This window comes from Oratosquilla oratoria, chromosome 18 (genome assembly GCF_046742065.1).
Source record: "Oratosquilla oratoria isolate Oo_2021 chromosome 18, ASM4674206v1, whole genome shotgun sequence".
Lineage (NCBI taxonomy): Eukaryota > Metazoa > Arthropoda > Malacostraca > Stomatopoda > Squillidae > Oratosquilla > Oratosquilla oratoria.
In genome coordinates this window covers 39,743,829-39,815,917 of record NC_134794.1, presented here as the reverse complement: position 1 = coordinate 39,815,917, position 72,089 = coordinate 39,743,829, and the positions used below count along the sequence as shown (strand labels likewise).

General features: G+C 38.2%; 2 protein-coding genes across 2 annotated transcripts; both read right to left on the bottom strand.

The window, feature by feature from the left end:
* Positions 1-22,367: 22,367 nt before the first annotated feature.
* LOC143035164 (ribitol-5-phosphate transferase FKTN-like) lies at positions 22,368-45,399 on the bottom strand. Its single transcript, XM_076201806.1, has 9 exons — positions 45,019-45,399; positions 43,336-43,666; positions 42,898-43,036; positions 42,293-42,404; positions 41,709-41,876; positions 28,883-28,977; positions 25,264-25,352; positions 23,412-23,581; positions 22,368-23,067 (listed from the first exon to the last, which is right to left on the bottom strand). Exons 2-9 carry the CDS (start codon positions 43,651-43,653, stop codon positions 22,851-22,853), a joined length of 1,308 nt encoding a protein of 435 aa, XP_076057921.1. The 5' UTR covers positions 43,654-43,666; positions 45,019-45,399; the 3' UTR covers positions 22,368-22,850.
* A 15,974-nt stretch (positions 45,400-61,373) lies between these two features.
* On the bottom strand, positions 61,374-64,176 carry LOC143034916 (uncharacterized). The gene is made up of 2 exons (XM_076201259.1): positions 64,052-64,176; positions 61,374-62,789 (listed from the first exon to the last, which is right to left on the bottom strand). The coding sequence occupies exon 2, from the start codon at positions 62,686-62,688 to the stop codon at positions 62,053-62,055; it is 636 nt and encodes a 211-aa protein (XP_076057374.1). The 5' UTR covers positions 62,689-62,789; positions 64,052-64,176; the 3' UTR covers positions 61,374-62,052.
* Positions 64,177-72,089: the final 7,913 nt, after the last annotated feature.

Here is a 72,089-nt window from a genome sequence, read left to right as displayed (position 1 = left end):
TCAAACTGTCCGGAAATAGATTCAATTTGGAAGTAGGTAGAAACAACGTCGCCAACCGTGTAGTTAATGAATGGAATAAACTTCCTGCACAGGTAGTACAATGCAGTTCAGTTCGAAGCTTTAAGAATCATTTAGATAAATACCTAAGTAAGATGCTGTAATGATTATAATTTATCTTATATTATTTTTTTTTTTTTTTTGTTATCATTTGTCTGTCTGATTTTCATTTATTATTGATATGTCAATTCATTATTATTTACTACTTATCTGTTTGTTTATTATTTAACTATACCTATGCATTTATTTATGTATTTTATTTGTTATTTACATTATTATAGTTTTTATTTATTGTTTTATTATTAATATGATTTTTTTTTTTTTGCATCCGACCTAGATATGGATCAAAAGGTCTCCTGTCGGCATACTCCGCCTTTGTAATCCTTTGTAAGGAACTTCTGATGAAAATTAAAAACAGATTTGAAACTATGAAATCTCGAGGGCATCATAGAAGTTATGAGAGCAAGAGACAGACACACAGAGAGAGGGAGAGAGAGAGAGAGAGAGAGAGAGAGAGAGAGAGAGAGAGAGAGAGAGAGAGAGAGAGTGAGGGGGGGAAGTAAATTCTTCTTCTAAGAAAAAAGTGATCTAATGAAAAAATGAGGACAGTGATGATCTAGATCAGGGGATACTGGTATTCATTTTAATTATCAATTTGTACTTGGGTAGAATGTTAGATTATTAACTAGCACTGTCATTCCATATTCCTAAACCAGGCTTAAGTACTACCCTAAAATTTCATAAATTGTATCATAAATTATCACTTACCTGGAGGTCATATTGGCAATCAATGAATCAATCAATCGTGAATAAGAAATGGTTATGATCATTTCGACAGGCAAGTGATGAGGCTATGGGCCCATATTGGGCAATCCATTGGGGGGGGGGGGTTAGATGAAGAAATGCTAGTTTTTATCATTTTCCTGATAACTCCCAGAATAAGAATCCAAATATGTGAAATACGAAGAGCAGTATAGTTCCCCCTCAAAGGTGGGGCGGCGTTTCTTCTTCCTCTTCCTCCTACTCCTCCTCTTCTTCTTCTTCTTCTTCTTTTTCTTCTTCTTCTTCTTCTTCTCCTCCTTCTTCCGAGGTTTATGGGGCTGTCATCACCCGGCCGGACCTCAACCTTGCGGCGGTCCGGAACAGTTTACACAAGGAATCAGGAGAGGTGGTGTCCACTTTATGAAACTCTGTTGGGAGGGTGTGGTGGAGGCCAGAGGAAATCAGCGGCGTTTTCTCTTCCTTCTACCAAGAGTTACGAAACCTGCTGGTGGAAGGTTAAGATCCATCTTAAAGGAACATATACACAGGTTTCTTGAAGGAGCACCGTCAGAGAGCGGAGGCAGAGGGAGGATCCTCCTTCTAAGGAGACCTACAGAGGTGCCTTGAAGGTGTGTCTGACGCGTGGTGGAGTGCCACCGTGCCTCCTCCTGGGCCGCGGGTATTATTGGAGATGTCGTCGCCATTGTCTGGGGGGTCACGCGCGGCCGTAGATGACTAAGCTCTGTGACACAATCTATCTCATGCTTGAGACCGCAGCCGTCTCGCGGTCCGTGCGCAGCAACACTTCAAAAAAAAAAAAAAAAAAAAAAAAAAAAAAACAAAAAAAAAACAAAAACAACCAACACACGGGGGGTGGGGGAGGCCATGCTGTAAATGGAATGTCCCTATTTTCGTGTTTAATCAAAGAAAGATATGATAATACTAATGGTCTAGGTGATAATAACAATTCTATCTATATACCCACTATATGCTAAAGCTTCTTCCCTCTTACATGGGAGGCAGTTACGACAATGATGATAGAAATGATAACAATAACAAATAGATAATAGTAATAAAAATAATAGTAATAAGAACAATAGTAATAATTAGTAATTTGTGGGAAATGTTCGACGATTCTATCCTTGGATATTATTGTTATTATTATTATTATTACTATTATTATTATAATTATTATTATTAATGATTATAATAATAATAATAATAATAATAATAACAATGATAATATTGATAATAATAATCATAATAATAATGATAGTGATAATAATGATACATATACCAGCGGCTGTTTTCACCTTACAAGGGAGGTAGTCAAAGTCATCCACTCCCACCCATTTCATCCCCACATACTCCACTCCCATTCACCACCCCTCCCTCCCTCTGCTCCTCCTGGATGATGGGTCATCCCTGCATCTCGACCACTGCCCTGGATCAGTAGCAAAGTAGCAAGACAGAGAACATCCACAGCAAGGCCGCTTCACTTAATCGGCGACCCTCCCCCCCCCCCACTCTCCGTCCCCTCATGCAATGAAAGAGGAGACGGGGAGAAATCCCTTCAGGCTGCGTCAAAAATATCATTCACATATACTCCCTCAATCCCCACCCACTCCCTTTCATGCATTACAGCATCATCCATACACAACCATTCTCCATTCACCCCTATCTTCTGTCTTCGCCCTTCCTTTCTAAACAGACATTCCCCTCTTTCCCAATGCCCCTTTTGCTTCATCCATCCATCTCATCCTTGGTCGACCCCTCATGTTCACTCCCTCCACCTCTGCCTTGCACACCTCTTTTGCTAATCTTTCTTCACTCATTCTTTCCATGTGTCCAAACCATCTCAATACTCTTTCATCAACTCTATCTCCCAACTTCCATCCCCGTTCTCCTCCTCACTTCCTCGTTTCTCACTTTATCCAGACTAGTAACCCCTACCATACTTCTCAAGCACTTCATCTCAAAAAGAAATTATGATCGATGGTGAGTCTTGAAGAAATTGAAGAGTATAGTTATTTAGGCCAGATGGTGAAAGTGACGAAAGCTCATGATAACGAAATAAAAAGATGTATAACAATTGGTTGGAAAGTGTTTGGTAAATATAATAAAATCCTGAGAGGCTCTCTACTTTTATGTTTTTCACATTGAATGAGAATCAGACAGGAAACAATGGTCACAAACTGTCCGGAAGTAGATACAAAATCGAAGTAGGTATAAAAAACATTACCAACCTTGTAGTTGATAAAAGGAATAAACTTCCTACACAGGTAGTGCAATGTAGTTCAGTTCGAAGCTTTAATAATCATTTAGATAAACACCTAAGCAAGATGCTGTAATGAATACAATTTATTTTATATATATATACATTTTTTTGTTATCATTTGTCTGTCTGATTTTCATTTATTATTAGTTATATGTCAATTTATTATTATTTACTATTTACCTGTTTGTTTATTATTTAACTATACCTATGCATTTATTTATGTATTTTGTTATTTACATTATTATAGTTTTTATTTATTATTTTATTATGATTTTTTTCGCATCCGACCTAGATATGGACCAAAAGGTCTCCTGTCGGCATGCTCCGCCTTTGTAATCCTTTGTATTGGTATATCACATTCGCTTGCTTTAGGGTGTTATCTTTTGTCAGGTTATTCTTCATGAACAGGCTAGAGACGGTTGTGTTTTTGTAGTATATAATTATGGCTAATTTTTCTTGTGGGTTGATACATGTGACATTCCTTGTGATAATTTCTTTTAAGACCCTTTCGTCAGTTTTATATGCGGGTGTCATTTGATTCTTAAAGAAAACTTTGTGTATAGTCTGTGTGGGTTTTTGTTCCTGTTGAGTTTGGGTACGTGTCAGAAAGAGCTAGATTTCTTTGTCTATGATAGTGTTTGAGTAAGTTGTTGATGAGTATCTGTTTTAGTCTCAAGAGTTCTGTGTGAAGTAAGTCCCAAGAAGAACAGTTACGAAAGGCACGTCTTAAATATGCTCGAATGACGCTCAGCTTATACCTATCGGGGCATTCACTGTCGGCATTCATGCATCGTCCTATGTCTGTGTCCTTCCTGTACACTTTAGTTTCATGTCGGTCATTTCGGGAATTCACTAGGACGTCGAGGAAGGGGATTTTGTGATGTAGGTTAAGCTCATATGTGAAGTTCAGGACTGAGGAAGATTCCATGGCTTGTTGGAGACCTCTTCGGTAGGATTTGTTCCTAACTTCCACGAAAATGTCGTCAACATATCTGCAGTACAGGTGTGGTCTTATGTCAGGGTTTTGAAGTACTGAGTTTTCCAGGTTGCACATGTAAAATTCTGTAAAGGTACAACCTAACGGTGAACCCATTGTGACGCCTTCTATTGGTAAAACAGATGTCCTGTTGGGCTCTTAAAGGGGGCTTCGGTCGTGCAAGTAATAAGTAACTGCTTCAAGATACTCTCGGGAATTTTAGGAGGGGGCAGTTGGGGGTGGTGGTAAACATTATCCATATAAGAAGAATGGAACAAACAAATAAGAAGATAGTTGAAACTGACTTAGCATTAGTCTTTAAGACACACACACACACACACACACAAATATATATATATATATATATATATATTTGTGTATATATATATATATATATATATATATATATATATATATATATATATATATATATATATATACCCTGCCCTGAAAGACAGCATAGGCTGAAAGAGACCATAGACTTCAGGGGCTATCACGCTGGGCATACAAATATAAGAAAGTTGTGCTCGACTTCTATCTCTCTTGATAGCACAATGGGCTAAGTCCCTGCCGCTTTGTCACGTCCGAGCTGAGTTTGCGTCCTCTGCTCGACCCCGTTTCAGTTTCTAATGTATGTCTCCTTCGAGCTCCTCGCTAATTTCGACTGCAATGGCATGGAATTAAAAGTGAATTGTGGTTGAAAAGATGCTAATATGTTCACTGGGAACCAGTGTATATATATAATTGACATAAAAAAAATGCCAGACAATTCACTTTTGAGCCTGGAATACATAAAAGGAATTTGCTCCCTACCCATGCAATACTCGTACAACACGTCCATGGTAAAAATACATATTAATACATAAATCAGACAAATTGTTAAACAAATATAAAACGCCAAGAGATACCTGCCTTGAAAGAGACCATAGACTTCAGGGTCTATCACACTGGGCAACTTTTCCTCCGACCTCAGGTTAATCGGCGGTAGCGCCTTCCTCCAGGACCTTTTCTGCCGTAAAATCACTCTGGCAAACTATTTGGTTTCATCAATAAAAATACATAGAATGTCTTTTGATATGCTGGAGGAAAATTATTTCCCTCCAGCATATCAGTTCCCTTCCCGAAAGCTGCTGGTCCCAAATCTGCTCCATCAGTCGGGGGAAAAATAGCCCACTGTGATGAGGCCTTTATAGTGAAGACTTCGGTGACTGACGTTACGACATTATCCGCATTTGTAATTTAAAGAAATAATTCACCTTTATAAAATTGCATCTCTTGTTCTAAGGCTTTTAGAATCACAATCCCACTTTGTTTTAGTTTAAAATTAGAGTTTGGAAACATTAGTTCTAAATGCTTTGTTCAAAAGTATCTCGTGTTATGTAGCTTGTATTTGCGAATCTCCGAATCAGAATTGTAACCCGAATTGAAAAGCAAGATTTGACTACTATTCATTCGATATTTCCAGCTTCTATGTTGTACAACAAACGCAATGCATTATTGAAATTTGTGAAATTTCATCTCGCTCGCTCGCACAGCAGTTTGTATATGTATATACATATATATATAAATATATATATATATATATATATATATATACATATAATCTATATTACGACAAATCCAACAACCTTTCTTAGTAACGTTTCTTAAGGAAATTAATATTAAGGGAAGGTGAAAAAATCGCGCAACTTTCTCGCTACGCACCATTTTTGCTGCGAGCATTATCCATTATTTTTTCGTGAAAATGTGTTTTTCTCCCTAATTTAACCTATAAATGCGTGCAGAGACAGACGTAAATCTTGAACTTCATGACTGGACAGCCATGACACCGTTTCGGCGTGCGGGTAGCTTGCGAGAATGATTTTTTCATCACCCCTTATTATTAATTGGGGGGGGGGGGCATTCAGAGCCCTCACTTACATGCCTAAGTGCCCACCCCCCCTTCCTTCATCACCACTTCCCATCTCTTACTGCCTGTTTTAGCTATTGGCTTGCGAAATAATTAAACGGATTTTAAAATTTGTATTTAATGTCCCTATTGCAGAAAGGATAAGGGAAAAATCATATTCTGTTGATTCTAACGCAAAATTCGTATATTACGGTAAAAATATTCAGGGCTCGTTTGACCTTTTTTTATTATTATTATTTTGTCAGCCTTGTGGGCGGAATGTCCAAACTAGAATTGCCGCCCCAGGGCATATACCCTCCCCCCCCCCATGTGAGGGGCCGAGGGCCCTGAAAACATCACTAAGAAAACTTGTTGGAGTTGTTGTGACACAGATGGAAAAAATATACAAATTGCTGTTCGAGCAGGTGAGCGGAAGGTTGTGGGAATTATTTTTTCAGTATCCCTTAACATTAATTTCCACACGAAACCTTACAAAGAAAAGTTGTTGGATTTGAATTAATATACATGTAAAAAGTATGCAAAATGCTCTCGTATAATCTAAAGCCACATAAGACTTAACAAACAATGAACTGGGATGTATAGGTGTCTGTTTTTAAGTTGGTAGTCTTCAGTGCATTACATGAAAGAAAAACTAATTGAACAGTAACAAAGGTCTAACTTCATACATGTCAACAGAAATGGTTACAAGTGGTGAAATTTTCAGTAAATTATCTTGAGTAATGGAAGTTAAAAAGTCAGTTTTGCTGACTATTATAGTCTGAAAACTGCCACCAGATGGAAATTTAAAAGAATCTGAAGATCTGTAGCCTAGTGATACGATTTTTTTTAGCAGATGCACATGCATGACCCAGTATTCTCATTTGACTGCATTCAAAATATATGAATTTCTAGTATTGTTACCGTCAAAGTATATTATCAATAATATTACCAGAATTTGATATATGTTTTCAGCGATGTGATTGGAACAAGGTCAAGTGGTTCTTTAAAGCATTATTTTAATGGAATGACAAATAAAGTATGCACAATATACTATGTCAAACAAGAGATGCAACTTATCCTTTTGTGTAATAACAGTCTTATAGATTAAGACCCAATAAATGAAATAAAATAATGTCATCAATGTACAATCTGTTTGTAATTCCTGGGGGAATATGTTCCTCTATTGTATTGACAGCTAGGGGAAAGAGGTGGATGAGGATATTTTCTTTAGAGACTCCTTCTAATTGGGCATGTAAGGACAAGGATGTCCCGTTTGGAAAATTCAGTGAGATAAGAAAACGGAAATGAAGATAGTGGGCAGGATTTCACAGAAGTTTAGATGAGAATCAAAAGAGTGAATGACAAAACATCCACCCCCTAAAACATGCCCGGACTAAACATCCCCAGATGAAATAGCCACCAGGGCAAAACACACCAAGATAAAACACCCCTGGGCAAAACACTCCCAGGACAAAACACCCCTAACATATTTAACCAGTTTGGTTACCAGTGAAAGTATGTCATAGATGTAGTAGATAAGAATAGCCCGTATTAACTACATATCAATTACCACTTGGTACTAAAGCTATTCACTATTTTTATCACCACCACCTGCACATCACCACTATAACCATAACCATCACAATCATCATTATCACCATCACCACTATCACATCACAACCACCACCATCACAATCATAACCACCACCATCACATCACCACCACTGGTAAAATATATTACGGGGTCTTTTGCCCAGGTGAGATGGGGGTATGTTTTGTCCAGATACTGAGTCAACATTGGGTCAATCAATGGTAGGCTTATTGTATGAAAAAAAAAGATATATATATATATATATATATATATATAAATAACAATAAGTTATAGATAAAAATAGATAATACTATTACTACTAATAATAATGATGGCTGTTATCAGATGAAATATGAAATAATTTACACCGTATGTCTTTGGTGCAATGACCTGCACAGAAGCCTGACTGGAGGGCCAATAGAAAGTGGCATTCCAGTTGCCAGAAGTTTGAGAGAATTTTTTTCCAAAGGTTTACATAGGAAATTTGTACTTACCTCAAAATATACAGGAAATGAGCTAAGCTTGTGTGATCCTGTCCCTTTTTCATCATTGTGTTTAATTTGATTGTGGTACATCTCTATCATCATGTTTGGTTTCTTGTGTTTCAGCAATGTTATACTTTCTTTTCTGCTTTCCAATATCTCTGTGATAATAACACTTATGTCTTTAAGCCTATGAAATACAGTTTTTCCTCTTCCTTCTGGCCCCCTCCCACCTGGAACATATAGTCATGTACTTTTTTCTCCACATTCAAGAACCCCTGCTATTTCTTGTTGACCAATTAGATCAATCAATATATTGTTTCCTGTCTCTTTTGGAGAAGACCTGCATCCTTGACCCATTAGATAATTGGTTCTTAACCACACATTGCTGTCAGTTCTTTTCATACAATAGGTACACCATTCCTGCAGAAAGCTATTGGCCTAATAAATCACATCCTGGGTGCCTTACCATTGTACTGTGATGTCTACTATGGCCCTGCCAAAACCAATGTCACCTGCCACTAATGTGCTATCAGCCTGCAGCTGTGTTGTTGGGATGCCACTGTCTTGGGGTATGCCTCTAATTACAGGGCAACTTGATTCGTGACTGATGCCTCCGAAATCATTCTTTACTCTATGAGGTCCTCGAGTCTGGAAAATTGATTAAGACTGCACAGAACTATGTATGATATCTAACAACAGGAAGTAGTTCTGAGGACTCCTTGCAAATGTTATGTGGTTCATATCAAAGGATGGAATGCAATACCATGATAAAGACTGCCATGGCTTTATTGTTTCTGAACCAGCCTACGGCTATGAAGGCATAGTGCTCATTCAACATCATCAAAGGTTGTAGCATCAACAAGCAAAAATTCAACAAGTGTGTAAGTATAGGCTCTCTATCAGTGCACATTTTCTGCAAGTAGTTTAGTTTCTAGCATAGCTATGAACTGCACTTTTTAATGCTAAGGTGTTTTGGGTTTAGCAAAGATGAAACTGCTAGTAATGCAGGACAATTTGGAGCTATGTTAACCTAGGCACTAGAGGAAGTTCTCAAACAGTTGGACTGAAGGGTTATTAGCTAATGCATTGGCTGACAATCACCAATATGCAAGACCACTTATCCTCTACATGCAAATTTTGGTGTTATTTTCATTACATTTGTAGTCTATGGGTCATACTGTTCAACTAGTTAGATTATAAAGAACCCTTCCTAAACCTGATATAACATTATATCTAAATGAACTTGTACATCACAATTATGCTCAAATATATTTCTGTGAAATACACAATGATAACATATAATTCTAAACCTTAATTACGGATTATCAAAAACAAGGTCATTAAATCTGAGGGGAAGGGACACTCGATAATCTAGTGAGCATTTGACAATATTGCCCTAAGGATTACCATGTTGCATGTACAACAACTGTGCTCTAACAATAATGATCATAACAGAATCCACTAACTGTGTACATTAGTCAACTGTAAAGATTGTGCTTTCACAATATCACATATTAGTCTCCTACTTTACTATACCATGCTAATACCTTGGCTAGGCCTGTGCAATAATCCTGTTTATAGGCCACAAACCATCATGAAATATCCAACAAAACAACTTCCCAAAACATGGTAGTTACCTATAAATTAATGTTTGAGTTACAGTGCTATGCTGTTTGTTCTGTTACAGGATGCCAAAACCTAGTAACCCCTTCACTGCAATGATGTTTTCCTTAATCTTATGATATTCTGGTTAATCATAGACAATTAGATCCCATTTAGAATGTTTCCATAACAAAAGGATCAAGACTATTTCAACCCTTTCCCTATGGTAATGTACTCTTCAGAGTTCACTCTAGCTTATGTCAAATTTTATTCAATTTATGAAACATTCACCACAGTGAAGATACCAAACAAAGCCGCGTACCAAAATATCCTGGGAATTCTTACATTCTGACCTTATTTTTCATGGAAAAATATTGTCTCAAATCATCTGGGACATCTGTTTGCCAAAAACTACTAAACGTCAACACACTTTTACATTCATACAGTGCTTTAAGGAAAAAAAAAAAAAAAATAATAATAATAATAATAAAAACTCTAAAAGCTGATGTTCTGCCATCTGTGGAAGACATAATACAAACAGAAATTTGTAAACAATTGTGTGGAATACAACACAACTAGAAGAACAACATTATGAGAGAAAAGCTGGTTTCCTTCTCATGCCCAGACTTCTTGTCACAAGGGCAAACAAAATAAATGAGAGAAAATAATGGCAATCTATAAATAAAAATAATCTCCTATGTACACAAAATACTTTATTAAAGGAACATATTTACATTATAAACTTTGTAAAGAATAGTATCTAAATATCTATTTACAATAAGGTTGTTCAACAGGAACAGTTACAGATTAGCTGAGATATTAATGAAAATTTACAGAAGTATATACAGATATGTGTATACCCTTACTATGGAATTATATACTTTATAAATTGTATGGAAATGAGAAGAGCAGTTGAACTGATGACTGAACAGGGGAGTTTTGAGAGGACGAAGGGGCGAGAAGTGAATGTGAAGAATGAAGACCCAATGAGAACATTAAGGACAGGTAACATGCCAGGGACGGAAGTGTAATAGGTTAAATACTAAGATAAGCAAAAGCTCATTGTAGAGGCTTTCTAAAAGTTATATAAGGGAGGGAAGGGTTCTTAGGAAAAAAGAAAAGAAAAAGAAAAAGAAATATATATATATATATATATATATGTTTAAGACAGATTGAACATTTTTAGAAGCTCCGCCAATGGGATACGAACCCTGACCCGTGCGTCGATAATCACGAGGCCAAGTCACTAGCATCTTGGCCTCGTGATTATTGATGCACGGGTCAGGGTTCGTATCCCATTGGCGGAGCTTCTAAAAATGTTCAATATATATATATATATATATTGCTCCACTCTACTACAAGAGGAAGGAGGAAAGAGGGAGGCTGGAAAATAATAGATTAAACTTATAGCTTATGAAAAACATTGAGATGAGTGTTGACTGAAATGGTGACAAACATCATGGAGAATTGGGGGGGGGGGTTGAGTATGTGGAAATTAAGGATATAAGGAGGGGGGCATACCAGGTTTTCCCACTTAATAAGATAAGAAATATCTTTAGAAAAGAAAAACTATTTAGGCCTTAATAGACTTGGAAAAGACGTAGGACATGAGTAGGTAGATAAACTTGGTTAATAGGTGCTGGAAATGTATATAATAGGAAGGAAATGGCAGATTATAGGAAGCAAGTAAATGTCTACATAGGGAATGAAGTGTCATGAAAAACAGGTATCTGGGATAAAAGCAAAGAAGACTGTACAAGGAGCCATTGTCCATATGGCATTGCACGAGGTAAATTGTGTATTTAATTGAAGTGAGCAAACACAAAGCACTTATTTTTCATCCTGCTCAATACGCTTCTGAAGACAATGTTTCCATTAAGCCTTCTCTGAAGAAGTGATTCCTTGAGCTTTGGAATGACGAAGAAGTCTGATGGGGCAAGATTCTGTAAAGTGGGTGAGGTAACACTTCCCATCCTTCGCAATTCTTGCAGAATGTGCTGGTGCATTGTCATGGTGAAAGAGGATTTGGCCATGCAGCTTTCCTATTTTCTGACCAGTGCCACCCTCAGTTTCTTTATAACTCTTGCATAGCAAGACCCATTAACAGTTTTTTCTGTCAAGGAAGTCTACAACTATCACTCCTTTTGAATCCCAGAAAATGGTAGCCATCACTTTCTGAAATTAGTTTTCAGATTTGAATTTGATATGTCCAGATGATCCACATGGAAGCCATTGTTTGGTCTGCAGTTTACTTTCAGGATCATGCTGGTAGATCCAGATCCTATTGTCAATAATACTCTGACTCATAAACAGCTCTTCACCAGCCTCAATTTTGCTAAGAATCGCTGAAGAAAGATCACTTTGAAGAATCAGCTGGTTTGGGTGCAATGCTTTTGGGACCCATTGCACAGAAAGTTTCCAGTCCTAGATCTTTATGCAAAACTGAATTTGCTGGGCCATATGATATTTCTAGGGCCAAAGCTATTTGATTAAATATTCTTTTTCTATCCTCTTCAATTAAATTTCTAACAGCATCAGTCATTTCATATTTTTTTTATATTCTTGGTTTCCTGGTCCAAGAATAATTTTCCAGGTCTTCCCTGCCTTCTCGGAATCACTTAATCCACTTATAGATGGTTGTTTTCTTTGGAACATCAACACCATAAACTCTTTGCAAAGCCTCAATAATCTGCATCCACTTCCATTTGACTTTCATTAAGAATTTAATGTTTGCTGTTATCTCAAAACTGCTAATTTCCATGGTTCAGGAAAGCAAATTTGTTTAGAAGAATCCTCACTTTATATTAGTCACTGCATAACTGATTGCAAGTAACTGATAGTGACCTACGGCTTCTGTGACATGTGCTAACATATTTTGTCTTTTCCTCACCTGTTTGCATTTAAGCAATAGCAATATTCCACTAATTTTTCATTTCCCCTCATACAGAGTAGACTTGGAATTTGAGAGAGAAAAAAAAAGTTTAAGAAGTATAGTGGGTGGTTTTCGAGAATGGATAGAGTGAGAAATATAGAGGTTGGGTGGAGAGTAGGGGGTGGAAAGGGAGCTGGCAGTTGATCAAAGTACACCAAGATGGTTTGGAGACGGAAAGAACAAGTAAAGAAAGACCAGCAAAACAAGTGTGGAAGGCAGATGTGGATGCAGGGAACTTGATGGAAAGACCAAGAATAAGGTGAATGGATGGGGTAAAGGGGCCAACAGATGCGAGAGAAATGTCCGCCAATCAAAGAAATTGGAGTGCAAAAGATGGGATATATTGGAGAATGGCTGTAAAAGTTTGAAGAAATCATATGGCCGAAAGGATTTATTTTGTCTGCTCTATGTTTCTCTTGAGTGGAGGAGGGAGGAAGGTGCAATGAAATGAAGAAGCGGATAAACCAGTTTTGGCTGTCAGGCCCTGCTGTGGAAGTGCTGTGTCTTACTACATTGCCTCTGACCCGGGCAATATGGCTGCAGACAGGGATGACCCTTCATCTGTGAAAATCTAAGATGGAAGGTACAACAAATGGGTTTCTGGATAGGTGTAGGGTAAGTGTATGCTTTGATTTGACCATCCTCTTATAAAGGGGAAAAAAGGCCTTTGGGTGTATAATAGATGTTACTGGAAAGTAACGCATTCTGAGAACATTCTATTTGAATGATATGGAGTAACTAAAGTGATACCATGCCATGTGCCAGGGTCACCATCACAGAAAATTAAACATAAGAAATGAAATTGTCTGCAAGGCAACAAATCACATCATAACTTATATAAAGTCATCACATTATCAAACAAAATTCCTGGTCCACAAACTCTAAGAAGTAACAAAAGCTAAAGATAAATACAGCAATTAACTTATAAATTCTTTAAAGACTGAGATCATACAACATAACAAAAAAATAACCTTCGCTTGATCAATCTGCTACTCCAGATCTATCTTACAGGAGATCCACAACTCCAAGGTAACTGGCAGCATCCACTGTATATACCTAAAGTCACTCAAGGAAGAAATAATGTGTTGTGGTCTGGGTACAGGGGCAGAGTAAAATAAGGTGTTTATCTTAAGTGTGATGGTTATATCAAGAACTCAGTTTCTGTGGCCAAGCCTATTCTGTGTTGGTGCTGTTTCTGTGCTAGGTGGTGACCTACACAAGTCATGGTCATGCTTGTGTGGTTCCTGGTTCTCTTGGGATGAATTTTCCTGTGGGGCTAAAAGGTCTGAAAGGGTTTGATGGAGTAGGGGGTTTAGTGGTTAGTTTTGAAGAACTTGTTTTGTGATCTGAGTGTGTATGTGTTTTTGAATGAATGTGCATGTGGTGCAGCTTGTAGGTTGTTGCTGATGTTACAAGTATAATGCTGTTGTAGTTTTATCCTGCTGTGTTCAGATGGTTGTGCTTGTGTAATGTAACAAGATGGGTAGGGTCATGGGCTCTTGTAGTGAACTGTGTGCCTATCATTTTCATGTGGTGTTTTATGTGAAGGATTTTGGTTTCTGTTTGAAAGTGTTCTATTGGGGTGGTCTTGATGTGCATCTTGTCATTCTTAGTGTTCAATTTAGTATATCTTTTAGGATGTCTATGTTTGTTTTCCTCAATGTTGGCCATCATACTGTGGAAAAGTAGTTGAGTATGGTCATTGAGAACTGTTCAAAGGCTGATTAGATTTTTCTTCTGCTGACCAAATCCCATGCTTGCTACTGATTTTAGTATATTTTCTTGCTGATTTTCGATCAGGTTTTTGATAATTGATTTCTATGGGTAGGCAGCATTGCTGATTGGGAGAGGACAGGAATTGATGGAGAAGACCCAGACAAACACCCCCCTCCACCACTCCAACTGCAAGGTTCCCTATCCCCACCTCTGCAAGGTGTGGCCATGAGGGGCCAGTACCTGGTATCTGGACTGGCACCAGATAATCCTTATCATAAGCAAACTCCTGTCCATTAATTCTGTCTAACAATACAGCCTACAGCATATGAAAAGCATGGCTTCATTCATAAAATCTTTATACGAGTGAGAAATAACTAGATTTCTCTTAAAATTCCATTACCACTTCCCAGTCTTTGTAAGGCAAATCAAGAAAGAACAATCTCTTGTATCACAACTAAATACACTTTAACCAAATGCAAAGCTATGAAGAACAGCATAATAAAAATATAAATACATCGAAATACGTGCATAAATAAAAATGAACAAGAAAATAAAGATTTTGAAGATTTTAGTCCTACCAAGTGAATACTGTGGAAGAGATTCCCCATGAGAGATCATCATCAGAATCCAATGATGATCACCCGCTAATGGCGGTCCTCCAAGAAGGACAGTAGAATCATCGCCTTGCTGCCCATTTTCAAAACCTGTCAACCCCATCACCTCCATCAGGAGGTGCAGCCCTGGGGGGATGGCACTTAATCTTTGGATAGGGCTCAAGATCTCTCGGTTTCAACTTCAACTGCATTCCCTCCATCTCTTCACATTAGAAGAGTTGACAACCAGTGACTGCTCTCCTCCTCCTACTACCTTCAGCTAATGACATAAAAACATTACCACACTAATATAACATGAATGACAGTCCAAAGTTTCTTCCCACAGGTTAATGGGGAGGGGCCCAAGGACTGTTGCCAGCCACTGTAGGGCTGTGGGTTTCCTGTCCATGAAACTCAAAGCAACAATTATTATTAACATTTAGGAAAAAAAATAAAATAAATAAATAAAATAAATAAATAAATAAATCCATCATTCTCTTGCCTCCTGCAGGAGTCTTGCAACCTTGAGGATGTTTGCTGTGGCTACTGGTTCGGCCATCTCTCAGTAAAAGATTTTGTGTTGCCTCTGTCCTATTTATGGACCAAAAGGTCTCCTGTTGGCATGCTCTTCCTTTGTAATCCTTTAAGTGTACAGTGGCACCTACACATTACAAACCAAAACAATCCTTTAATGAAGTGACCCTTGCAGCCCTTTACTGATTTAATAATCAACCTAGCTCATTGTAAACCACTTATTTCATCAATGTGCCATTTTGGCAGTCTGCAGAGGTGCTCACACAAGTTCCTTTTGATCCCCTTTTCTTAGACCCCAGAAACTGTCAAGTAATTGGCCATGACTAACCACACCTGTAGGTCTCTTAGCGAATATATCATCTTATTTGTGCTAATAGTCCAAATTAAGCTTATTTGATTATTATATGCAAAATATAATTAACATATATTAAATCTTTAACTGATACAAAGCTTTCGTATACAATCTGTACTTATCCTTTCCATGCTGCCTGAAAGCTTAACATAGCTATGTACAATCCCTCTTTAAGTTAAGTTTTGCTCGGTATGAATATTGCTCAACGATGATCATTCATGTTTCAATGATGGGTGTCAAGACATCTGTCTAGAATGTTAATTTTTTAGAGGCTGTTATGCTTTGAGCTGCTAAGTTCGAGGCCAATAATCTTAAACGAGCCTACCAATGTGTTTACCCAAATATGATGTCAGGTATGATGCATGTCACCCACCATTGGCTGTAGTAGACTAATTATCACACCGAGCAAAACATACCTCTACAAACATCTTACAATGCATAAGCACACTACTTCCTTTATACATACACATATCAAAGGCTCTTTCCTCCTTATAAGAGAGGTGGCCAAAAAACAAAGGCATAAGATCCACTCCCACCCATTCCATCCCCACATACTCCACTCCCATTCACCCCCCTCCCTCCCTCTTATCTTGACTCCTGGATGACGGGGCATCCCTACATCTCACCCACTGCCTTGGGTCAAAAGCAATGTTGCAAAACACAGCACATCCACAGGAAGGCTGCTTCATTTAATCGGCAACCCCCCCAATCTCTGTCCACCCATGCAGAAAAAGAGAAGACAGGAAGATATCCCTTCAGGCTGCGTCAAAATTGATTTTCACACATATTCCCTCACCCCACACCCATACCCTTTCATGCATCATCCATACACAACCATTCTCCACTCACCCCTATCTTCTGTCTTCTCCCTTCCTTCCTCAACAGACATTCCCCTCTTTCCCAATGCCCCTTTTACCCCATCCATCCACCTCATCCTTGGTCACCCCCTCATGTTCACTCCTTCCACCACTGCCTTCCACACCTCTTTTACTAATCTTTCTTCACTCATTCTTTCCATGTGTCCAAACCATCCCAATACTCTTTCATCAACCCTATCTCCCAATTCCCTTTCCAGCCCCCTTCTCACCTCCTTGTTTCTCACTCTACCCATCCTAGTAACCCCCATCATACTTCTCCGTCATCTCATCTCAAACACATTTAAATTTCTTATGTTCCACATTTCTGCCACATACAGAGCTGTCAGCACAATCATTCCTTCATACAATGTCCTCTTAGTATTCATTCCCAAATGTCTATTTCTCATTACATTTTTTAATCCTCCAAGGTATTTACTTCCTTCTCTCAATCTATTTTCTACCTCCATTCCTTTTCCCACCACATTTGTACCCAAGTATCTAAAACTATCCACTTCCTCGAATCTCTCTCCCTTAATACTCACTTCCAGTGTACTGCCACTTCCTCTCCCTTGTACATCTCATCGCCTTACTTTTACCTACATTTATCTTCAACTACCTTCTTTTGCACACATTCCCAAACTGTCACTAATTTCCTAAATCCCTCCTCTGATCCTGCCACAAGTACAGTGTCATCAGCAAACAACTGGTTTAATCTCTCACTTTTCTTTAACCATCTCCAATCCCCAACCCATTACTCTTGCACCACCCCACCCATGTATAAATCATACAGCCAAGGTGACATAACACATCCCTGGTGAAACCCCACCTTTACTTTAAACCACTTACTCTTTTCATTTCTGATTCTAACAAAGGCTCTACTACTCCCATAAAAACTCTTCACTGCTCTTAACAGCTTTCCTCCTATCCCATATACCTGCAATACCTCCCACAGTGCCTTCCTATCTACCCTGTCATAAGCCTTTTCCAAATCCATAAAGGGCCAAAAAACATCCTTACCTTTTCCTAAAGTTTTCTAACATATTTCTCTTACCCCTAAAATCCGATCCATGCAACCCCTACCTGTCCTAAACCCAAACTGTTCCTCACCAATTACTTTCTCTGTTCCTTTCCTAATCCTCTCAATCAAAACCCTCCCATAAGTCTCTCCAACTACATTCAACAAACTGATCTCTCTGAAACTAGTACAAATAATTGTTCCCATTTTCCTTGTAAAGTGGAATTATACAAGCACTCCTCCAGTCTTCTGGCACTCTACCCATTAAGGTCCTATCTACCACCCTTTCATCCACCACCCTCTCCATTGTGTACTTGCTTGACTTTCTTCCTAAACACGGTATTTGCTATCAACAGCTCTCTTTCTAGACATATCTCCACCATCATCTCTCCACGACATTTCTCTCTAAATCCTCTATGTACTCATATAATTTTTTCCAAAAAGCCCCCCTTTCCTCTACACTCTTCTCACTACACTACAAAAACTCGCATCTCCCTTCCCAGTTTCACCTACATCCACATTAACCTTGAAGAAACCTCCTTCCACTCCACTACACATTCACCTCTCTCTTAACTTACTAGTATAACCATCCCTTCTCTCCCTCATCCTATCTTCACTCCTGAGACCCTCCCAAACTCAAATTTGCTCCTCCCTTTCAACTAAATTTCACTCAATGCCAACACATCCATCTTCTCACAAGCATACTGCCTATCTCTTCCCTTTTACTCTCATCTGTGCCACATCTATGCAGATTAACAGACCCAAACCTTAGGGTTCTGTTTGGAAAACTCTTCCCAGACCCTTTTGTGCCTTTGCTTTTAGGAATGTCCTCTTTGGGGCTATAGGGAGAAGGATACCTTTTCCTATCCCCATTCCAATTTTGCCGCCTTTTACAACTCAAGTAGGAACACTTGCTGGCAGTATTCTTTTCCCTAATAAAGTATGCACAATTTTGGACAGTTTCCCCATTGCTTCTTGCCATTGTGTAAAGTAGCTCCCAAAAGTATTTTTAATGTTGGATATGAAGGATGGTACACTCAGCCCTCAATTCAATGGACTCCATTTTTCAGATTTCAGAAGCAACATCCAAAATCCAGTGACTCAGATTAGGTTTCCATGTCCCCTCACTATATAATCATAGCACAAAAAAAAAAAAAAAAAAAAAAAAAATCTTCACAACCCTTAGTAGCTCTGATATTAAATTAAATATACTGAATTTACAATATTTACTGGACCGATGTTCATTCCTTTTGTCCATTAAATTAAAGGATGGGTTTATGATAAATAGTATGTAACAAGCTGCCTGATCTCGTACCACTTTGGAATGAATGAGGAGGACATTATTGTCAATACACAAAACGATTTGATTCTTTAACGATAGTGGGTTTAGTGCTTCTACTTTGTGGCTCCAAACTTCCACCAAAATGTTCTTTAAAGATGCTTTTGTGAGTTAACATTCATCAAATCTATTAAACTATCCTCCTAACAGACAGCCATTGTAATTTTAACTATCTGTACTTACCACAGCATGCCAGAGGCAACAAACATCCATGCATACTAGTTCATCTTCACATTATTCTGTCCACAAAACAAACACTAGAGTCTAAAAATCTGTCTTGTGCAACAAATCACTTCAATAAATGAGGAAGAAACCTGATGAGAGTACACAATTCCACTCCCTACTTGGAGAGAGAGAGAGAGGAGAGAAAAAAAAAAGAAGAAGAAGAAGAAGACCCTAAAGTATCGACTGCATGCTACTTTGCCACAATAACAAGCAGCCAATACCCCAGACGGGGATATATATATATATACAATATATATATATACTGTATATATATATATATATATATATATATATATATATAACCTAAACCTAAAAAATATAGCATACTGTATACAAAAACAAATGTTTCTTGCTTTTCCGCGCACTTAGGGATTAATGACAGGTCTCTGGAAGTGCAGCTTTTAAGGGTTGTCAGTCTGTCTCTATACTGGGGCTGAAGATCTCCCCCTTATCAACTTTGGTTACTTCCTATGACATTTTACATTAAGACACCCAACAACCAGTGAAACATAACAGTCCCACATGAATATAATGCAGACAAAAGTCCAACGTTTCTTCCCATAGAGATCTATGGGAGAGCCTGATAACTGTTGCCAGATGTTGTAGATATATGAGGACTCTAGAAAAGAACGGGTTAAATGGCACACCCCCTCTGTACAAAATACTGTTCTTAGATGGTTTGCTGTTAGGAGGCAAAATGGCTTACCCATGACACCAGTATTTCCCCCTTTCTATTCTAGATGCCTAATATGACTTTCTGGTCTGTGAAACTTGAGACAACGATAATCATTATTATTGCACACTAATCTAATTGGGAAGTTCACTTGAGGAGTTCAAACTACGAAGTTTATTGTATTTGTGCACTAAAAATCTCAGCTTAAAGTACTCACTTTTGGCACATAGTTTTTACTTTGGCTTGATCCACTCAATTCTATATAATTTAGATCCCTTCCTGCTGCAATGTCTTCCTTCATCAACTATCTTAGTTTGATTGTCTCAGTCCTTCATAGTATACAGAACCAAGTTTTATATATTCAAGGAATTCATTCAAGCAAATGCCAGGCAATTTTATGCAGCACAGGAGATACCACATGAGGTGACTGCAGTTCGAATGCTGCCGCCAGTGATTTGGACCAGGGGCATGGTTCATTAACTTCCATGCCAATAACTCCTCTGTAAGGGGCACTATCCTAGCCTCCTGATAGGGGGAGTTTACGATGTTAAACTGAATCATCTGGATTTGACTTCTTTAATGATCCCTGTCATGTAGTATCCAGTTTGGCACATTAAAGGATTTTGTTCTGAATCATGTAAGACAAATCTACTCACTTCTGGTGAGTCTATGTGCATGACTCTCTTTATATCAAGATGAGCAAGAATGGTATCATTAATATGACAAAATTATTCCAAGCATCTAAGCATAATTTTTTTTTTTTGGGGGGGGAGGGGATTTTGACATTCCTTGACATTATTCTATCACTTGAAAAATACTGATAACCAAGGAAATTCATGATATATCTCCATTAATTAAACATCAACAGCTCCTAGTCTTTATAAGTAATATGAAAAGTAAAGACTGGAATGAAACGATAAACAGAAATAAAAATGGCTCTTAAAGTCAATCACATGAATACTTTGGTTTAAAATCTTACAAAACCTGATTGTTTGTCTAAATCCCATGTACAGTTAAAGAAAGGCATGTCTACCCATATATGCCTAATCAATATTGAAATAAAGTATAGTAGATTATACAAAAGTATCATTGGTATTTTGATTACACTTGAGCTTTGAAGTGGCAACTAGAAATGCCAGGACATTATCCTATGAACTTCTTCACTCCTGCTGGAGGTGCAGCCCTATAGGCTGGCACTCATTCCCTAGACCCGTGGATCTCCACTTGAAAAGATTTATGGGTCCAGCTAGTAGCTGTTGCCAGCTTTTTAACTGGTGCAAGGTTCCTGTACAGATGGTACCTGAGGCTACAAATTGTTACGATTTTAATCAAGTCTTGACTTACTTCAATATTTACTGGTTAAAACATGGATGATACTTCTTTCTCTGACTGTACAATGCTGACTGTGGTCTGGTACTGGCCACACCATGACAGTCAATGAATCACAGATCAACAAAAACACATCATCTAAAGTGTATTTACTTCAAATGGCTTACAAGCCAGCCCATAAGTGTAATAGTGCTATTCTTCAGGATGGTCAATTACTCACACATGCATGCATGTATTACTACCATTCAATCAATCACCTGGTTCACTCTTGTAAAAAAAATATATATAAATAAGAACAAACAATCATAATTTGTTCTTCTATCTCACTTCTTCTCTGTTTTTCAATCCATTTCAAGTACCTATTCCCATTGCAGTTCCTTTGTGGATGATCATATTTTTTGGTTCATTTCATGAATGCTAACTACCCAAGTTAAAGATATAGCGAGGTGAAAATAATTATTCATTCACCTCCTTGCTACTTAACTATTTCACTGCTGGATATCAACAAAATTTATTTCTGTCATTTCAAACAGCCACAGAACTTTGTTGATTCTTCACTTATTTTGTGTGTGGATTTCTTATAACCTTGAGGTTAAATACACACATTTTTTTGTAGTTGTGTACATGAGTAAGTGTATATGGTGTGTACACTTTGAATGTAACTGCATATATGTACATTGTGTACGTCTCACTTTCTGGAAGTTATATGGGATAGGTGTAAGGTGGGTGTATGCTTTGGTATGGCCACCCCTGTTATAAGGGGGAAAAGGCCTTTTGATATGTGTGTTTGTATGTATGCATGCATGTACAAAAGAAATCATATTACATTTTTTATGCAACAGGTATTATGTCCATTTTTCTTTAATCTAATTAATTTTTTTTTTCATCGTGTGGGCTTGTGCTCTGACTCAGCCACCCCTTATAAGGTGAAGGTCATAATTATGCAACTTATCCTCTTAACCACTTCAGTACGAATCAAATTCTTGTGCGCAGGATCAGCTTCCATATATACGATTCATCACACTACTCCCATTATAAAATGTAAAGTCAATGGTGTATTACTTGTTCTCTTTTACTCTGAGTAATAATAAACACAGAAAACATGATTAAACCAGTCCACAGAATCCAGGGGTAACTCACGTACAAGTACAAGTACAAAAAAAATATAATCAAGATGACAATGCCGGCATCCTCGTGTACCCACTCGCACCTCATAAAACCTATGTAGTACCGAAGTGGTTAAAAATACCCATTTCATGATCGTGCCCTTTCTTACAGCCTCTCCTGGAGCGCCTATACATCTTATCATTCCAATCTCTCACAGAGAGTCCTGACTGGCTGAGTCATATTTGACCAGCGACACCTTCCCTATTCAGTTCATTGTTATACTTTACAGATCTCATTCTGGCCTATGCCAGATGATTTCATTCAGCCGAGATGCAGATCAAAGAATAAAGTCCAATTTCACCAAGACCCCTTCTGCTCTTTAACTAAATAAATCGAGCGAAAACCAGACGAATGTTCTTAAAGGGTGCCAGCATGTTTAAGGGATTAATTATCCCTTGTATCAATCCTTCCTGAATACTTCGCAACCTAACCAGGATCACATCTCTGGACTTTCCTAATCTATGTCTCTTCTTACTTATTTACTCCTTCACCTGGATGACTTGGCTCCACTCTTCCTCTGGCCACTGGCCGTTGGGTCTGACATTGGGTGGTGAGGCCTTCCAGTCCCACTGCTGCTGAGGCAAGAACCAACTATTTCCATAATTGGCAACAATGTAGCGCTCTGTCTGGCAAGGAACTCGCACCTTTAGGTCCAAGAATTCTGTCCAGCATAGTGTGAACAATGGAAAGATGTATCTGAAGGTAAAGAAATATTAGTTGATTTGAGATTACTGGAACCCGTGAATTTCCTTTCATATAACTATTTTTGCCAATTTGTACTGAAACAAAATTCCAAGAACATTTTGGGCTTGACTGTCTGAGCGACAAATTTGGGTAAAATCCCACAGTTTGTTTAATAACATAAATAATTGACCAATTCAGTTTAATATCTCAAATTCCGCCTCGCAGAGTACTTGGACAGTATAATAATCCTCTCATATGGCCATCTTGCATGACCACAACATACAAGTACTCATTTTTGGTCTTAACACAAATGCATGCATGAAGAAAAGGAAGACAATGAAGAAGAGGAATCTTACTTGAATTTGAGTCCTGTTCTAGCTTGTGTGCCCCCATTCCATGCTGTCCCTCCATCCGTGTAGAAGAAGAAAATGTCAAGTTTCACCTCATCTTCCTTGAAGGACAACTCAAAGCTGTCATCCACCCTACCAAAGCGGTGAGTGAGCCGCAAGCCACGTTTTTCGAACTCCTGCAACAGAATCGACAGGAATTGCTGCTCATATTATATATATATATATATCTCTTCTGTTTAACCCCTCAACATCAGGTCCTAACCTCCCACCCTAAAAAAAAAAAGGATTAGTGGCAGTCATCCTAACCTTTCAGTATTGAGTCCCGCCCTTAGATGAATACCATCATCAAACACTGGCCTTAATTAATTTATCAAATAGGTGGATGAATGGTGTTGAAAGGAGCATTGAGCAAAGAAGGGAGAAGGCAGAAGATGGGGGTGAATGGAGAATGGCTGTGTATAGGTGATACTGTGATGCAAGGAAGAAGGGCAGGGGGGGGGGGTTATGGACGGTTTATGTGTGAATGCTATTTTGATGCAGCTTGAAGGGATGGACGAGGGGGGGAGGTGCTGATTAAGTGAAGCAGCCTTGCTGTGAATGTACTGTGTCTTGCTGCATTGCTTCTAACCCAGGGCAGTGGCGGGATACAGGGATGACCTGTCACCCATGAGGAGCTAAGTTGAGAGGGAGGAAAGGATGGTGGATGGTAGTGGAATGGATGGGATGGATGGTAGTGGAATGGATGGGAGTGGGGATATACCTTTTGACTCAGCTATTTCCTTGGTAAGGGGAAAAAGACCTTGTTTATATATATACATACATACATATACCAAAGGCTTTTTCCCCCTTACATGGAAGGTAGCCAAAAAGGGAAAGGCATAAAATCATTCCCACCCATTCCATCCCTGAATACACTCCACACCCCTCCACCCTCCCTCTTATCTTAGCACCTCCCGGATGATGGGTCATCCCTGCACCTTGTCCACTGCCCTGGGTCAGAAGAAGTGTCGCAAGACACAGCACATCCACAGCAAGGCCACTTCATTAAATCGGCGACCCCCCCCTCTCCGTCCCCCATGCATAAAAGGAGAAGACAGGGAGAGATCCCTTCGGGCTGCGTCAAATTTTGTTATATATATAGATAGTATTATCATGGCCACATGATAAAGCATCTCCACATTCTACTCAAACTAATATAAAACTTTATTTAGTTGTGAGTGGAGTCTTTCTCTTAGGTTTGCTCCTTCAGTGAATATTGTGTTACCCAGTGAACAGCTGATGATGCCCAACTTCAGCCATCCCATCAATCTCTCTAGGAAGAAACAATGAGCTACTTTCTATGTTGTATTAATGTGGAACTGCTTCTATGTAACTGGTTTGTAGTAGTAAGAGGGGAGGAATCATAGTTGTCATCTTTCCTTATCTAAAAAGGTGGAGTACATATTGTCAAAGTTGATCGGGGAAGGTCTTGGAGGTAGCCATGCTTCTCTAGATGGATGGTGAAGGTGTTTGAAGGTGTTGACAAGTTCTGAATAAAAGTTCTTACTCATTGAATGATTCAGTTTAATGTCACAAACTCCCTCTATTAGGAAGCTAAAACAGTGCTCCTTACACAGGACTTTGTAGTGTGCAATTTGATGAACCATGCCCTTGGTCCAACTCACCGGCAGCAGGGTTCGAACTGCTGTCACCTTGACCTCCACCACAAATAATGACGCTCTAACCTGCTTGGCCACCAGGCATCCCGGCAGCAAGGGTAAGTTCCTCTTGCATATCTGTCTTGCAAGACCACCACTTGTTGGTCATCCATCTTTGGGAAGGTAATGACAAACTACTGACAATAACCCTGAAAACTTACTGGCACAATGGTATCCTTATAATCTTCGATAAACACACCAATATCCACATCATTTCCCCAGGAAATAATGTCACACTGACGGTAGAAACCTGGAAAGAAGAAGTAATGAAACAATAAATAAACAAATACTTCTAACTCCTAGGTGGTGCTATGAATACTCATCACCTCTTAACCTATTTAGTACGAGTCAAATTCTTGTGCCCATATGTACGATTCATCATATAAAGTCACTGCTGTATTACTCATTCTCTTTTACTCTGAGTAATAATAAACAGAAAACATGATCAAACCAGTTCACAGAATCTGGGGTAACTCAAGTACATACATCAAAGGCTTTTTTTTCCCTTATAAGGGAGGTAGAAAAAAGAAAGAAAGAGAGAGAGAGAGAGGAGGGAAAAAAAAAAAAAAAAAAAAAAAAAAAAAAAAAAAAAAAAAAAAAAAAAAAAAAAAAAAAAAAAAAAAAAAAAAAAAAAAAAAAAGGCTTACAAAACAACTCCTGCCCATTCTATCCCCATCATACTCCACTCCCCTCTACCCCCCTTCCCTCCCTTTTATCTTGGCACCTCCTGGATGACAGTTCATCCCTCCATCTCACCCACTGCCCTGGGTCAGAAGCAGTGTCACAAGACAAAAAATATATATATAATCAAGATGCCGATGCCGGCATCCTTGTGTACCCACTCACACCTCAAGACACCTATGTAGGTGACACTGTACTGAAGTGGTTAAGGTTGACTAACACCCACACTGGTGACCAAAGAGGCACTAGTCTCTGAGACCAACTCCTAACCTTAAATACACAATAAACCCTCACTACACCAAACCTTGTTACACCAAATTTCAGCTATATGGATCCTAGTGAGACCAACCAACCGTTCACCTGATATAATGAACAAAGTCAATATTATATGTGGTACAAGGTTCAGTATGGATGATGGGTACATGGAAAATCTGAATACATTTGTATGTACAGTACATAGATTCAGCTATAACGACCAAGCCTTCCCCTCAATTAGTTTTATATGTCAAGGGTTTACTGTGCTGAACCATCACCCCTTACAACAGACATCCCATTTCACCCCATCCATCCATCTCATCCTAGGTCACCCCCTCATGTTCACTCCCTCCACATCTGCCTTCCATACCTCTTTTACTAGTCTTTCTTCATTCATTCTTTCCATGTATCCAAATCATCCCAATACTCTTTCATCCACCCTATCTCCCAACCCCGTTACCACCCCTGTTCTCCTCCTCACCTCCTCATTTCTCACTTTATCCAGCCTAGTAACGCCCATCATACTTCTCAGACACCTCATCTCAAACACATTCAGACTCCTTCTCTCTTCCTCTCTTAAGTTCCATGTTTCTGCCCCATACAGTGCTGTTGGCACAATCACTCCTTCATACAATCTCCTTTTAGCCTCCATTCCCAAATGTCTATTCCTCATTACACTTTTACACTGATATTCCCCCACTCTCTCCCCTTAGAACATGTACATCCTTAACTCTTCCTATTATACTCCTATCTACCACCCTTCCATCATCCACCCTCTCCCATGTGTACTTATGCTTGACTTTCTTCCAAAACACTGTATTTGCTATCATCAACTCTCTAGACACATCTCCACCATCAACTCTCCACTACGATTCTTTCCTGGAACTCCACATTTCCCAACCACTCTGTCAATTGGTTCATTTCCTACCCTAGCATTAAGGTCTCCCAATACTACTACATTGACATTCCTCCCTAATCCCTCTATGCACTCATTAAATCTATCCAAAAAGCCTCCCTCTTCTCACTACCAGGCCCATATGCACTTACAAAAACCCACATCTCCTTTCCCAGTTTCACCTTCATCCACATCATCCTTGAAGAAACCTCCTTCCACTCCACTACACATTTACCTATCTCTTCACTTACTAGTTTAGCCACCCCTTCTCTCCCCCACCTTCTCTTTACTCCAGAGAACCTCCCAACTACACTCGCCCTTCCCTCTCAACTTAGTTTCACTCAAAGCCAACATGTCCATCTTTCTTCTCACAAACATACTACCTATCTCTTCCCTTTTACTCTCATCTGCACCACATCCACACACATTAAAACACCCAAACATTAGGGTGCTGGTTGGAAAACTCCTAGACCCTCTTATGCCTTTACTTTTTTTTTAGGAATGTCCATTGTGGAGCTACAGGGAGAAGGATGCCTGGTCCCAATCCCCATCCCATTTTTCTTGCCTCTTATGATCCAAGTGGGAATACTTGGTGGGAGCATTCTTTTTCCCCCAGCGCACGGTAGGCGAAACAAGGAAATGAAATTCAGAGAAATGGTACAGGACAGCAACAAGGGGTTGGGGGACAGCATAACGGAGGGACAGTAGCAGTATAATAAAAGTCTCATCATTTCTGTGAGCAGAGTCCTCCTCTATCACAGACAAAATGGTGTGACTCTGGTCCATAGGGGCACCCCATATAGGCATTAAAGTATCAACTGCATGCTACTTTGCTATAACAACATGCAGCCAATACCCCAGACAGGGATATATATATATATATATATATATATATATATATATATATATATATATATGATATGTATATGTACATATATATATATATATATATAATATGTACATGTACATATATATGTATATACATACATATACCAAGGCTTTTTCCCCCTTCCAAGGGAGGTAGCCAAAAAGGGAAAGGCATAAAAACACTCCCACCCATTTCATCCCTAAATATGTATATATATATATATATATATATATATGCTGCCAGGCAATTTAATTAAATTTGGGTCTCTCAGTTTACAAGGCAAACTTCATTAACCCCTTCATAGGGACAATACTGTCAAGACGCGACTGATCCACATTGAATAGAGCAAAATCCAGAGTCGCCACAACCAGTGACAATCTGGTTAAATGGGGCCTCAAGACCAACCCATCAAGTGAGTGGTACAGAGAAGCCATACAGAACATTGGCCACATCCTAAGGTCATATCCACTTTCACCTGATCTAGTGAACACTGACCTAGTCAATATTAACCAAAGAACACTTCAATGGTAGGCCATCTGGCACGATAAGCTATGATGATGATTGTGGCAATAACCTTTTGCAAATTTTCAGCTGAGGGGAAGTTGTCCTTGTACATACATACATACATATACCAAGGCTTTTTCCCCCTTACAAGGGAGGTAGCCAAAAAGGAAAAGGCATAACTTATATATATGCAAAAGCCTTGATCCCCCTTGTAAGAGGTGTGTAGTTTGGTTACAGTATATAAATATGTATGTATATATATATATATATATATATATATATATATATATTGCCTTGACACTTTGTGGCAGAAAAATATTAAAAAAAAAAAGGAATCCCTTGTCCCATCACTCCTCCCCATTTGGTTGTCTTTTGTGAAATACAAGGAAATATGGTGGTGGTGTTTGTCTTCTGCCACAGTGTGCTTGTACCTGTAAAGGGAGAAGGAGGAGAAGGAGGAGGAACAGGCAGAGGAGGGGAAGGAAAATGAAAAAGAAGAAAAATATATGTAATAATAAATAAACACCTACATTCAAATCCACAAAATTGTGCCTTCCTCTTCTGACCATATACATACCAAGACATGTGCCACTGCTGAGCCAGAAGGGGACATTCAATGAATCCAGGATGGTTTTTGCCTTAGCTAGTAACTTCCATGCCTTGTGCCTGAACCTGAAAATGATAAGCAACGAAACAGGTCAATAAACTAGATGCCAAGGTTGAGGGAGGGATGGGGCTATTTCCCTTAGCTGAAGAAAATTCCTTTCCAGCAGCCTGAACAAATATACAAGTTGTATATGGCAGTGACAGGGAAGAAAAAGAAAATAAAGAAAGAAAAAGAAAGGAGGGAAGAAATCCTCAGATGAATAAAAGTGCCTGGGGGCAACAAGACTAAATCTAAACTTAAGTCACGAGTAGAGCATCAGTAAAAAGGTTAATTACACATCAAGCTTACTAATACAACACACGCATGGGTATACATGTCAGTTTGTAGCCCCTGCACTATACTTTCTGCTTGTTGTAAAGTTATTCAAATCATCTTCGTGGAACTCCTGGCTATTGCGATCATATAATTTATTCCCATGACACCTTAGAAGCTGAGGGATCAAATTGTATCATTACACTTCAACCTGTACCTAGGATGCCCCGTCCTCAAAATCATATAGCCTATAATTTCATACCCCTTTGCTGCCACGGTGGCATTCCCTAATCTGAGCTGGATCATTTGTGGAACAAAAGCTACACAGACATTATGGTAAAGGAGTTAGTTTGAAGAGTGTTAAGTCCTTCACTAAAGAGGCATTTCCTAAAGTAAATGAAGTTATCTGGTGACTAGTCTGAATAAAACTTGTAGACACCAAGTAAGGCAATGATTCGGTTTAGCGTCACAAACTCCCCCATCAGGAAGCTAGGACAGTGCCCATTACAGAGGACTTTGTAGCGTGAAATCTAATCAACCATGCCCTTGGTCCAACTCATTGGGGGCAGGCAAAGGAGTCACGATTTATCTCTATATCAAAAGGCATCTTTCCCCTTTAAGGGGTGGTAGCTGGCCAAGGCCCATCTGTTTACATTTTTATCTTAGCTCCTTTTGAATGAAGGGACCACCCTGACTCCTCCTGCCAATGCCTGGGTCAGGAGCAATACAACAAGAACAGTACATCCACAGCAGTGCCCAACAGCTTGAGCTGATTTATCTCCATTGCTTCATTACATGGGGACCCTCAGCTCCTAATCCACTCATGAGTAATTTGAGAAAACAAGGAGAAATCACTTCAAGCTGCATCAATTTATCAAACATTCATAACCAATCTTCAGTCACACCTACAGGGTCTAACAGATAAATCCGTACAACTTCTTATCACATGTTTTAAGATTAATATCTCGGGTTATAATAAACAGAGAGTTATGAAATTTTCAGTATATTTAGAAAAGGCAATAAGAACAATGATTTCATTCAATGTAACCACCTTCAGCTGTTATGACGCTTTCAACGCGTTTACGAAACTTGGATACAGCGTTGATGATCTCAGACTTTGATAATGAACCCACAGCCTTCTTGATGTCTGTCTTCAGGGTTGTTATACTTCTGTGTGGCTCGTCACATGCCTTGGCCTCAATTCGCGCCCAAAAATAATAATCTAAAGGGTTTAGGTCTGGCGAATTTGAGGGCCACAACTCTTTGTTCCAGAACTGCACATTTGACCCTTCGAGAAGGTTGGTGGTCCTCTTCGCTGTGTGGGCTGGAGCCGAGTCTTGTTGGAAGACAAACTGGTTGCCACTAGCCTTATCTTTCATCCAGGGTATTATTTTCTCTTCTAGAACTTTGCAATAGACAACGGCATTGACTTTCTCCTTGTTGTTGAAGAAGTGAGTGAAGACGTCACCCTCAGTTGACACCACACAGAGCACCATGACACTTGCTGGTTTCTTCGTCGTTGTCTTGTGTTGAACCTCTGAGGATGAGGAGGCTATCCAGCGATCATTCCGCTTATTGAAAGTCGCATCAACCGTGAAAATCTTCTCGTCGGAAAAAAACTTGATGACTGAGCCATTCGACTTCATCCAGTTCAACAGCTTTTGGCACCTGGTCAAGCGGATTTCTTTCATTTTTCGTGTCAAAAGATGTCTTTTTCCTTGTGAGAATGAGGTTAATCCCAATTTCTTTAATGCTCTGTGAATTGTCATTGTGCTGACACCTCTCTTCTTTGCCAATGTCGATAATGGTAAGGCTGGATTTGCATTGACACTTCTCTTGAGACCAGCTAAAAAGCGAGGTGTTAGAATTCTGCCCCTTCTGGGCTTGTGAGCAGCTCGTTGGTCTTCGCCGGTCTCATCAAAACGTTTACAAACATCGTAAACAGTTTGTCTGGAGTATTTTAGCATCCTTATTATGGCGCTAGGAGTGTGACCCGCGCGACGAAGTTCGCATATGGCTGAACGTTTGGCTTGTTCCATTGCTTAATGTTTATTGCACCGGTGCTAGTATACAACTGGCTAAATTATTAGGCAAATGGAAGTATCTGGAAACAATCAGAATTGCCATATGTTACTTTTTAAGTGCTTAAAACCTCTTCAAAGTTTGTACGGATTTATCTGTTAGACCCTGTATCTCTACCTAGGGCCCCTTTTACCCCATTCATCCATCTCTCTCTTGGTCTTCCCTTCAAGTTCATTCCATCCACCTCTGCCTTTCACACTCGTTTTGCTAGTCTTTCTTCACTTTACTTATCTAAGTAATTTTTCTGAGGATTGCAAATCATGAAACATGTTTTACCAATCCCAGTGTTAATCAGCACAGCAAATCTAAATGAAAAATGATGAGGCACTAAAAAAATCTGGAGATTCAATAATAGACCACTTGGCTTACTGCTATGGCTTATTCAAACTACACAAAAATACAAAACTACAAAGTACATGTGGGTACTTCAACATCAATATGTAATCAAACCTGATGACCCAAAAGTTGAGATTACACTACACAGGTAATCAGCGAACATATGGCCTTGAAGCATTAAAAAAAGTGTCAATAGGACAAAGATCACATAAAATACCAAAACACACCCAGACATGCACACAAGTCCACATAAACATAAGATGTGTTTTCAAAACTGTTCACACAGAAACTGAAGTTACTTTAAGCTGAAGATAAGCTGCAATGTCTGTCCCTTTGTGAAGTGAGAAAGTCTCCAATCAGGAGAGAGATCAAGGATTTGTGGCCAAATTTCCAACTGTAAAAATCACTGAAACAAAATAAAATAAAATAGAACAACCAATGTTTCAGAATTTGGGGTGGTGTAGTGAATATGTAATATGCATATGAAGGGATCTGTATCTACCTAATGTTAGCATACAAGAAAGGAGCTGCACTTGTGTAGTCCTGTCTCTTTTCTTCGAGCTATCACATCCAATTTTGAAGTTGCTTATGGTCTTAGCTAGGGGCACATCATTCTCTGAGGTATTCCAGGAATTGACAACAAAAGCTGAATACTTACATAAGATGAATGCCCCCCTTAAAGATATTTCCAAGTTCAAACAGCTTTCTATGGACTCAACAAGCAAATTGTAGGTGAAATGCAACAGTATCATAGACATGATCTATGCCAGAACAAGAGCAACATATTTCTAGTATGTAACAGGGGATTATTATTCTGACCATGCATATGGAATCATTAGAGTTATCATTTAGAGGTAATCATTTACTTCATTCAGTCCTGAGATCATTCCATCTATGTTGGTATAGGCTAGTTTTAATTTCTTTCCTTCTCATCTTTGTCTGTCTGCCTTGTTTCCTTTTAGAGTTGGAGTAAAGACTTGCAGCGCAGCGATACTGAAATTATTTCAGCCCTGGGCTGGATTTGAATCCAGACTGCTGAAGTGGTGGCTGCGAACACTACCACTGCATGTGTGCATGTATATGTATTTACCTAGTTGCATCTTATGTGTGTGTGTGTGTATGTGTATTTACCTAGTTGTATCATATGGGTAGGGAGCTAAGCTCATGGTGACCTGTCTTTGTATCTTTCAGCATCAAGTTTTTTCTTAAAATTTTGAATAGTATTTGCACACACAGTTTCTTTATCTAAGTTATTCCAGGTATCCAGTACTCTGTGTGGGAAGCTATTCTTTTTTCCAATCTTCTATAGTTACCCTTTTTTAGTTTCTTTTCATGACCTCTTGTTTTTCCATGGTCATTTTTTAGTAAATCATTCCTATCAAGGATTTCCCAGTACTATTACATTGACATTTCTCCCTAAATCCTCTATGCACTCATTTAAATCTATCCAAAAGGCCTCCCTTTCATCTACACTCTTCTCACTGCCAGGCCCATATGCACTTACAAAGACCCACATCTCCTTTCCCAGTTTCACCTTCATCCACATTATCCTTGAGGAAACCTCCTTCCACTCCACTACACGTTTACCTATCTCTTCACTTACTAGAATAGCCACCCTTCCCTCCCTCACCCTCTCTTCACTCCTGATAACCTCCCACTTACACTCCCAAACTTACACTCACCCTTCCCTTTCAACTTAGTTTCACTCAAAGCCAACACATCCATCTTTCTTCTCACAAACATACTACCTATCTCTTCCCTTTTACTCTCATCTGTACCACATCCATGAACATTAAAAGACCCAAACCTTAGGGTGCTGGTTGGAAAACTTCCAGACCCTCTTATGCCTTTACTTTTTCTTTTAGGAATGTCCCCTGTGGGGCTACAAGGAGAAGGATGCCTAGTCCCAATCCCTGTCCCTTTCTTCTCGCCTCTTACGATCCAAGTGGGAATACTTGGTGGCAGTATTCTTTTCCCCCACCACAGAAAATGAATACTCAGAGAAATGGTATAGGACAGCAGCAAGGGGTTGGGGGACAGCATAACGGAGGTACAGTCGTAGTATAAAAGTGTCATCATTACTTTATGAACAGAGTTTTCCTCTATCATAGACAAAATGATGTGTGGCTCTGGTCTGTAGGGGCGCCCCATATAGACCCTAAAGTATCAACTGCATGCTACTTTGCCACAATAACAAGCAGCTAATACCCCAGACGGGGTGTATTACATTTAGGATTTTTTCCCAGTTTGCATAATGAAAGAATCTTTTCAATTTCTCAAAATTCATTTTGTTGTACGTTGGTCTTCCTATTCTATGTTTCTCCTTTTTTCTTAGGTCCTTTTGCTCTTTTAGTTTGAATTCTATTAGTATATGGCTACTCTTTCCTATTAGTATTTTGTAATCTATTCTGTCTACAATTTCAGGTTCTGACGTAAATCCAATCTCGAAGGTTCCTCACTGTTTCTAAATCTCGCATTTTCCTTTATCCACTGAGTCATTGTGTATTCAATGGTCATATTGAGTAGTATGCTGCCCCATATATCCTTTCCACCTCTCACTGTCATTTCTTCCCAACATATTTCTTTTGAGTTAAAATCACCAGTAATTACTGTATTTCCTCCTTCTTTCAGTATATAAGTTAGTTCATGTTTAGTATCCTCCAACAATTTGGAATGATTGTGTTCTGTCCAGGACTGTGTTTTCGGGGGCACATACACTACTACAAATTTTCTACTTTTTCATGTGGTTGTTTTCTACTTTTTCATAATTGATTCTATATTGTTTTATTTCTTCTTTTACCTTTGTCACATTTAAGTTTTTCCTGGTCAGAAATAGTACTCCCCCTCATTGTTTTTCCTTTCTATTCTTCATCCAGCATTTGTATAATCCTTGTTCCACAGTGTCAGGTGGTAGATTACCTTTTAGTTTGGTTTCTCCTGTTCCCATTATGTCTGGTTTTTCTGATGCCAGGTAATCATTTACTTCATTCAGTCCTGAGATCATTCTATCTGTTGGTATAGGCTAGTTTTAATTTTTTTCCTTCTCATCTTTTTCTATCTGCTTTGTTTCCTTTTTCGTGATATAACATTTTCTCAGCCTCAGGTCCACCACTTTCCAAAAAAAATTATCCTTCTTTTCAGTCTCATTTCTTTTTTCATTTTTTCATTCATTTAATTTCTAAGCTCCTTTTCTTTTTCTTCATCACTCATTTCTTTCTTTATCCATACATTCTTGTGATTTTCACTGTTTGCTAGTTTTGCTGTTCTGGAGAGTACTTCCTCTGCTATCATTTGTGACCTAAGTTTTACTTTTAGTGGCCTATATTATTTTTCTTTTGAGTATCTACCTATTCTATGTTTCCTCGATTTCTTTATCCAAAGTTTGATTCTCCTCTTGAATCTCCTTCAGAATTTCTTTAGCAATTTCCTTTTCCTCTCTTTCTCTCTGATACCTAGGAACATTATGCTTTACTTTAATACCATAGATCACAATGCATCTTTTTTTGTCTGCTGTATCCCTAACCAAATTTCCTCTCTTTAATCACTTGGATTACCATTTCCTTTGCATTCTCTTTAACTTGTTGTTCTACCATTTCCCCAAAAGATGATTTTTGACTTTCCTGTTACACCTTCCACTGTTTCTTTATTTCTTGGAAATCGTTTTCTTTAATCTTTTTTTCCACTTTCTCAGTCATTGCCTGTATTTGATCCTTCATTTCTTTCTTTAATGCCTCATTCCTATTCATATCTTCATTTTTCAATTTTATATTTTCTCCCTTTATCCTATTCAGTTCCATTTTTAATTCATCTATTTCCCTATTGTTTTCTTCATTGGCTTTTCTTAATATGGTTACTTCTTTGTGTATACTTTTGCATTCACTTTTCAATTCAATTATTTCATCTAACAACCGATTTATTTCTCTATTTCTTACAATATTTTTAAACCTGGGTTCTCTATTTGTGTCTATCCCTCTATACATAATGCTATTGTCTCTGTTGAACCCTGAGAAGACATTTCTTTCAAACCTTTGGTATGTTTTTGGGGTTTCATTTAGACACATTTTTTTTTTTCAATTACACCAAATGGGGACTCAATGGTACTTACATCTAGACAGCTCTCTGCAGTTTCCTTTTCCCTAAATCCTTCAATTATTTCATGCATTGTTGGCACTGATCTTGCAAATGGAATAGCTGTATGAAGATACAAAGACTACATTTTCGGTCACATTAACTACGATACTCCCTTCCCATATGTAAACAACCAGGCAGTGCTTGGTTGGTTCCAAAATCGTCGTTGGCAACTCGCTAAACAATGGTTCGGAGTGTATTTTGGGACGTCCTTCCTAGATCTTGTGTGTGCGTGTGTGTGTATTTACCTAGTTGTATCTTACAGGAGGGGAGCTACACTCATGGTGTCCCAACATTATCACACAGTGTCTAGTTTGCTCTTATATTTGTGTATGGTTTTTGCACACACTTTTTTTTTTTTGTCCAGTTTGTTCCAAGTGTCCGCCACTGTGTGGAAAACTGTTTTTCTTCAGATCTCTTCTATAAATATCCTTTTTGAGCTTCTTTCCATGTCATCTTGTTTCTCTTGTCCCAATTCAATAAGTCCTCTCTATCAAGTTGTGCCTTTCATGATTCTATAGATGGTCAGTAGGTTGCCTCTCTTTTCTTTGTTCCAAAGTTGATATCTTCAATTTAGCAAGTCTCTCTTCATATGACAAGTTTGAAAGTGGTGGGGCCATTTTTGTGGTTGCTCTCTGGATTCTTTCAATTTTCTTTATGTTTTCTTTGGTACTGGGTGACCATAATGTTGCAGCATACTCCAGTCTAGGCCTTTTTAATGTGACTAATATCTTTTTAATAATTTCTTCATCAAAATAGGTGAATGCCACTTTTATTGATCTTAGCAAGTTATAGGATTCTCTGAGAATTTTGTTATTTGTTTATCAGAGAGCAAGTCATTTGGGATAATTACTCCCAGGTCTTTTTCAGATCCCACTTTCTTTAACTCTTTAATTCCAATTGTATATTGTCCTGATATTCTTTTTTTACTTTTTCCGAACTCCATTATGCTACATTTTTTTAATGTTGAAGTCCATTTCCCACTTCCAAACCTTGTTCAGGTCTCTCTGTAGTGATTTGAAGTCCATTTCGGTCTTCACTTTCCTCAACAATTTAGCATCATCTGCAAAGAAGCTCATGTAACATTCCACATCATCATCCATGTACATACATATACCAAGGCTTTTTCCCCCCTTACCAGGGGGGTAGCCAAAAAGGACAAGACACAAAAACATTCCCACCCATTTCATCCCCGAAAACACTCCACATCCCTCCACCCTCCCTCCTATCTTAGCACCTCCTAGATGACGGGTCATCCCTGCATCCATGTCATTCACATAAATAGTGAACATTATTGGAACCAATACAGATCCTTATGGGACTCCACTAATCACCTCCTTCCAACTTGAATACTTTTCTCTGAGCACTACTCTCATTTTTCTACCATGCAGGAAATCATCCATCCAGTTTAGTAGGTTGCCTTGTATCCCTCCTATGTTTTCCATTTTTTTTTTTTTTGTGTGGTACTTTGTCAAAGGTTTTTTGTAAGTCTAGGAAAGCACAATCAGCCCATCCATCCCTTTCTTGTATTATATCTATTAGTCTCGAGTAAAAACAGATTAAATTTGTAACACATGATCTTCCCTGTCTGAATCCAAATTGTCTTGATTTCATTATATTTTCTTCCAGATGTTTTACCCATTTATTCTTGATAATTTTCTCTCAAATTTGGCTACAGTGCTTTTTTGGGAGACCAGTCTTAAATTAGTTGGTTCTTCCTTGTTTCCTCCTTCATATATTGATACAATGTTGGCATTTTTCCAGTCCTTTGGTATTTTTCCTTCTTTGAGTGAGCAACTTATTATGTTGTATATTTTGTCCATTAGTTCTTCTATGCATTCTTTTAGTATCCAGTTTGCAATTCCATCCAGGCCATACGATTTCCTAATATCAAAGTTTGTTAATTGCTCCATTATTTCTTTTTGTGTTATTATTACTTCTCTCATGGGGGGGGGGAGATCGCACTTCACTTCCTTCGTCCGAATGCTGTACTTTTTCTCTAGCGAAAACCAACTTGAAGTAATTGTTCATGACTTTGGCCATTTCTAGATCTTGTGTGTATTTTGTATTTCCTTGGTGTAGTGTTACCATTTCCTGTTTATTTCTAAGTTTACCATTCACATATCTATAGAATAGTTTGGGTTGATCTTTACATTTTTTAATGATGTTCTATAGAATAGTTTGGGTTGATCTTTACATTTTTCAATGGTCTTTTTTATAGTTTCTTTTTTCCTCTCTGTGCATTTTTACATATTCTTCTTACTTCAGCTCCCAGTAGTAGGCGTTATGCCTGTCAGTGGTCCCAGCATGTTCCTCCATCTGGCTCTATCATGGAAGGCCCCTTCCTCCCTCAGAGTTTCGATGTTGGGCAAGTCATGTCTGCTGAGGGCTTCTTCAACATTTTCTTTCCATCTCTTTCTCGGTCTTCCTCTTGGCCTTCTTCCATCCGGCATCCACTCCCAGCATTCCCTTGCAATTCTTTCTCCATCCATTCTTTCTAAATGTCCTAACCATTTTAACTGGGCAGCATCTATTTTGCTTAGCATGGAACAGATGCCAATGCTTTTCCTTATGTCTTCATTTTTTAATTTATCTCTCCTCGTCTTTCCAACTATGGCTCTTAATGGTCTCATTTCTGCTGCCTGAATCCTGCTTATGTCTACTTTTGTCATTACCCAACTTTCTGAGCTGTATGTTAGGGTAGGAGACAAGACAGTATTGAAAATAATCCTTTTCACTTCTATTGGTACATGTTTTTCTTTTATTATTGGCCAGAGAGCTCTAACATTTGCACTAAATTTATTTATTCTTTCTGAAATATCTCTCTTATTTCCACCCTCCTTAGTGACTACACTTCCAAGATATTTGAAGATGTTTGTATTTTTTACCATCTTATTTCCTATGGTGATGCTAAACTCGTGTTCCTCTCTTCTGCTAACGGTCAGTATCTCTGTCTTTTCTACATTCATTTTCATGCCTTTCCTTATAAAGCACTCATTCCACCTTTTTATGTCTTCTTCGATCTCTTCCCTATCTGTGCTTCATTCAGCTGTATCATCTGCATAAGCCATTATTCTGTTCTTATAGTTTTCTTCTTTACTTTCTTTAAAATCCTCTATTACAGTTTCCATATATGCTATAAAAAGCAGAGGGGATAACACACTTCCTTGTTTAACCCCTGTTTCTACAGGGAACCACTTTTCTGCCCCCTTTGATGTTCTAACACTGCATACACAGGGGTAATACAAACTTTTTATAGCTTTCTTTAGATGTCCCTTGATACCATACCTCTCCTCTATACATCTCCATACCTTTTCGCGAGGTATTGAATCAAAAGCTTTCTGTAAATCAATGAAAGCGATGTATAGGCTTTGGTTATATTCCCATGCCTTCTCTATTACCATCCTTAGTCCAAAAGTTAAGTCCGTTACTGATCTATTACTTCTATAACCATGCTGCTCTTCTCCTAATGAAGGTTCTACTAGGTCTCTTACTCTTCTCTCAATTATTCTCTCGTATAGCTTTGTGATGTGGGGTATTAGGGAAATCCCTCTATAGTTGTTACAATTTCCAGCATCACCCTTACCTTTGAAAATTGGGACTATTAGGGTTTTACCTCACTCTCCTGGTATTGCTCCTTCTCTATAAATTTTATGAGTTCTAGTATATTTTGCTGTACTACATTTCCTCCTTTTATTAGCTCTATTGATATTTCATCTACTCCTGGTGTTTTGGAATTCTTCATTTCTCTCAATGCCCATTCAATTTCTTTTTGTGTGATTTCATCATGTTCTTCTCCATCTAAATCTTCCTCCGCCTCTTGCCATTGTTCCTCATTTCCTGCATTTAGGAGCTCCTGGAAGTATTCTGTCCATCTGTTGTCTATCTCATCCTGATCTGTAAGAACATTCCCCTCTAGGTCTTTAATGTTATATTGTTTTGCCTTGCTTTTTCTATATGACTTTGCTATACCATATAGTAACTTTTTTCCTTTCTGCAAATCCTCTGTCAATCTCTCTCCCAGTTCTTTCCATGTCTCTGTCTTTGCTCGATATTTTGCAAGATTTGTTTCTTTCCTTGCCAGTACATATTCTGCTCGGCTCTCAGGTGTTCGTCTCCTTAGCCACTTTCTATATTTTATATATATTTGCCATTTTCCAGGTTTTTTATATTTTCTCCATCTTTTCCAAGCTTTGTCTCTTCTATCTTTTGCCTCACTGCATCTTCTGTTGAACCAGCATTTAACATACACCCTCTCTTGTTTCTGTCTTGGTACGTACCTATTCACTCCTTCATTGTATATATTTCCATCAAGATCACCCATTTCTCTTCCACTTTTTTCTCTTCAATGTAGAATTTTCCCCAATTAGCATTTTGAAAGAATTTCTTAAGTTTTCCAAAGTCTATTTTGTTGTACATCAATCTTCCTTTTCTGTACTTTTCATTTCCCTCCATATACATTTCTTCCTTTAGTTCAGCCTCTATTATTATGTGTCACTTTTTCCAAATGGTGTCTTGTATTCAATTTTATCTACAATTTCAGGTTCTGTTGTAAATACCAAATACAGTCTCGACAGTTCATCATTACTTCTGTATCTGATATTTTTATTGACCCATTGTGTCACTGTATGTTCCATGGTCATGTCCAGTAATACATTTCCCCATAGATCCTCTCTGCCCTTCACTGTCATCTCCTCCCAAGAGATTTCTTTGCAGTTAAAATCCCCCATAAGTACCTGGTTACCTCCATCCTTTAGTATCTCGTTTAATGAATACCTTGTATCTTCTAACATTTTTGAATGCTCATTCTCCTTCCAAGAACCCGTTTTTGGGGGCATATACATATGGGGCCACCAAACTCCTATAAATGCTTAGGGCCTCTAAGGGTTTTAATCTAGCCCTGAGTTGGGGATAAACTAGCTCTGGCAACATGGAGGAGTCAGTACATAAACTTGGGTACAGCCTCATATAGTTTGGCTTCTGGATTTTCTGTGCTACAATTAGATACAGTGCCTCTCCCACTACATGACATACCACCTACTAACACACATCAGAAAGACCCTAGAAATACAATGCCTGAGACATCTCACCAACCCCAGCCAATCATATCAACAAGAACAGTCCTCACAAACAGGACCTCTAGCTAGCCTGAAGCCTAAACAGGATTTTTGGTTGTCCTCCACCACTTACAACATCTATATAAGTGAAACTAAATTAAGTAGAACAGCCAGAGTTCACCCAAGTAGACTCCACTATGCCTACAATACAACACTGAAGACATACCAACATAGGTTAGTTAACACAGCAGATGACACGTCCATGGCCAGCCTACTTCACAATCAAGCATGTATTTACAGGTTTCAGTACTGGTAATATACAAACATGACCACAACATATATAGGGTGGAGGGCATCTGGCAGGAGCTCAAGAGGGTGATCAGTTTCCTCCATAACTCAAGAAATAATGAGGTTTGTCTGGGTGGATATATTGAACATTTTAGTGCAAGGGTTGGGTGTGTCTGTAGTACGAAAAATGTTGGACTGATTTTGTGTGTGTATTATCTGAATAAGACATTAGGCAAGCCTAACTGGGTACATACATATGTATGAAGCCGTACTACCAGTGCCCACTTCTTATATCTATCTCAGCATATGAATGTGGGTCTCTCACAGTATGGCCGGGAAGAAACAAGGGATTATTTTTGTAATGTTTAAACAAGAAGGAGAAAAATGGGTGAGGATGTTTTCTCTCCCATACCTAGCCACCTAATTTTATGGATAACAGCACATCAAGAAAGTGGGAGAGGGAGAAAAAAATAAAAGAACATAAAAAAGAAACGAAACAACAGAACAAAACAATATTTACATGAAATTTACACCCTGTCTTTACAGCTCCTCACCACAGGTATCAGGTTTCTAAATCATAAAGGTTCACTCACCGTACTGCCTCAGGACTTTCGTCCTTTGGGAATCTGAGGTAGAAGAAGGCCGCCCTGGTCTCGTTGCAAGGCAGGAAGTGGGAGTTCTCCAAGTCCTTTGTGAAGGCATGAATATCAGAGGGCACGTGTAATGTGATTCCGTCAATGCTGGCCTCTTCTATCTTAAACCTGGAAGCCCAAGGAGGGTTTATAACCACCAATAGGAAAGTGAATATTTACAGAACACTTAAAACATTTCCCAATAAAAGGATATATGACACTGTGCAAGTGAACTTCTTAAGAGTTAAAATTATTTAATGGAATCTTAATAATAATAACTATAGCCTATAGTATCACCGACTGAAAACCTTAAGCCATTGTAGCAAGTCCTTAGACCCTCCCACTGATCTCTCTGGGAATAATCTGACTATTGTCTGTGTTGTATTAATGTTCTATGGGCACTTCTCATAATCTGTTTGTGAACAAGATGATACTGAGAATGACAACTATAAAAAGGAAATGTCACAAAACAGTATGACAGGATGGGTGAGTACAATCAGTCTTCCCCTGAACACTACCACTAAGGAACTTGTTCTGTAACACACCTCTCATAAGCACGTTCAAACTTGACGTTTGTCCATGCATTCTTGGTAATGTACTGCTTCACCCGTGCAACACTGTGGGTTGGACCTTTCAAGGCATATTGCCGCCAGTAACCTAAAAATAAATTTGTGATTTAGTTTGACTTAATCTTGTACTCCTCACTTAGCTTGCACTAAATCTACTACCTGTTTTCTTACTATACAAGGACCAAGGATAGGAGCCTGCATGTCATGGGCCTGTGAGAATGGTGCTGAAGAGAACCATCTCTCTGCCCCTCACCTTCAAGCCCCATTAAACCTGAGGGCCAAGCACTCAGCTTCCAGACCAGGCCTAAAGATCTTTAGCTTCAACTATCTTGTCTTGAGAAACCTAAACTTTAATGAGCTACATACAACTGTCCCTACACGTTACTACATATCTAAAGGATGTCAATAAAACTTTCCACAGAGACGCATTAAGTCCTGAAAGAGGGTATAGCCCAATCTGAAACCATAATCGTATTCAAAACTAAGTATGAGAGAGGAAAAGAAACGGGATCCTATGAGTGCAGCTTTTTCTGTATATCACAATTAGGGAAACAATTATGTAAGTACAAGGTATGATTTACCAGCAGGGGCTTGGTGCAAAACGGTGAGATGAAGAGGCGATCCCTTGCCAAAGAGGAAGATGTGTGCCAAACGGCCATCGGGGGTTTGGAACGAGCTCACCGTAAAACCCAACTCCTCTAGCCGCTGCACAAAATCTGGCTGTTAACATGAATGGCTTGCATTATAATAATACGAAGAACTAATGTGAAGAAGACATGTTTATCTAATTAACCCCTTACCTGGCAACTTTTTTTTGAGGAAACGTTTCATTTTAAGACTTTTTTTTTTATTATTGTTTCTTTGTATAGTATTTTTCATGCTGATTATGGAAATAATTGTTATTTTTATCTATTACCGATAGTTTACTTAGCACTAGTATAGCCAAAAATTTATGCAGACTTGACGAGCACTTCAACGAATACATAACATTGCAATAATATCTGCCATCTCTTACTTACATTCCCTGCAAGCTGTGCATAAGTGACTGCAAATGGCAGTGGACCAACAACATGGCAAAGGAATATGCAGGCATTGGGTACCACCAAGTGGCGGTTCTGCTTCCAACCCTGAAGAATGACAGAGTCGAAAAGTATGGGTTCCACCCCCTTCTCCGAACTCGCCCGTTTCAGGATCCTCACATCATCGAGATGAACAGAACGTTGGAAGGGAGTGGATGGGTTAGAGAGCTTGACGTAGAAGTAGAGCTGGTCCAGGATGATGACTAAGGAGATAATCCCCAGCACCAGCAACAGACTCTTTCGAGATACTCGCAGCATCTTTCATCCAGTTCTGTTGATAATAGAAGGAACATGTTCACACTATTCCCAATTGTGTATGACATCTTATGCTTTGACTTGGCAATTGATGTATATAGCTATATTATATAATAACAGTGTGTTCCATTACTGTAAATCTTAGTTCAATTTCGTGATTACTTCATATCAACAACATACGAGTAAAATCTAATTGTATTTAGTTGGACAATGACCGATCCTACTCATGTGAGGACAGCTGTAAGGTGACCATTGCTATAAACATAACACACTTGTTATCTATGCTTTTGTACAACACATGAGCATCTTTATTTCATACTTGTGAAATACAACGAGAACTTATTACATTATGATAAGAAGTGTAATGAATTATAGAGTATTGTGCAATATTATTATCTACAACAATTTCCAGTACCTCCAATAAACTTTAGCAACTACTTACACTGAAACTGCTCTATTATTTTAATTGTACAGCTATGTCTTATTACAAAAAAAAAAAAAAAAAAAAAAAATGCTAGGTGGCAGTTCATTATATAGAGGTCAAAGTTAGGTTAGGTTAGGTTTGAGTTTTGACAATTACTGGCTAGAATTTCCATTTTTTCTACTTGAGCAGATACTAACCTTACATGCTTGCCAGCCAGCTTGGCCCATCATCAACTCTGGCCATTGCCAACTTGGCCCATCAGCTGCTCGAGATGCCATCTTTGTTTCGATAGATGCAAAGGTCCAAGAAATTAAAGTATGATAAATTTGTCTACTCTGACCTCACCTAACTGTGGTGTGCTGACTTGGTCGAGTAGACAGGCCAAGATGGCAATGGGCCAAGTTGACCCTACACCCCTAACATGACCCTTAGCCAGGTCAGTGTTGACTGAAAAATGAAATGTCTTTTTTTTTTGTTTCTAGCAAATGTTAATGTCCTGCTGGAAAATGTCACAGCATAATTAAGTGCTACCATAGTCTATAATTCAGAATGAATTGTACACTAAAATCCAGTCAGACAGTTCAAGAAAAAGAAGACCTATCATCTATCATAAATGGTAGATGTACTTTATATTGCCCATGAAAAAAACCCACCATAAAGTGAAAACTGCTTATTGTCTAAAGTCACCGTACGGTGAAAATAAATGTCCGTTATTTGCTTGCACAATACCACAGAAGAATCTACAGTTCAAATATTTCTATCCATGTACTGTATTGTCTATTGGGAAATATAACTCTTCAGTTTACGTTCTAATGTTACTTAATAGACAATGTTTTCAAACGAAAATCCATTACCAAGTTGAGTTTATAAACTGTCCAACACAATTCCTGACCAAGACAATATTACTATGACACATCAATGAAACAGACTTAAAAAATCCTTACCTCTTACTTCTTAATCGCTAAAGAAGACTTTTATACACATATAGTTATATTGAATAATATTAAGTTAGTGTATGGTATTTGTACGTAGCTGAGATTTTTCTTTCATGGGTCCTGATTTCCATTTACTGGATGTTATGCACTGCTCACAACTTTAAACGGCAGTATATATTTGACACGCAGGCGGTCATATGCCGCTCCCGAAAATATTCTTTTCTTTTTCCATCTTTCTGTTTTGACATCTAATGTTTCGTCTGAAAAGATCAAGGTGCTTAATTTAATTAACACTCCCAGTTCTTTGAAAACGTTTTCCTGTTCTTATTACTTTTAGTCTTCTCATTATGCTTTTGCCCGTTCTGAAGTGACATGAATGTAAACACTATAATCAATGATGAACATGATTTTTGCATTTAATAATTCACATGAAACAACATTGATTTACATTATTAAATCTTATGTTGGTTGTTAACCAGAATTGCAAAAATATTTTTCTTCAACGTTTTTCTTCGTTTTAGATAATTAGTTTACTTGTTATATTGAGAAATTGCCAGTGCAAATTTGAAATTTTGTTTTTTACAAGACTTTATTTATCACAATTATAATATTGTTCAAATGTTATCTATATGCATAAGAAATGCCACAGTCACCTAATTTAAATTTCATTAATGAAAATAAAAGTTGTGTAATATATACACCATAAGTAAGAAGTTTTAAAATATGAGGTTACTACAGTGATATAAACATTTATAGACGATAATGCGAATCTAAAACCACGGTCAAAATGCCGAACGCGTCGCTCTAGAGAAGGGGGTGTAAGTGGGTAGCGATGGGCGAAATTATTTTCCAATAATAGGATATTGCCGTCGTTATCATGAAGCTGCTTACAAACACTTGTTTCTTAGTCGTGTTTGGTGTTCCATTTATATCAAACAAGTGATGCCCCCTACTTGAGATATTCAGCGGGAAATCCAAAATTAATGCAGCATGATCGGTAGGGCCTAAGATAGTCATGACAGGACAGATAATCTGATAAAAAGTAATACATTGTGATTTTTATAACTTGTACCATTGTAAGGTGGGGCATAGGAGCGCAAATTATAAATGCAACGAATGTGAAAAACAACAACATGCGAATCTTAATCAACCTTGCATATTTCTTGAAGGGGTCAATCAGATTTACATATCTCAACATAACAAGCTTCTTAAAAAGATAATAATAATAATAATAATAATAATAATAATAATAATAATAATAATAATAATAATAATAATAATAATAATAATAATAATAATAATAATAATAATAATAATAATAATAATAATAATAATAATAAAAATAATAATAATAATAATAATAATAATAATAATAATAAGAATAATAATAATAATAATAATAATAATAATAATAATAATAATAATAATAATAATAATAATAATAATAATAATAATAATAATAATAATAATAATAATAATAATAATAATAATAATGATAATAATAATAATAATAATAATAATAATAATAATAATAATAATAATGATAATAATAATAATAATAATAATAATAATAATAATAATAATAATAATAACAATAATAATAATAATAATAGTAATAATAATAATAATAATAATAATAATAATAATAATGAATAATAATAATAATAATAATAATAAATAATAATAATAATAATAATTAATAATAATAATAATAATAATAATAATAATAATAATAATAATAATAATAATAATAATAATAATAATAATAATAATAATAATAATAATAATAATAATAATAATAATAATAATAATAATAATAATAATAATAATAATAATAATAATAACAATAATAATAATAATAATGATTAAAATAATTATAATGATAATGATAATAATGATAGTAGATAGACTTTATTTGGCAATGAATCAATGTACATGAAGTGCAAATAATGACAAGAACACATAGTTCGAAATAATAAATGCAAATTGCAATAATAATAATGATTTAGATTTGGAGGGCGGAATAATGTTACAAATATTCGTGATTTCAGTTTATTTAAGCCAAAAACTATGGTAAATGTCTCGAAAATGACAAGAATCGATGGAATAATTTTTTCAAAACGACTTTGTGAATAGCGCTAACACATATACTTACCTTACCTTACCGTCGTGCCATATCCTCTTGGACTTCGGCAACCATGGAGCGCCACCGTTCACGGTCCCTAGTTACTTGTAACATCTGTTTTGAGTTGTTTTCCGTCGCCCTCATCAGCCCGTCCATATACTTCTCCCTCTGTTTTCCTCTTGCTCTCCTTCCCTCCACCATTCCCGTCATCACCACCTCTTCCAACCCTTCCTTCCTCATTATATGTCCTAAGAATCGCAACTGTCTTTTCCTTATTGTTGTCATCAATTCCCTATCTGTCTCCATTCTCTCTCATATACTCTCAACACATATGCTAGTAGACTGTATAGTGACGCGCCGCTGGCCAAACCCAGACTGTGCGTCACAATATAGAATAATAATAATAATTGGTTATATGTAAGTGAGAAGGTGTGGGAGGAAGGGGTGAGGTGAAGGTAAAGTTTAGAAAGTGAAGGAAGTAGGAGTGTGATAGTGTGGGGCGGACCCACTTGCATGGTATTTTTGTATAATTTTGGTCATCCTATCTATGCTCTAAATCATTATTCCCTAGCTAGCTAATCATATTATATTTTTGAAGGAAGGGAGGACTCGTTTTTCCGTTATCCATTGTTGGTATTTCTTTAGGTTTTAATTATATTTTAGTTCAATATGTTGTTGTTAATTTAGTATAATCTGTTACGAATCCTTCCTTCGTTATGCACATATTATAATAAATATTTACAAGTGTTGGGAGCAGGTGTGACAGTGGAGTGGCTTTGTGCCATGAATATTAACTTGAGTTTTGATATTAACTTATATTAAAGTAGGCAATAGCGTATGTCAGACCTGCTTCCAGTTAATATATATATATATATATATATATATATATATATATATATATATATATATATATATATATATATTTTTTTTTTTTTTTGGGGGGGGGAGGTTACGTTTGTTAGTATTTGGCTAATGTGCCGTGTGAATTCTATTACTATTATGATGTTTTAGGTATTACACACATATCCTGTGGATATGTGTGTTTGTATGGGACAATGTGCCTTATGTATTATTTATTTTTATATTACTTTATATCTTATATACGTAACCTTCCTTTTTTTTTTATTAGCTAGTGGCCATGTCTGTGGCAGAAGGACTGGATTTTAGCCTAGTATAGTCTTAATTCTGGGCCAGTTTTTGTGGTCTTGTGTTTTTTTTTGTGTGTGTGTTTTTGATGATTGTGGAGGTGGGGGTATTATGTTGTGTGTTAATAATATTAACACACAACTTAATATGTTATTCCATGCTTTACTGCTTAGTCTTATGAGCCTTGAGTGTATTGTTTCTATGTTTGTTGTTTTGTGGAGTTGTTCTTGTGTTTCTAGGTATGGTGGTTTATGTCTTAGTATTTTCCTTAATGTTTTGTTTTGTAATGTTTGCATGTTTTTGATGTTTGTGTGTGTGCTTGTGACTATGATTATTGGGAGGTATTCCAGTTGTGGTCGTGCTAGTGTTTTGTAAAGTTTTATTTGTGTTTTTGTTGTTAGTCCTCTGAAGCGTCTTAGTCTGTTGAGTGTGTTTTTTGTGATTTGTATTCTGTTTTTGATGTGTTTTATTCCTTGTGTGTTGATGGCGAGGCCTAGGATGTGTGCTTGTTTATTGCATGGTATTATGTCACACAACTCGAGCTTGGCTTTTATACTAGCTGTAGTTGGCAAGCATAGTTCGCAAAGACGTCCCGGCCAACCAGCTGTCAGCCAATCAGAAACTTGGAAAGCTCCCCACGTTCCCGCCATCCTCCTTTAAAAGGTCTTCTCGTTTCAGTTTACCTCTCACTAAAGATTTTTCTGTTCTTCCACCTTTCTCTACTACTACGCCTCCTGCCATTTTTTCAACTTTTGGTGATTCTAATCCCAGGCGTCGGCGCCGCCGTCCGAGTTCCCTGCCCATTTCTCCTGAGCCACGACCACCAACCGCCCCTAATCGCTCGCTCAATCGCCCGGTGGCAAAAGCCCTCTTTTATACACTACTATCTTTTCATTTTCTTACAGACATTCTTCCCCTCCCACAAAAACCGATCCCGCGCAAGCGGGTGGTCTTACCTTGCAAGTCTCTACCGAGTTCCCTCCCGACTTCTCTCCCGGGCTCAACTCCAAGCAGCAGTTCTCTCCAGCAAGACGCCTCGGGGCCAGTTCTCCCCAGCAAGACGCCTCGGGACCAGTTCTCCCCAGCAAGACGCCTCGGGACCAGTTCCATCCAGCGAATCGCCTCATTCACCCCTGTGGCCCTCCACCCACAGCCACGACACTTGATGAGACCTTCACTCCAGACCCTCTCCCAACGAGACTTCGTCCGTTACCTCCGAGCATATTAACCATTAAACCTTAGTTTTAGTGTTATTGTGAGTCTCATTTTCCCTGGCTTGCCCACCACGAACCCAAACCACGACAACTGAAAGGAAAGCAACGAACATATTTGTTAGAAATAACAAGATAGAATAGAAAGACAAATAAAAATGAGATTACCATGATAAAAAACAAAAACAAAACCATAACAATAGTAATGCATCTGTAGTGATTATAATTCCCTCACGCTATGAGGGTTTCTGATTGGGTTCTTTGGGTTTAGCGCGAAGCGATATGCGGGTTGAAATCAAGTATATTTTATTCTACTTCGTTCTAAAAAAAAAAAAAAAAAAAAAAAAAAAAAAAACGGGTCGTTGGGTCGTAGGAGAATCACGACCCAACGCGAAACGCCGACGTTCAGTGGAAAACGGTGATCACAGTGAGGGTCTCTGGGTTTTTCGGGTTTCGTGCAAAACGCGCGCACACGAGCGCTGCGACGTAAGCGCCATGAGGATTGATATTTGGTGTTTCATTTTTTTTTTCTTCGTCGAAAAAAAAAAAAAAATGTAGAGCATTCGGAGCGCGCTCAGGACATTAACGGCCACGAACGAATTAGTTAAGCAGTCATGAGGGTCCTACATTTTATATATTTCTAGTATGATTTAAGTGAATATTCAAGCCTGGTCCACACTGAGCCTCACATGAGGTAGTTGGCAGTGTTCAATGCAGCACTGAATGTCTACATAGTCTGTGCCCGGAGTGCTGCAGCGCGTCAGTCGCCTCTGAACATTATTGAGGGAAGGATGTTTGCCATCACTGTCCTTTTCACAGTTCATAATTCAAGTTTTTCTGCTTTGATTACTTTCATAAGGGCTCATCTACATTGAGCCTCATGTTGCGCGAACGCGTTACTTAACGTGTTGCTTGTAGTGTTGCGAATGGGCTTTCTGAACACGTCGCGCGCCTCACAACCGTTCTTATTTCATGCAGCTGGGTAGTGCCCATCTTGACGCAGAGGGCAAAAGCACGCCGCGTGCTAAACTCTCTTGGGTGACACCTATATCCCAGGGACAAAGAGCAACACTCGCGTTTATACATTTACTGCAACAGCATCCTTGCCTTTGAAATGTGAAGTGCAAGGAGTACACACTAAGGGATTTAAGAAGTGCAAAATGGGAAGTAATTAAAGCAGAAATGTCTCGTATTATGAACTGTGAACTGGATAATGAGGATACACGTCCTTCCTTTGACAGTATTCAAAGGCGACTGACACGCTGCAGTACTCCGAGTATTTACAGTTAGTGTGGACAGTGGACACCCGCCGCTGCATCCAACACTGCCAACTGTCACATGCAGCGCTGCACGCGGGTCAGTGTGGACTAGGCTAAGTCCCTCCGCTTGTGCTCCTCACACTTTACGTTCAAAGGTAGAGATGCTGCTGTAGTAAATTTATAAATGCGAGTGTGTAGTTCTTTGTCCACTCGGTTATAGGTGCCATCCTGGAGAGCTTAACGAGCAACTTACCTTCCCTGTAGTTAGAATTTAATTTCCCACCGCTGCCACCAAAATGTAGATGTGTTGTTTGTAATCTACAATGAGTTTGGAGGCGTTGAGACAAACTAGTTGATGGTTTTATTTTTTATTCCTCTTCTTCTAGACTGTACTACATTCTCACAGCATTCGCCGAGGTTAACTCTGGCAGTTGCCAATGGTTATATTTACATGCACATGATGGCTGTTGCCACAACAGTTAGCTATATACAATTTATTCTCTATCTACGCATTACTCGTATTACTACAATGTACAATGCATGGACTGAGTATGGACACTCGGTATTTATGTATGGATAATTTATTTACAAATAGGAACACATATAGAAATATATATTTGACGTATGCTGATTTTGCAGTTTGGCAATGTTTGACCAGGTGTCCAGCCGCTCGGCCCAGATGTCCGCGTGAGGTCAGATGCGTTTGGCCCACATGATCGCTGTGAGGTCGAGCACAATAAGGAGTCCCTTGGGAGTTCTCTGAAGACGTTGGACGTCCCACCATGTACTAAATGCGTGCGTGCGCGCGTGTACACGCCTCACATATAAAGGATTGGATATTCCCTTCAGTCATCTTGCAAAATCCCCTCTACGTCAAGGTGGGCATTGCCCAGCTGCATGAAATTAGAGCGGTTGTGAGGTGCACGGAGTGTTGAAAAAACACGCTCACAACATTACAATCAACACGTTGAGTAACGTGTTGGCGCAATATGAGACTCAGTGTAGATATCTCCGTAGTCATTCGCTTTGTTGAGTGTCACTAATCCAAGTACGCATTTAGGCAAATGCATCGTTGCCATGTAATATAATGTAATTTCACGTATGTTTGTATATATTCTACCTGCAGGGCCCCGACAAGGGGAGGGACAGGGGGGCAATGCCCCGGGGCGGCACGTTTTTGGGGGGCGGCACTTTTGGTGAAAAGAAGGTAAAGCAAATTCCCCCTAATGTACTTTTAATGCATGATTTATTTATCATGAGTTGTGTGTATGAATGATGTGTGTATAAACGTTGTTTTGTGGATGAATGTTACATGTGAATCGTGCTAGTGACCATCAGATGTGGAAGGTGGTGGTAGTGGTGGTGTGGGAGGGGGGGCGGCACTTTTCGACTCGCCCCGGGGCGGCACTTACCCATGTCGGGGCCCTGTCTACCTGTAGGTAAATCTTATCTTTTCCTGTATGCATCTTAGCATGCATATGCTCCATATATGTATTCGGTTGCACCTGGTACTATATATGCCCAGAAGATACCCAGCCTAAGTGCTGCTGGGCATAGTTCGTGTGTATTGCATAATTACCCAAATACAGTACATACCACAAACACGTCACTCACTGTATTGTACCTTATCTACGTACAACACCATCATTGGTGACCACAACATAAACCTGATTTTCTCTTGCAGGAGACCCAAGGCCAACGGGTGTTGGTATAGTATGTGGCCTACCTCTTTGAAATTGGTATACTATGTGGCCTATCCTATTTGAAATTGGTATAGTATGTGGCCTACCTCTTCGAAACTGGTATAGTATGTGGCCTACCTCTTTGAAACTGGTATAGTATGTGGCCTACCTCTTTGAAACTGGTATAGTATGTGGCCTACCTCTTTCAAACTGGTATAATATGTGACCTACCCTATTTGAATGTGTTCTACATCAGGAAGAATTTAAAACAAGGTTAGGTACCTAACCTAACTTGACCTAGCCTAATTGGGAAGGTAAGCCACATACTATAAAAAAAAAAAAAAAAAAAATCGTAGGTTACATCCAAAAGGTAGGCCACATACTATACCGGCACCGGCCAATGTTCCAACATTTTACGGAAATCTGCTTGCGTGCAAACTTGTGTCGCTCTTTTTAAAGTATGTACACAGTGCATGTAACCATTGCTCTAATGCTACCACTTCAAGCAAATGCACACATCCTTGAGTATGTCTTATTTATGACGTAATTATATATTTGAAGTGTTTTTCTCTTGCTATTATGGAATAATAATATTCATCTTCCAGTTACAAAATTCAATGCCACCTTGAAAATTGTGTTCATTTCCACCCTTTGCGCACCAATTGTAAGACGTGCACGCGCGCATGCGCACAACTTAGGTATGTACCCATACTACTACTATTGTATCTTTGGTTAGCGAGATTGCTCAAATTTTTTAGGGAACTACACTGTTTAGGTTTGCGGTATTATTATTATTATTTTAGTATGTTCATGATATAGTACCAACTCATCCCGCGTCCCGGTCCTACTTCTCCCGTTTGTAGTATCAGCACGTTCCAGCACTACGCATATTAATAATAACACCTCAGCATAATTGTTCGTGGTTATTTTGTAGAGATCTAGGCCTATACTGCTGCGAAAAATTAAATTCACAGGAGGTCGTGGGCGAAATGTCCCTGGGTTATTACTCTTGTCGTTGTGTCGGGAACGTCAAGGATTTTGAATACGGCTTTTTACTAGGAAGACTGCAGTCTGCTGCTGAAGAGTCCATGGATACATTGATAGCGTCTGCCAAGTGGTAAGCCATTTTTCTGCGTAGCCGAACTTTGGATCTAATTTCCATTAAAACAGAAACATTCTGACCCTCTTACGGAATGGCCGTGGATGCTGACACGAAGTTAATTCTTGAAGCTAGTCTAGGGTCTTATAAAAAGAGGGTTCCTGTACAACAGTGATTCTTAATCCTGGGTCCCGACCCAAAGTTGGGTCATCATTTGAATGGGTCCTCAAAGTTTTGTGGACTTATGATTTTCCTAATATTCCCGATGAAAATATTACAAGTAAAAATACTGTATTCGTGTAACTTATTAACATCTAAGTACAACATTATAGAGACGATTTAATAGAGTAAATATGAAAGTTTAAATGAAACTAAATGTTTAAGAGGGTATGGGTCGCCATGGCCGATCTAGACAGGATTTTGGGTCGCTGCCAACAATGGTAAAGAACCATTGCTGTACAGGTTTCTGGCAATGGCAGTTGTTCATTCATTTCTGTGTCCGTTGCCCTTTTCGGCAATCAAGACCATGCTAAGCCACTGCGCAATAGATATTTCGATTAGGAGAAAAAAACATCGCGGCCGGGTTCCTGCGCCTTCGCATATTTCCAGGAAAGACCTTTTCGCGAGGGTACTTTGTTAAAACCTACTTCCTTATAAAAACAAATACTTTTGTTCGTTTTCGTGGGGATACTTATTAAAACCTACCCCCTTTTATAGCTACCCGGAACCCGCATACCGGCCAGCGGGATGAGTTGGTAACAGGAAAACATCTCTTCCCCTCCTACAACTACCGATCCCGCGCGAGCCGGTGGTCTCTCCTAGGTAGACCATAGTAACAGGACTTGACAATAAGCCGGTCGGGCACAGTGACCAGATCATCCCATAAGTCAACCCGTGAAAATATTTTGTTTTGATGTTCGAGAAGAGTGAGTGTTGTTGCATTTAAGTGCCTGTAATTACTTTTTCCCTTTTTAGACTGGCCAAACTATCTTGTTCTTAATTTGTGTTCAAGTTACTCTTTAGTTGCCTTTTTTAATATTATGTATTCAACTTTCATTTTACTTACCTTTTACTAGCTACAATTACTAGCACGCTGACCTTGTAACTAGCCATTTTAGTACATCTCCGCCAATTCTTACAGGTTTCAGATCTCTTATTAAAACTTATTTCCATGGAATATTGAATGCTTGCACTACTCGTATTTGGTTGGGTATTTGGCTCTCCTTCTTTGAATGGTAAAAGTTGGATTGTTGGTGGTATGGTGGATGGGATGTAGAAAGGGTCAAGTTGATAGTGGATGTGGTGGGTTGGCTTAAGTCGGGGCTGGGTGTAAATTGGGATGGGGTTATTGGTGGGAGTGTGAGACTATGTTGGGTTCTTGTGTTGTGCTTGAAGCTTCGCTTGGTGAGGTTGCTGGAGCTAAAATGTCGAGATGGGGTGGGGGTCGCGCCGGGTAGCGGGCTGTTGTGTTTCTTCAGATGCGGTTCCAAGTTTATCCACCATGGGTCTTACTCGGATTCGGATTCCTTGAAAGCCTTGAGTTTCGAAGGCGGAGGAGTTAATTTTCAAAGGTGTGCCTTGTGCAGCATGAAGACAACACCACGTTTTCATGACCACGGTAAACAAGGTTAGCACTGTTTGGGCATGTGGGAGCCGTGTGCGGCGGCCAAGCAGTGTACACATATACCTAATAGATGGCTATATCAATGTTTAGAGTGTTCAAAATGCTGGAAATGAAAGTGACGTGGGCGTGGATAATACTTCCATGTGTTGTGTCTCAGGTATGTAGAGGTGGGTTGGGAGTTGGCATCGGTCAAAAACTCAGTATCTGTGGGATGACTGGGATCTTTACAATGTACACTGCCTTTTGTACGGCAAACATGGTTTGTAGAAGTGACAGGTCCAAAAGGAGTTAGAATTGTTGACTCGGTGAATGCTGAATGCTGTGTCACCAAAACTTCTTAGGAGATGGAGATCCCTAGTAAATAGAGTTCTATTCCTGTCCTATCATTAAGAGAGAGAAAAAAAAAAAAAAAAAAAACACTTTAGAGCACCCATTAAACTACAAACCAGTGTCACCTGCAAATGTTTTTGCCACGAGTTCAACTAACACGCCTTTTGATATATACTTCTTACCTTCTTCATGGAGGAAATGTTAAGGTTCTTACCTTCTTATGTAAAAAGGTGGGGGGAATTACAGTCGAAGGTGACAGATCATCATGGTGTCAGTCATGAGACCAAGTGTCAGACCCTCATGGCTACACCTTCAGATGGAGGCGAGGGTGTTGATACATTTTTAAGACAAACATCAAAGATGATACTCTCTGGCATTATTTCTAAAAGACCACCACTTGCAGGTATGTGATGTTGGTCCTTGTCACTCACAAACACAGCAGAAAGGGTACTAGAGAAGGTTATTAGAGAAAAATGCATAGACAAAGTAAAATTTCTATTGGTAATGAAAAGTTGTCACAGAAGAAATGGAGACAATAAATGTTTTGTACATTATAATTATCTTTAGAGAGTCAAAATGTTGTGGTTGTATTTACAAGGAAGGAACAAACAATAAACAATGTGGGGTACAGATACAGACACACACACACACATGCTTCCTTGGGAAGTGAACACATTACAAAAGCAAACAAGGAGAAAGACTTGGGAATCTTGATAAAAGACAACCTTTCACCAGGCAGCATATCAGCAGGATTGTGGGAAAGACATATGGACTACTGCAGAAGATGAAAGTGGCGTTCCATTCTATGGATGAAGAGATGATGAAAAAACTCCTCGAAACCCTGATACGTCCAAGACTGGAACATACGTCAGTAGTATGGTCCCCACAAATTGAAGGATATAAGCAAGATTGAAAGAATACAAAGGACAGCAATCAAACTGGTCCCCAGCCTGGCAGATGACCATATTAGGAAAGACTAAAAGTACTGGGTCTGCCAACCTTGAACGATCGAAGAGAAAGAGGTGACAGGATTACTTTGTTCAGGACACTTAAGGGGATGAATTGGATTGATAGAAAAGATCTCCTGACTAAAGATGGGAGGGCTTTAAGATCATGGAAGTAAACAAAAAAGACCACATGTCGAAAGGACTGTGAAGAAAAACAGTTTTCCTTATAGATGTATAAACATGTGGAATAGCTTAGAAGGTGATACAGCCCAAGCTCAAACAATACATGAGTTCAAATCTAAATATGATAATTGGAAATCAAAGGTATAGATTTATGGAAATAAGCTCCACCACAAGGCCTCGACTGCTTATTCTGAAACAAAGGCGACACATATAGATTAAGTTGGAACCATACATAAATTTGAGTCTATGTATGTTAGAAAATTAGAGAATAGGAGACAGGACCTGACGAGTATTGCATCTTTCCTATATGCTACAATTAGGTAAATATTATATAGTTGTCAACACACACACACACACTTTCAACGAACGGACGGCTTGAAGAACGTTCTGAAGAAAAGTGCCGATTGTGGATCCCAACGCAAAGAGAAGTACCTTTTTGTATTTGCAGGGTGGGGGGAAATTGCTCGTGGGGCAGTAGGTAAGTAGGAAAAGAGGAGAAGGGGAGGGATTGCTGGGGAAATGGAAGGAAATGAGGATGTGGAGGACTTGGCCCAGGCAGACGGGCGTAAGGTCAACATGAAACGACCACCGGACCAGCTCAGTGATGACGAAATGGCAAATAAAAATGTAAAGATTAGAAGTATAGAGAGGAGCAATACAGTAGAAAGTGACGAGAATATGTTCCAGGGATTTAAAGAGGGTGGGGGGGACACAACCCCCCCCCCCCCCGACTGATAAGACTAGAGGAGAGAGTTGATAAGGTGATCGAGGACTTGGAACGTAAGTTAGGTAATGTAGACTCCATTTTCCAGAGAATTGAAAGGTTGGAACAACTAGAGAAGGCTAACAGAAACTTAACTGAAGAAGTAGAGGACCTAAAAAGACAGTTAGGAAATGTAAAGGAGGAGAATGAGAAATTGAAGAAGAATAGTAATGAAAACAGAGAGAAAATAGCTACAGAAGCTAAAAATTGGAGAATAACTCAAGAAGGGAATAAGGTTTCATTCACTGACATAGTCAAACAGCAATTGAAAGAACATAATGAAGACTCAGTTATTAAAGTGATGAGACAGAAGGAGAATATAGTAAGAGAATTAGCTGACAAAAAGAAATGTATAATTATATTAGGAATGGAAGAGAAACATAACCCAGATAGAACCGCAAGAATCAAGGAGGAAAATGAAAGAGTAAGCAGTTTATTAAAATTAGTCCAGGAAGATGAACCAGAAATTATAAAGGAAATTGAGGAAAAATTCAGACTCGGAAAATATAGTACAGATAAGACCAGACCAATTAAGATTAAATTCAGGTCACAAACAACGGCAGAGAAAATTCTATCCAAGACAGGGAAACTAGCAACAAATGATCAATATAAAAAGGTATGGATAAAAAGAGAAATGAATAAGGAGGAAAGAGAGGCAGAAAAGCAGAAAAGAATTGAAGCTAAGGCAAAAAACGAGGAAAGAACGGAGTCAGAGAAAGAGAGATTCTATTGGAGAGTAGTGAACATGAAAATAAAGCAGTTCGACATACTAAAGAAAAACATAAGGGAAACAGAGAACACAATGGAAGTGGCAGAAAACTAAGAGTGTCTTACACAAATATAGATGGATTGATAACAGGATTGAATGAACTGAATGATTATTTGAAAGAAAAAGAACCGGACATAATGGGAATTGTAGAAACAAAATTAAAAGGCCCACTACCACCCAACAGTGTAGGACATGATACATACAATTATTGGATTAGAAACAGAGAGAAAAAACAAGGGGGTGGAGTTATGTTCCTGACTAAGGATATAAACGTGAAAGGTGTCATATATGGAAAGAATACAGTAGAGATGATTATGATAGAAGTGGAAGACCGAGATAAGAAGAGCAGAAAATTTGTGATCAATTATGTGCCTCCGAAAACAGCCTCATGGGAGGAGAGTGAACATAAAAGTATGTTAGAGGACACAAAGATAGCATTAACTAAAATAATGGAAGACGGAGGAAGAATAGTTATGATGGGCGACTTTAATTGCAAAGAAATCTGCTGGGAAGAAATGACAGTAAAGAGTGGTGATGACTCATGGGGAAATGCTCTACTTGAGATGATTACTGACCATTCAATGACACAATGGATACAAGAGAACACTAGGTATAGAAATGAAGAAGAACCATCGAGGCTAGACTTAATAATTACATCTGAACCTAGAATAGTGGACAAGATTGAATATAAAACACCAATAGGTAAAAGTGACCACATATTGATTGAACTGGAACTTAATGAAGAAAAATATATGAAAAGAAATGAACAATATAGAAAAGGAAGAATGATGTATGAAAAAACAAACTTTGATAAAATAAGAGAATTCTTCCAACAAGAAAACTGGGAAGAAATATACAAAGAAGAAACATCAGTGGAAGAGAAATGGAATATTTTGACAAAAATTTACAAAAAAGGAGTGGAAAAGTATGTCCCAAGACAAAAACAAGAAAAAGAATATGTAAAATGCTGGTACAACAAAAGTTGTAGGGAGTTAAAAGACAAAAGAGACAAAGCCTGGACCAGATGGAAAAAAGACAGAAGACCTGAAAAATGGAAAATATATACTGGTTATAGAAATGAATATGTACAAAAGTGCAGAGAGGAAAAAAGAAAATATGAAAAAGATGTTATAGAAAAGTGTAAAGATCAACCAAAACTATTCTACAGATTTGTAAACAATAAACTGAAAAACAAACAAGACTTGGAGAAATTAAGACAAGGAGGAGTTGAATACACTGAGGAAATGGAAATGGCAGAAATTATGAACAAACATTTTAAATCAGTGTTTACAAGGGAAAATATACAACCTGAAGAGATTGAGTGGAAGGAAAAAGTCCCCCCTATGGAAGAAATAGAAGTAACAAAGAATGAAATATTGACACACTTGGGTAATTTTGATGTCAGAAAATCGCATGGGCCAGATGAAATAGCAAACTGGATTCTGAAAGAATGCAGGAATGAACTGGCAGACAAAATACATAGCATAATAAGCAGTTCCTTAAAAGAAGGAAAAGTTCCAGAAGATTGGAAAAAAGCAAATATAGTACCTATATATAAAGGAGGAAATAAAGAAGAACCTACCAACTATAGACCAGTCTCTCTAACAAGTACAATAGCAAAAATATGTGAAAGAATTATCAAAAGTAGATGGGTAAAATACTTGGAAAAAAACAACGTACTAAATCCAAGGCAATTTGGATTCAGACAAGGACGATCATGCGTCACCAATTTAATATGTTTCTATTCAAGGCTAATAGATATAATACAAGAAAGAGATGGATGGGCTGATTGTGCATTTCTAGACCTAAAAAAAGCTTTTGACAAAGTACCACATAAGAAGTTGCTTAAGAAATTAGAATATGAAGGAGGAATACAAGGTAAATTGCTAAATTGGATGGAAGACTTTTTGCAAGAAAGAAAAATGAGAGTAGTGATAAGAGATCAGCACTCAAAATGGAATGAAGTAATAAGCGGTGTCCCGCAGGGAACAGTTCTGGCCCCAATAATGTTTGCTATATATATTAATGATATGGATGAAGGAATTGAAAGCTATATGAGCTTCTTTGCAGATGATGCAAAATTACTGAAAAGAGTGAAAACTGAAGAAGATTGTGAATCACTACAGAGAGATCTAAATAAAGTACAAGAATGGAGTAGGAAGTGGGAGATGGAGTTCAATACAAAAAAGTGTAGTATAATGGAATTTGGAAAAAGCAAAAACAGAATAACAGGATCATATAATTTGGGAGAAGAAGGAATAAAAAGAGTAGAAAATGAGAAGGACCTGGGAGTCATTGTTATGAATAATATGTCACCTGAGAAACATATAAATAAGATTTTTGGAGAAACTTATAATTTAATAAGAACAATCAAAGTGGCATTTACATACCTGGATGAAGAAATGGTGAGGAAAATCCTAATCACCCTGATAAGACCAAGATTGGAATATGCAGCAACGATATGGTCACCAAGTACAAAAAAATATATAAAAAAACTTGAAAGAATACAAAGAGCAATTACAAAACTGGCACCAACACTCTCAAAACTATCATATGAAGAGAGACTACAAAAACTTAAACTACAGACACTAGAGCAAAGAAGAGAGAGAGGAGATTTGATAGCTATTTACAGAATCATGAAAGGCATAGAAATTACTGATAGAGAGAATCTGATAAAATGGGATGACAGAAATACAAGAGGACACGGAAAGAAAATAAAAAAAGACAACTATAGAAGAGATTTGAAAAAGAACAGCTTTCCTCACAGAGCAATAGACAGTTGGAACAAGTTAGATGAGAAAGTGGTGTGTGCAAAAACAATACATGAATTTAAAAATAGTTTAGATAAAATGAGATATGAAGACGGGACCCCACGAGCATAGCTCCCCTTCCCGTAAAATACAACTAGGTAAATACAACTAGGTAAATACACACACACACAGAAAAAAAAAATATATATATATATACATATATTACGAAAAATGTATGTGCTGATCCTACTACACCTCATATGACAAATTTCTTTATAATTTCTTCTGCAGTAAGTCATATATTTTAAGTCAATCTTGCAAATATTCAGGAACTAGTTCTCACCACAAGCACACTGTAAGGGGTTTGCCTTGTACCAACATAAAGACAAAAGTGACTCCCAAATCAATTGAACAGGAGCCAAGATTTTTAGCTAATTTTTCTGCTTGAGAAAAAGGTAAATACACCATGTTTGATCCGAGGCTCATATGAAAATAAAATATGTATCAATTACATGTCATAATATGACAAACTGTTGATATGCACTATCCTCAGCCTTTACCCTCATTCACCTCTTGAAAGGGGTCATTAAGCAACATATCTACAAATGTTATAAAATCTAATTTAAGCCAGTTGGTCCACTCACATTTGGTCACAGGGTAAATCCTTATTTTATCTACTTTTTTTTTTTTGCCTATTATATTTTTGCATAACCAACCACTGCATATTCAGATAAATCAGTTTTTCTAATTATTCAGATAATGTTTGATATACAACAGCTGACTGACTGATACAAATATCAGTGTCTAAAATAAAGAAAATTATTGCATGAATGTGGCACCAAAGGTCATGCTGACAAGGCTTCTCTTCTACCACTTGAGATCAGTCCTTCATGAAAAAATATATTGCAAATGAGATACTAGGAATGTTACCTACAATATACATCATCACATATCTTTTGAGATCACTAATGTGCTGTACTGCACAAGTTACAATGAAAAGACCTTTCTTATGTGGGTCATCACATAACTTTCTGAAAAACCTTCAGTGCTTAGATCACAATGAAAAGGTTTCATTCATGTGGGTCATCACATGATATTTGAGACACTTTTTGTTGGGAAACCTCCATTACAGATATCTCACTGGAAAGGCTCCTCTCATGTGTGGGTCATAACATGCCTTTTGAGGTGACAATTTCGTGAGAAAGCTGAATCGCAAAGGCCACACTGAAAGGGTTTCTCTCCAGTATGGGTGAGCCTATGCCTATTTAGATGACATTTTCGTGAAAAAGAAGCATCACACAAATCACACTGGAAAGGCTTCTCTCCAGTGTGGGTCATTAAGTGATATTTGAGAGCAGTGTTTGTTGGGAAACCTGCATTGCACAGATCACAATGAAATGGCTTCTCTCCTGTGTGGATCATTACATGCCTTTTGAGATCACCCTTTCCTGAGAAAGCTGCATCACATAGATTACAGTGGAAAGGTTTCTCTCCTGTGTGGGTCATCATATGTAGTTTGAAATGACTTCTTCGTGAGAAAGCTGAATCACACAGGTCACATTGAAAAGGTTTATCTCCGGTGTGGATCATCATATGATATCTGAGGGCACTCTTTCCTGAAAGAAGGGCATCACACAGGTCACACTGGAAGGGCTTCTCTCCTGTGTGGGTCATCATGTGATATTTTAAATCTCTCTTTTGTGAAAAAGCTGTATTACACAGATCACACTGGAAAGGTTTTTCTCCTGTGTAGGTCATTTTGTAAAACGTGAGATTAGTTTTATGTGACATCTATATGATTCACACTTAACCAGATTATTCTCCATTTAGGTCCTTTTATGGTGAATATACTTCTGCACATATTATCCGATGTTGTCTTAGTTATCCTTGTCCTGGAGAAGAAACATTTAATTTAGGAAAAATTTTATATTATGAGTGTACATTTCATACACATGTAGATCATTCCATACCTTGATGCTTCCTACAGTACCATTTAATATAAATACAGGTGGCAGTGCTAGACATATAACAAGTGGCAGTACTAACAGATATACTGCTTATAATCCATTGAAAATAAGGATAAATGAAAATAAATGTTGAAATTCATTCAATGGCTATTCAACACTGATATGTTCCCACCTCCCATGAGCAGATGTACTAACTTTATGTTAAATAACCAGATCTGACAATGAGAACAACTCTGACCCAATTCAACGTATTGACAACTTCATACCTAGATATCACAATGAATCAGTTTATTCCAAAATGACATAATTCATAATTAGAATAATTCTAACGAGTACTTAATAATTTTCACTTTCACATGTATAATGACAAAATCACTTAAAATAACACAGCTGTGGCATCAAAATAAAAAAGTGTCACTGAATATGGAAGGGGTTAAGTTTACATTCTTTTCATTTTTTTTTATGTACCATTACTGCAGCATTTGTACTGTGGTGAATCAGAAAGCCCAAAATTGCACTTAGGTAACTATTGGATCCACAACACTGCTCTAGTAAACTATCAATAGCGTGAGATAGTACAATATGAATTAGAAAGTTTATAAAGCAGTTACACAAAAATCCATATCAGTATCTGTAACAGACAATAAATTTTGAATGACAATACCTCTAAATTGAAATGGTGTTTTTTTTTCTATTTGGATATTTCAAAGAATGGGAAAAGTGCCTTCAGACAGCTGCATCAGAAGAAAGTAGTTTTATCAGTAAATAACACAACAGGACAGGATAGGTTAGGTCATGATAAGAGCACATATTGCAGACCTTCAACAGATGTGATTCTAATTACTGCACATAGTGCTACTCCAGAATTTTACTACATAATATAATCTACAACATCAATTTTTCCACATTATCATGGTTTCTCCTCTGAGACAGGACTTTCACTGTAATTTTTGCATTTCAGACCCCTAAAAACCTATTTACCTGTCTACGGGGTATATCATCATACCAACTGCTTGTTTTTTCCTGTAACTTCTTTCATCTCATCACCAAATTACAGCATTATTATCGACGTTTCTTTTTCAAAACAACTGCATCCTTGTCACAATGTCTATTTGTAAACATTTACATTATATACCTGGAAGGTAGTGTATACAATTAAATTTTGCTATCATATGTGTGGCTTTCACCTGTGCTTATAATTTCCATGACACTTATGGGTATTATATATTTTCCAAGAATAAAAATAATCTTGCTACCCTAGACATGAATACCTTTCTTCATAATTTGTTTTACATAGTGTACTCTTTGTTGGAGGGCAAGCAATTTATAATCAGACTAGAGAAAACTTAAGTAATTTAAGGGGTGACTTTTCTCTCTAAATTCCATTGTGGTGTGAACACTTTTTGACGAGTGTTTTCTTCTTGGAGTCTTATTCTTCCTATTATTATTGTATGTTTGAAGTTGATGCATACTTTACATAATCCGATTATTATTATTTACCATCATTATTATTTTTTGTTGTCAGACATGTTTTGGGATTCTCTAAGTCGTCAAACCGTAATCGTGGAATCAGTCATGGGCCTCGCCCCAGAAGTTTTGTTACTCTTGGGTCTTGCAATTAATATGATTGAATGTACGAACAAAGTATGTTTATTAATTTTTATCTTGCTACACTTTCATGGGGGCAGTTCTTTGTTATGGGTTCATTGTTAATGGATTTCGGGACCATTTTGAGTAGTCGAGATCAGTCCACTTCATTTCGGTTTGGAATAAATTTGTGGCTAGTAGTGCTGGGCAGGATCCGGCATTTTAGGCTTCGTGGATCCGAGTACTTGAGTTTACTGGATCCGTGGGATTCGGATCCGGATCCGAGTACTTCCAGCGCGCGGGGAGACTAACGAGAAAGAGAGATCCGCGCGGTACTCGGGTCGTGGCGGTAATCGAATCCCTGCCTGCTCGCGGATCCCTGCCAGCTAGGCTCCGACGTCACACAAGCCCAGCCAATCAGCGTTCGTAAAAAAAAAAAAAAAAAAAAAAGACACGCACATGACAACACTAAATTCTGCTATACGTCGCTAGCCAAGATATTTTTCATACGTATAACTAAAACTGTTTTTTACTCATCAATGATAAAACTGAGTTCGTTATAAATATAATGATCAGTAAAATGACATTCATATTGAATATCGAAGGTGAAGGGAAAATAATCCTGTGTAATCGTACGATTATTCGTCTCGGAGAGTGGATTCGAGTACCAGCGTCGGTAATCGGATTCGTCAAGTCTCCTCGGATCCGTGGGATTCGGGTCCAGTGCTCCGATCCCGCACAGCCCTAGTGGTTAGTAAGGCTGAATAGGGTCGGGAATACTGTGTTGCTTAAGGTGGCGGCACATTAGCCATTTTTCGCTAACATTCTACTTGATCTTATTACCTGCTTTGCTGGCAAACTCTTGCGCATCAGTCACACGGAGAATATTTCCGGTGACTTTTGCCCGGCGACTAGTGAAAAGAAGAACAAACTTCCGGCTAAATAATCTCCACAGTGGAAATAAGCTTACATGCTTTTTGTGTTATCCTCGGCAGTAGCAATTGTTATTTCGAACTATGTGTTCTTGTCATTATCTGCACTTCACGTATATTGATTCTTTGCCAAATAAACTTACCACCTTTTAGAAGCATACCATGTATACTCTGAGAGGCTGTGTAGCAGTACTTTAGTTACTAATACACAAACGAAAGCTACGGAAACAGAAGTGTGGGTTTAGCCCTGGTTGGCGAGACGCAGTGATGGAAGTGCCAACCAAGTGAAGGAATTATCGCGAGAAGGCACTTTTTTTTTTTTTTTTTTTAGAACTTTACAGACATTCTCCATTAAGGTGTAGTCAAGGAATTTGGGGATACGCCTTTTCAAAGTGACTATGTTCACAAACGAATCTATTACTGCGGTAGTCAAAATATGTGTACACCCACACCCACACACACACACACACACACACACACACACACACACACACACACACACACACACACACACACACACACACACACACACATATATACTTTTTGCAGTATTTCACAAATGACTACATTTCTTATTTACCAGGTTTTTTCTGCAATGTATATATATATATATATATATACATATATATACATATATATATACAAATATATGTACATACATATGTATGTATATATATATATATATATATATATATATCTAAGTCTAAATAAAAATATTCTTCTAAAAATCCCTGTGGAAGTCGGGGACAGGTGGTATTACGGTGACACTTTGTCCAAAAAAATATTCTTGAAAAAGCGCTTGGGGAAGTCGGGGTCAGGTGGTATTCTTCTTCTTCTTCTTCTTCTTCTTCTTCTTCTTCTTCTTCTTCTTCTTCTTCTTCTTCTTCTTCTTCTTCTTCTTCTTCTTCTTCTTCTTCTTCTTCTTCTTCTTCTTCGCGTTCTTCTTCTTCTTCCTCCTCGCGTTCTTCGCGTTTTTCTTCGCGTTCTTCTTCGCATTCTACTTTGTGTTCTTCGCGTTCGTCTCATTCTTCTTCACGTTCTTCTTCGTGCTGGGGTTCCGCCCTGAGGCCGAGGCCGAAGGGGAAAACGAGGGATTAGAGCGCGGAAAGCTGCAGCCGTAGGCCGCTGTTTGCGCAGCCAAGCCCGGCGAAGCAGGGGAGGGCGAAGCCCACGGCTTGTTTGTATATATAATATATTACAAAGGATTACAAAGGCGGAGCATGCCGACAGGAGACCTTTTGATCCATATCTAGGTCGGATGCGAAAAAAAAATCATATTAATAATAAAATAATAAATAAAAACTATGATAATGTAAATAACAAATAAAATACATAAATAAATGCATAGGTGTAGTTAAATAATAAACAAACAGGTAAATAGTAAATAATAATAAATTGACATATAACTAATAATAAATAAAAATCAGACAGACAAATGACAACAAAACAAAAACAAATAATATAAGATAAATTATAATCATTACAGCATCTTACTTAGGTATTTATCTAAATGATTCTTAAAGCTTCGAACTGAACTACATTGCACTACCTGTGCAGGAAGTTTATTCCATTCATTAACTACACGGTTGGCAAAGTTGTTTCTACCTACTTCCAAATTGAATCTATTTCCGGACAGTTTAAGACCATTGTTTCTTGTCTGATTCTCATTCAATGTAAAAATTTGGTCACTTTTGATGTTGTCAATTCCCTTTAGAATTTTAAAGACCTGTATCAAGTCACTTCTGAGTATACGCTTATATATATATATATATATATATATATATATATACATACATATATACACATATATATATGTATATATATATATATATATATATATATATATATATATATATTAAACTCGGCGGCTGCGTTCTTAAGGGGATTTTGGTTTCTGGACCAAGCCCTCAGTAAGGCTAGGGCCAACCATTTTAAAACTTCCGTCCCCTCAAGTTTTCACCGCTCCTTTAAGGACATTTTAAAAATTCCATTCAATAATACCATCAGTTCTTCTACTAAATTGTTTCCTCATGAACGTCTCACTATTGCCTATCACTATCCTAACACCGTGCGTAAGCAAATTGTGAACATTCAACAAAAACCGAAGGAAGTTGAGTCACCTGGTGTTTATTGTTTGCCCTGCAAAGATTGTGATTTGGTTTACTTGGGTCAAACCGGAAGAGACTTGAACACTAGATTGGCAGAACATAAAAGGTCAATTAGGTATGGGCAAGAAAATTCGGCTGTATTTCTTCATGTCAAAAATAAGAATCATTCTTTTGACTGGGGTAAGGCCAGATTAGTGTTCAAGTCCCACTGCGGTTTCAGGAGGAAAATAGTCGAATCAGCATTAATTGAGGAATGCCCTAATATTAATATTTCTAAAGGGCAGTGGACACCTGACATCATCTCACGCGCAGCAGTAAGCAAGCTGGTGCGGACGTTACATCCCCCCCTCTCCTCACCCCCTCCCTCCTCCGCCACCCCAGTTTGCCCCGCGCCTGAGTGAGGTCAACTGTCCACATCTCTTCTTACTGTAGTTTATAAGTCCCCTCTGTTCTCTATCTTATGTACTTTCCTGAAGAGGGCTACAGTTGATAGCCGATATGTATATATATATATATATATATACATGTATATATATATATATATATATATATATATATATATATACACACACATATATACAAAACTAACAAATAAGCAATGATATGCATGCTAAATTCTATTCATGTATAGACCCCAGAAATTGTGGATCATTTATGCACTCAATTGTAGACAAACTTGCCGTTGTCCTTCCAAGCGAGTAACCCAATTCTCCCGGGAGCAGGAATGGGTACCATGCTCCTCACTTGGGATACCAAAAATCAAAGTGAGCAGTAAAAACAAGTAACAAGGTAGTGAGAAACAAGGAACACAAGTCTTTATTATTCAATCGTATATCCTCACGTGCTTATTAAGACCACTTTTTTCGCGAGATAACAGTATCACATAAGTCACACTGGAAAGGATTATCCCCTGTGTACGTGACTACGTCATCATATGTGGTTTAAGATTAAACTTTCTTGAGAAAAATGCATCGCAAAGGTCACGCTGGATTTTTTTTTCCTGTAGAGATCATTATATGGACATTTGAGAGCATCCTCTATTAAGATCTATTGTAAATGTCACATTGGAGAGACTTCTCTCCTGTGTGGGTTAACAGGTCCTTTAAGAAGACATTTTTGAGAGAAAGCTGTACCACATAGCCCACACTTGAATGATTTTTCTTCTGTTACTCATTGTATGGAAACGGATATTACTCCTACGAGACAAAAACATAAGGTTTATCAAACCGGATTCTCTTCAGCTTATGTAACTACATGGAAGTTATGGCTTAAAAGAGTTACTCTGAAGAACATGTAATATTAAGATGCATCTCGTACAGCATTCCTTTGGTCTCATAACTGACCAACAGCATTATGATCACCAGCGCCTCTTAAAATGATAGAACTTGTAATATAGAATTTGAAGATGCTTAGATGAAACTGATTGGTCTGTACAGGTGAGTTTACACATCAGACCCATAGAAGCGGCTAAGTTGGTTGATTTGATCAAGTATTGCCACCAAGAACAATAAATAAATCCATGGCTATCTTCAAAGCGGGGCCTCCACTTCGTGCACTTAAATGCCAGAAGCCTTCTACCTAAGATAGACGAATTCCGTCTACTTGCGCGGCGGACCAGGGCAGCAGTCATCGGTGTCACCGAAACTTGGCTAGACAGTACCAAGGTATATTTAGACCTTGGACAGTACCATCTCCGACTCGGAAATTGCGATTCTGGGTTATAGTGTTGTGCGTAATGATAGAAAGAGGACCGGAGGAGGGGTTTGTACTTACATATGTAACGATTTAGCATTCAACCCCCGTACAGAAGCTATGTGGATAGAAATATTATTACCCAAATCGCATCCCATCTTATGCGGGGTCTGTTACAGACCACCAAAACAGATGTCCTTCTATAGCGCATTAGAATCTACCTGTTTCAATCGAGTCAATATGCATGACCAAGAAATTATTATCCTAGGTGATTTTAATACGAATCTGACAAGTACAAATAACCTTATTAAGGCAATGAGAGACTTGCTAATATCTCATGGCCTGACACAACTGATTGACGAGCCTACAAGAATAACAGGCACATCCAGGTCCATCATAGATCTTATCCTGGTCTCCGATCGTAACAAGATAGCGCAGTCTGGTACTTATGATTATGGTCTTAGTGACCACAAGCTCATATATTGTACTAGGAAAGCTAGGAAGACGATTTTCAACAAGCACAACACAGTGAAGCTTCGTTCCATGAAGCATTACTCACGAGAACATTTTGTAGATGAACTGAGTAGGACAGACTGGTCGCCAGTTCTAAATTGTACCAATGTTTATAAGGCTTGGTCTAATTTTAAGTACACATTTCTTACTATTATAGATAGAGTAGCGCCTCTCAAAGAGATACGAATAAAACAGAGGACGGAGCCATGGATGACTAACGAAATACTGGGTTTAATTAGAGATAGAGACAGATTTATTGCCAGATTTAGGAAAAGTGGAAATCAGGAGGACTATAATGGCTTTCTGTACTACAGGAATCAGGTGAATTATTGGAAGGATAAAGCCAAAGCTGATTATTGTACTAAGATGGTGCACCAGAACAAACACGATCCAAGGAAGCTTTGGCAAACACTAAAGACCCTAGAAGTTCACACAAAGCCTAGTAACAAAGTAGACAGGATAGGACTCTTGATAAACGGCGAGCTCAACTCTGATAGGAACACCATAGCCAATCACTTCAACACCTTTTTCACAACCATTGCCACAAAACTAGTTAAATCCCTCCCTACAGGTTCTGGGAAGTTTGGGCTGAGGTACGTTCAGGAGTATTATAAGGACAAGTCCTCAAAGTGTTTCAAACTGCATAAGACCACTCAAAAAGAAGTGTTTAAATTACTGGCTAGCATAAGTGCCAATAAGGCTACAGGGTTAGATGACATTCCTGCGAGGTTTGTTAAGGATGGAGCCTCAATTATTACTCCCCCAATAACCCACATAATAAATTTGTCTATTGGTTCAGGATTTATCCCAAGTGACATGAAAAGGGCTCGGGTAACACCTCTTTACAAGAAAAACGCAAAAACTGAGGCAGGTAACTACAGGCCTGTTTCAATTCTAGGTATTATTTCGAAGGTCTTGGAACGTACCGTATACAATCAGTTAGATACCTACCTCAGGGAACGTAATCTACTATACGGTATGCAATCTGGTTTTAGAACGAACTACTCATCAGACACCAGCTTAATATACCTTTACGATCTGATAAAACAGGAATGCGACAGAGGTAATTACACGGGTTTAGTCTTGTTGGATCTTCAAAAGGCATTTGATACAGTAGACCATGATATTTTATTAAAAAAAACTTCAGGCATTAGGAGTGGCGAATATTGGCTGGTTCAAGTCCTACCTTACAGGTCGCAATCAACTAGTACAGGTAAATGAAGCCCACTCAGATGACAGAGAGATAACTTGTGGTGGACCACAAGGTTCAATTCTAGGACCGCTACTGTTCCTGATCTATATTAACGACATGCCAGGTGCGGTGAACTGATGTTTACTGCTATTTGCAGACGACTCCGCTCTAATTGTCTCGGGTAGGGACCCAGTTGAAGTAGAGGAGAAACTGAGTGTCAAACTTTCATCGGTCCAGGACTGGCTCATAGATAATAGGCTGTCTTTACACCTCGGTAAAACGGAAAGTATTGTCTTCGCATCCAAACCCAACCTCAGGAAACGCAGCGATGTACAGGTCAGATGTGGGGTTAATGTCTTGGAGTCAAAACAAGAGGTAACCTATCTTGGAATACCCTTAGATAAGTCCCTCTCAGGGAATGCTATAACAGATAAGATTGTTTCCAAGTGTTCACATAAAGTCAAATTTTTGTACAGAAAAGCCAGAAATTTTGATCTGGAAACAAAGAAGCTTCTGGTCTCGGCCTTGTTACAACATCACTTTGATTACGCTTGTAGCTCGTGGTATAGTAGTCTGAGCAGAAAAAACCAGTCCCGGCTACAGGTTACACAGAATAAGATAATTAGGTTCATACTAAACCTACCTCAACGTAGTCATATTGGTATTAAAGAATTTAGCAAGGTAGGAATGTTACCTGTAAAATATCGTGTCCAGCAGCTGAAACTAAACCAGGTTTACAATGTCATTCATAATTCTGCTCCCTCATATGTGAGCTGTAATTTTACGTTATCGGCTGAGAACCGAACCCGGAACAGTCAAGAGTCTCTTATTGTACCTCATGCAGGTCCCTTCACCAAAAACAGCTTTCACTTCACAGGTGCTCAACTATGGAACTCATTACCTGTGTCCATTAAGAAGTCAAATAGCAAGGTTACCTTCAAGAAAAAAGTCAAGGGTTACTATATGTCTCAGCTATGGACAGAGAACAGCCTTGATTTTGTGTACTACTAGCTTAGTGAGGGATACCTGATTCCATGAGTAATACCATCCAAATCTGTGTTCACTCATAACTGTTCTGACCTCCACCTTTTTTTTTTCGTCTTCTTCTTCTTCTTCAGAAGTTTAGTTTAGTATAACAATGTTTTATGTTAAAAATTGGTTTACACCTTTGTTTTGCTAGTCATAATATGGTATATGTCTC

Excerpts from the sequence above, each read along its gene's own strand:
- LOC143035164 (XM_076201806.1), bottom strand. The coding sequence starts at position 43,653 with ATGCTGCGAGTATCTCGAAAGAGTCTGTTGCTGGTGCTGGGGATTATC. Across the intron at positions 25,353-28,882 it reads CAGCAGTGGCACATGTCTTG|GTTTCTACCGTCAGTGTGAC; the intron begins GTATGTATATGG and ends TCTTCTTTCCAG. Across the intron at positions 23,068-23,411 it reads AGAACAGGACTCAAATTCAA|ATACATCTTTCCATTGTTCA; the intron begins GTAAGATTCCTC and ends CTTTACCTTCAG.
- LOC143034916 (XM_076201259.1), bottom strand. The coding sequence starts at position 62,688 with ATGTCACATAAAACTAATCTCACGTTTTACAAAATGACCTACACAGGA.